The sequence below is a fragment of the Hyla sarda genome, chromosome 4, assembly GCF_029499605.1.
Source record: "Hyla sarda isolate aHylSar1 chromosome 4, aHylSar1.hap1, whole genome shotgun sequence".
NCBI classification, from domain to species: domain Eukaryota; kingdom Metazoa; phylum Chordata; class Amphibia; order Anura; family Hylidae; genus Hyla; species Hyla sarda.
In genome coordinates, this window is record NC_079192.1 from 414,557,990 (window position 1) to 414,618,937 (window position 60,948).

At 43.4% G+C, this 60,948-nt stretch overlaps 2 protein-coding genes across 2 annotated transcripts in view; both read left to right on the plus strand.

Moving 5' to 3' along the window:
* LOC130367135 (uncharacterized) overlaps positions 1–3,468 on the plus strand; it is a 24,733-nt gene extending 21,265 nt beyond the window's left edge. The window contains exons 4-5 of the mRNA XM_056569538.1: positions 2,901–2,926; positions 3,380–3,468. Of these exons, the coding sequence (XP_056425513.1) occupies positions 2,901–2,926; positions 3,380–3,447 (94 nt within the window). The 3' untranslated portion in view covers positions 3,448–3,468. The remainder of the gene's footprint in view (positions 1–2,900; positions 2,927–3,379) is intronic.
* A 14,515-nt stretch (positions 3,469–17,983) lies between these two features.
* Positions 17,984–59,406, plus strand: TMTC1 (transmembrane O-mannosyltransferase targeting cadherins 1). Its single transcript, XM_056517790.1, has 20 exons — positions 17,984–18,054; positions 26,007–26,773; positions 32,368–32,545; positions 32,764–32,837; positions 43,596–43,772; positions 44,121–44,202; positions 46,316–46,419; positions 46,969–47,158; positions 48,181–48,302; positions 49,894–50,061; positions 50,139–50,252; positions 50,446–50,589; positions 51,456–51,564; positions 53,938–54,040; positions 54,507–54,642; positions 54,742–54,886; positions 54,989–55,126; positions 56,117–56,239; positions 56,325–56,402; positions 56,592–59,406. Exons 2-20 carry the CDS (start codon positions 26,148–26,150, stop codon positions 56,853–56,855), a joined length of 3,075 nt encoding a protein of 1,024 aa, XP_056373765.1. The 5' UTR covers positions 17,984–18,054; positions 26,007–26,147; the 3' UTR covers positions 56,856–59,406.
* Positions 59,407–60,948: the final 1,542 nt, after the last annotated feature.

Genomic DNA, 60,948 nt, shown 5'->3' on the forward strand with positions numbered 1-60,948 from the left:
GGGGGCCTAGGGGACACTGAAGGGTACGGGGTAACAACTCCCGTACTGGGCCACCACACATAGGTACAGATGCTGACAGACCATATCACATAAGTCTATCATGTGTGATACTGTCTGTGGAGCCCTAGTATCTAAGCCTATCATGTGTGATACTGTCTATAAGCAGTGTATCTAACCCTAGTATGTGTGATACTGACTGTAAGCAGTGTATCTAGGCCTATCATGTGTGATATGGTTTGTCAGCATCTGTATCTAAGCCTATCAAGTGTGATACTGTCTGTACAGCCTGTGTATCTAAGCCTATTATGTGTGATATTGTCTATAAGCAGTGTATCTAACCCTATCATGAGTGATATTGACTGTTAGCAGTGTATCTAGGCCTTTCATGTGTAATATGGTTTGTCAGCATCTGTATCTAAGTCTATCATGTGTGATACTGTCTTTGAGCCATGAATATAAGCCTGGTGTATGTGATACTGTCTGTAAGCAGTGTATCTAACCCTATTATGTGTGATACTGACTGTAAGCAGTGTATCTAGGCCTATCATGTGTGATATGGTTTGTCAGCATCTGTATCTAAGCCTATCAAGGGGGATACTGTCTGTACAGCCTGTGTATCTAAGCCTATTATGTGTGATACTGTCTATAAGCAGTGTATCTAACCCTATCATGAGTGATATTGACTGTTAGCAGTGTATCTAGGCCTTTCATGTGTAATATGGTTTGTCAGCATCTGTATCTAAGTCTATCATGTGTGATACTGTCTTTGAGCCATGAATATAAGCCTGGTGTATGTGATACTGTCTGTAAGCAGTGTATCTAACCCTATTATGTGTGATACTGACTGTAAGCAGTGTATCTAGGCCTATCATGTGTGATATGGTTTGTCAGCATCTGTATCTAAGCCTATCAAGTGTGATACTGTCTGTACAGCCTGTGTATCTAAGCCTATTATGTGTGATATTGTCTATAAGCAGTGTATCTAACCCTATCATGAGTGGTATTGACTGTTAGCAGTGTATCTAGGCCTTTCATGTGTAATATGGTTTGTCAGCATCTGTATCTAAGTCTATCATGTGTGATACTGTCTTTGAGCCATGAATATAAGCCTGGTGTATGTGATACTGTCTGTAAGCAGTGTATCTAACCCTATTATGTGTGATACTGACTGTAAGCAGTGTATCTAGGCCTATCATGTGTGATATGGTTTGTCAGCATCTGTATCTAAGCCTATCAAGGGGGATACTGTCTGTACAGCCTGTGTATCTAAGCCTATTATGTGTGATACTGTCTATAAGCAGTGTATCTAACCCTATCATGAGTGATATTGACTGTTAGCAGTGTATCTAGGCCTTTCATGTGTAATTTGGTTTGTCAGCATCTGTATCTAAGTCTATCATGTGTGATACTGTCTTTGAGCCATGAATATAAGCCTGGTGTATGTGATACTGTCTGTAAGCAGTGTATCTAACCCTATTATGTGTGATACTGACTGTAAGCAGTGTATCTAGGCCTATCATGTGTGATATGGTTTGTCAGCATCTGTATCTAAGCCTATCAAGGGGGATACTGTCTGTACAGCCTGTGTATCTAAGCCTATTATGTGTGATACTGTCTATAAGCAGTGTATCTAACCCTATCATGAGTGATATTGACTGTTAGCAGTGTATCTAGGCCTTTCATGTGTAATTTGGTTTGTCAGCATATGTATCTAAGTCTATCATGTGTGATACTGTCTTTGAGCCATGAATATAAGCCTGGTGTATGTGATACTGTCTGTAAGCAGTGTATCTAACCCTATTATGTGTGATACTGACTGTAAGCAGTGTATCTAGGCCTATCATGTGTGATATGGTTTGTCAGCATCTGTATCTAAGCCTATCAAGTGTGATACTGTCTGTACAGCCTGTGTATCTAAGCCTATTATGTGTGATATTGTCTATAAGCAGTGTATCTAACCCTATCATGAGTGGTATTGACTGTTAGCAGTGTATCTAGGCCTTTCATGTGTAATATGGTTTGTCAGCATCTGTATCTAAGTCTATCATGTGTGATACTGTCTTTGAGCCATGAATATAAGCCTGGTGTATGTGATACTGTCTGTAAGCAGTGTATCTAACCCTATTATGTGTGATACTGACTGTAAGCAGTGTATCTAGGCCTATCATGTGTGATATGGTTTGTCAGCATCTGTATCTAAGCCTATCAAGGGGGATACTGTCTGTACAGCCTGTGTATCTAAGCCTATTATGTGTGATACTGTCTATAAGCAGTGTATCTAACCCTATCATGAGTGATATTGACTGTTAGCAGTGTATCTAGGCCTTTCATGTGTAATTTGGTTTGTCAGCATCTGTATCTAAGTCTATCATGTGTGATACTGTCTTTGAGCCATGAATATAAGCCTGGTGTATGTGATACTGTCTGTAAGCAGTGTATCTAACCCTATTATGTGTGATACTGACTGTAAGCAGTGTATCTAGGCCTATCATGTGTGATATGGTTTGTCAGCATCTGTATCTAAGCCTATCAAGGGGGATACTGTCTGTACAGCTTGTGTATCTAAGCCTATTATGTGTGATACTGTCTATAAGCAGTGTATCTAACCCTATCATGAGTGATATTGACTGTTAGCAGTGTATCTAGGCCTTTCATGTGTAATATGGTTTGTCAGCATCTGTATCTAAGTCTATCATGTGTGATACTGTCTTTGAGCCATGAATGTCAGCCTGGTGTATGTGATACTGTCTGTAAGCAGTGTATCTAAGCTTATCGTGTGTGACAATATCTGTAAGCAGTGTATCTAAGCTTATCGTGTGAGACACTGTCTGAAGCAGTGTATCTAAGCCTGTCATATGTGATACAGTCTCATGATGCCGCATCCTTCTCTCTCACTACAGGTGGGGATTCAGCAGCTATGCTTATGGTAAGACGGCCATTTTACATTCTTGCACCCAGATAAGTTAAGAACTATAGACCAGAGGTCCCCAACCTGGTCCTTCAGGCCACCAATGGTCCAGGATTACAACTTTCCCCTGTTCTATTCCAATGGAGTAACCAAAAAATCCCAGAACGTTTGTGGCCTTGAAGACTGGGTTGGGGACCACCGATTTAGGCTAAAGGTATCTACTGATTAGCTCCGCCTCCTCATGAAAACACCCAAATGCCCGTCCTAAATCATCTTTGATTCCTTGAATTTTGGGAATTGGACATTTCTGCCTGGTTTTAGTGCAAATTTTTACATATTTCCCCATTCTGGACATCTAGGTGACAACCTCTGTAGGAGCTTCAGTAGCGGCCATCTTGGTTTTTCGCTGCTTTTTTAGCTTTACTTTTTGTATTTCCACATTCTAACCGAGCCTCTTTGTTCTATTTCTAGCGAACAAGAACGGATATCAGATGACCGGAGTGGAGAGGATGATGCTGAGGACCCTGGGGCAGTACTAATGGAAAAGACAGAAGAGGGGGGTGGGGTAGTGGGGCGGGGGGTGTCTGACGCTGGAGGACATGGACTGGTACATGTTGACTTGTAAATATGATGATTTGTAGACATTTGTGATTGTTCCCTCTTTTTGTTCCGTCTTTGTGACCCCAATCTGAATTCTAGATCTACTTCCTACAATAAAGTTCACTTCCTGCTGTAGGATTTTCCTTCTCGACACTTCACGATTCTTTAACATATATCAAACTGACTATTCCTTAAGCCCCACCCCTGAATAGCCCAGCCAGGCCCCCAAAGAGTCTTCCCTGAGCAAAGCAATAGCCAGTAGTTCTTGTGGAAGGCTGTTAAGGGGTGGGGCCAAAACCATAAGGCGGGGAATGGAGTAGGTAAAGCAGGGGTGGGGACTGCAGATGGGAATCAAACAGTCTCTACTGGATGGATCCTTCCTGTTGGATTCCTGTGTTGACGGGGGGGGGGGGGGGGGTTGATAAGATATGTAGTTGTCCATAGTATATGAGGGGCACACGCTGGGGGTTGTAGTGGTCAGTAGTATATGAGGGGCACACGCTGGAGGTTATAGTTGTCCATAGTATATGAGGTGCACACGCTGGGGGTTGTAGTTGTCCATAGTATATGAGGTGCACACGCTGGGGGTTGTAGTTGTCCATAGTATATGAGGTGCACATGCTGGGGGTTGTAGTTGTCGGTAGTATATGAGGGGCACACGCTGGGGGTTGTAGTTGCCGGTAGTATATGAGGGGCACACGCTTGGGGTTGTAGTTGTCCTTAGTATATAAGGGGCACACGCTGGGGGTTGTAGTTGTCGGTAGTATATGAGGGGCACACGCTGGAGGTTATAGTTGTCCATAGTATATGAGGTGCACACGCTGGGGGTTGTAGTTGTCCATAGTATATGAGGTGCACACGCTGGGGGTTGTAGTTGTCCATAGTATATGAGGTGCACATGCTGGGGGTTGTAGTTGTCGGTAGTATATGAGGGGCACACGCTGGGGGTTGTAGTTGCCGGTAGTATATGAGGGGCACACGCTTGGGGTTGTAGTTGTCCTTAGTATATAAGGGGCACACGCTGGGGGTTGTAGTTGTCGGTAGTATATGAGGGGCACACGCTGGGGGTTGTAGTGGTCGGTATTATATAGAGGACATGCTGGGGGTTGTAGTTGTCTGTATTATATAGAGGACACGCTGGGGGTTGTAGTGATCGGTATTATATAGAGGACATGCTGGGGGTTGTAGTGGTCGGTATTATAAAGAGGACATGCTGGGGGTTGTAGTGGTCGGTATTATATAGAGGACATGCTGGGGGTTGTAGTGGTCGGTGTTATATAGAGGACATGCTGGGGGTTGTAATGGTCGGTATTATATAGAGGACATGCTGGGGGTTGTAGTGGTCGGTGTTATATAGAGGACATGCTGGGGGTTGTAGTGGTCTGTATTATATAGAGGACAAGCTGGGGGTTGTAGTGATCTGTATTATATAGAGGACATGCTGGGGGTTGTAGTGATCGGTATTTTATAGAGAACATGCTGGGGGTTGTAGTGGTCGGTATTATATAGAGGACATGCTGGGGGTTGTAGTGGTCGGTGTTATATAGAGGTCATGCTGGGGGTTGTAGTGGTCGGTATTATATAGAGGACATGCTGGGGGTTGTAGTGGTCGGTATTATATAGAGGACATGCTGGGGGTTGTAGTGGTCGGTATTATATGGAGGACATGCTGGGGGTTGTAGTGGTTGGTATTATATAGAGGACATGCTGGGGGTTGTAGTGGTCGGTATTATATAGAGGACATGCTGGGGGTTGTAGTGATCGGTATTATATAAAGGACATGCTGGGGGTTGTAGTGATCGGTATTATATAGAGGACATGCTGGGGATTGTAGTGGTCGGTATTATATAGAGGACACGCTGGGGGTTGTAGTGGTCAGTATTATATAGAGGACATGCTGGGGGTTGTAGTGGTCGGTATTATATAGAGGACATGCTGGGGGTTGTAGTGGTCGGTATTATATGGAGGACATGCTGGGGGTTGTAGTGATTGGTATTATATAGAGGACATGCTGGGGGTTGTAGTGGTCGGTATTATATAGAGGACATGCTGGGGGTTGTAGTGGTCGGTATTATATAGAGGACATGCTGGGGGTTGTAGTGGTCGGTGTTATATAGAGGACATGCTGGGGGTTGTAGTGGTCGGTGTTATATAGAGGACATGCTGGGGGTTGTAGTGTTCGGTATTATATAGAGAACATGCTGGGGGTTGTAGTGGTCGGTATTATATAGAGGACATGCTGGGGGTTGTAGTGGTCGGTATTATATAGAGGACATGCTGGGGGTTGTAGTGGTCGGTATTATATAGAGGACATGCTGGGAGTTGTAGTGGTCGGTATTATATGGGGGGATACGCTGGGGGTTGTAGTGGTCGGTGTTATATAGAGAACATGCTGGGGGTTGTAGTGGTCGGTATTATATAGAGGACATGCTGGGGGTTGTAGTGGTCGGTATTATATGGAGGACATGCTGGGGGTTGTAGTGGTTGGTATTATATAGAGGACATGCTGGGGGTTGTAGTGGTCGGTATTATATAGAGGACATGCTGGGGGTTGTAGTGGTCGGTATTATATAGAGGACATGCTGGGGGTTGTAGTGGTCGGTATTATATAGAGGACACGCTGGGGGTTGTAGGGGTCGGTATTATATAGAGGACATTCTGGGGGTTGTAGTGGTCGGTGTTATATAGAGGACATGCTGGGGGTTGTAGTGGTCGGTATTATATGGAGGACATGCTGGGGGTTGTAGTGGTCGGTATTATATGGAGGACATGCTGGGGGTTGTAGTGGTCGGTATTATATGGAGGACATGCTGGGGGTTGTAGTGGTCGGTGTTATAGGGAGGACATGCTGGGGGTTGTAGTGGTCGGTATTATATAGAGGACATGCTGGGGGTTGTAGTGGTCGGTATTATATGGAGGACATGCTGGGGGTTGTGGTGGTCGGTGTTATATAGAGGACATGCTGGGTGTTGTAGTGGTCGGTATTATATGGAGGACATGCTGGGGGTTGTAGTGGTCGGTGTTATATAGAGGACATGCTGGGGGTTGTAGTGGTTGGTATTATATAGAGGACATGCTGGGGGTTGTAGTGGTCGGTGTAATATAGAGGACATTCTTGGGGTTGTAGTGGTCGGTATTATATGGAGGACATGCTGGGGGTTGTAGTAGTCGGTATTATATAGAGGACATGCTGGGGGTTGTAGTGGTCGGTATTATATGGAGGACATGCTGGGGGTTGTAGTGGTCGGTTTTATATAGAGGACATGCTGGGGGTTGTAGTGGTCGGTATTATATGGAGGACATGCTGGGGGTTGTAGTGGTCGGTATTATATAGAGGACATGCTGGGGGTTGTAGTGGTCGGTATTATATGGAGGACATGCTGGGGGTTGTAGTGGTCGGTATTATATAGAGGACACGCTGGGGGTTGTAGTGGTCGGTGTTATATAGAGGACATGCTGGGGGTTGTAGTGATCGGTATTATATGGGGGGACACGCTGGGGGTTGTAGTGGTCGGTGTTATATAGAGGACATGCTGGGGGTTGTAGTGGTCGATGTTATATAGAGGACATGCTGGGGGTTGTAGTGGTCGGTATTATATAGAGGACATGCTGGGGGTTGTAGTGGTCGGTATTATATAGAGGACCTTCTGGGGGTTGTAGTGGTCGGTATTATATAGAGGACATGCTGGGGGTTGTAGTGGTCGGTATTATATAGAGGACATGCTGGGGGTTGTAGTGGTCGGTATTATATAGAGGACATGCTGGGGGTTGTAGTGGTCGGTATTATATAGAGGACATGCTGGGGGTTGTAGTGGTCGGTATTATATGGGGGGACACGCTGGGGGTTGTAGTGGTCAGTGTTATATAGAGGACATGCTGGGGGTTGTAGTGGTCGGTATTATATAGAGGACATGCTGGGGGTTGTAGTGGTCGGTGTTATATAGAGGACATGCTGGGGGTTGTAGTGGTCGGTGTTATATAGAGGACATGCTGGGGGTTGTAGTGGTCGGTGTTATATAGAGGACATGCTGGGGGTTGTAGTGGTCGGTATTATATGGGGGGACACGCTGGGGGTTGTAGTGGTCGGTGTTATATAGAGGACATGCTGGGGGTTGTAGTGGTCGGTATTATATAGAGGACATGCTGGGGGTTGTAGTGGTTGGTATTATATAGAGGACATGCTGGGGGTTGTAGTGGTCGGTATTATATAGAGGACATGCTGGGGGTTGTAGTGGTCGGTATTATATGGAGGACATGCTGGGGGTTGTAGTGGTCTGTATTATATAGAGGACATGCTGGGGGTTGTAGTGGTTGGTATTATATAGAGGACATGCTGGGGGTTGTAGTGGTCGGTATTATAGGGAGGACATTCTGGGGGTTGTAGTGGTCGGTATTATATGGAGGACATGCTGGGGGTTGTAGTGGTCGGTGTTATATAGAGGACATGCTGGGGGTTGTAGTGGTCGGTATTATATAGAGGACATGCTGGGGTTTGTAGTGGTCGGTGTTATATAGAGGACATGCTGGGGGTTGTAGTGGTCGGTATTATATAGAGGACATGCTGGGGGTTGTAGTGGTCGGTATTATATGGAGGACATGCTGGGGGTTGTAGTGGTCGGTATTATATAGAGGACATGCTGGGGGTTGTAGTGGTCGGTATTATATGGAGGACATGCTGGGGGTTGTAGTGGTCGGTATTATATGGAGGACATGCTGGGGGTTGTAGTGGTCGGTTTTTTATAGAGGACATGCTGGGGGTTGTAGTGGTCGGTATTATATAGAGGACATGCTGGGGGTTGTAGTGGTCGGTATTATATGGAGGACATGCTGGGGGTTGTAGTGGTCGGTATTATATAGAGGACATGCTGGGGGTTGTAGTGGTCGGTATTATATAGAGGACATGCTGGGGGTTGTAGTGGTCGGTGTTATATAGAGGACATGCTGGGGGTTGTAGTGGTCGGTATTATATGGGGGGACACGCTGGGGGTTGTAGTGGTCGGTGTTATATAGAGGACATGCTGGGGGTTGTAGTGGTCGGTATTATATAGAGGACATGCTGGGGGTTGTAGTGGTCGGTATTATATAGAGGACATGCTGGGGGTTGTAGTGGTCGGTGTTATATAGAGGACATGCTGGGGGTTGTAGTGGTCGGTATTATATAGAGGACCTTCTGGGGGTTGTAGTGGTCGGTATTATATAGAGGACATGCTGGGGGTTGTAGTGGTCGGTATTATATAGAGGACATGCTGGGGGTTGTAGTGGTCGGTATTATATAGAGGACATGCTGGGGGTTGTAGTGGTTGGTATTATATAGAGGACATGCTGGGGGTTGTAGTGGTCTGTATTATATAGAGGACACGCTGGGGGTTGTAGTGATCTGTATTATATAGAGGACATGCTGGGGGTTGTAGTGATCGGTATTTTATAGAGAACATGCTGGGGGTTGTAGTGGTCGGTATTATATAGAGGACATGCTGGGGGTTGTAGTGGTCGGTGTTATATAGAAGTCATGCTGGGGGTTGTAGTGATCGGTATTATATAGAGGACATGCTGGGGGTTGTAGTGGTCGGTATTATATAGAGGACATGCTGGGGGTTGTAGTGGTCGGTATTATATAGAGGACATGCTGGGGGTTGTAGTGATCGGTATTATATAAAGGACATGCTGGGGGTTGTAGTGATCGGTATTATATAGAGGACATGCTGGGGGTTGTAGTGGTCGGTATTATATAGAGGACATGCTGGGGGTTGTAGTGGTCGGTATTATATAGAGGACATGCTGGGGGTTGTAGTGGTCGGTATTATATAGAGGACATGCTGGGGGTTGTAGTGGTCGGTATTATATAGAGGACACGCTGGGGGTTGTAGTGGTCAGTATTATATAGAGGACATGCTGGGGGTTGTAGTGGTCGGTATTATATGGAGGACATGCTGGGGGTTGTAGTGATTGGTATTATATAGAGGACACGCTGGGGGTTGTAGTGGTCGGTATTATATAGAGGACATGCTGGGGGTTGTAGTGGTCGGTGTTATATAGAGGACATGCTGGGGGTTGTAGTGGTCGGTGTTATATAGAGGTCATGCTGGGGGTTGTAGTGATCGGTATTATATAGAGGACATGCTGGGGGTTGTAGTGATCGGTATTATATAAAGGACATGCTGGGAGTTGTAGTGGTCGGTTTTATATAGAGGACATGCTGGGGGTTGTAGTGGTCGGTATTATATAGAGGACATGCTGGGGGTTGTAGTGGTCGGTGTTATATAGAGGACATGCTGGGGGTTGTAGTGGTCGGTGTTATATAGAGGTCATGCTGGGGGTTGTAGTGATCGGTATTATATAGAGGACATGCTGGGGGTTGTAGTGATCGGTATTATATAAAGGACATGCTGGGGGTTGTAGTGATCGGTATTATATAGAGGACATGCTGGGGGTTGTAGTGGTCGGTATTATATAGAGGACACGCTGGGGGTTGTAGTGGTCAGTATTATATAGAGGACATGCTGGGGGTTGTAGTGGTCGGTATTATATAGAGGACATGCTGGGGGTTGTAGTGGTCGGTATTATATAGAGGACATGCTGGGGGTTGTAGTGGTCGGTATTATATAGAGGACATGCTGGGGGTTTTAGTGGTCGGTATTATATAGAGGACATGCTGGGGGTTGTAGTGGTCGGTGTTATATAGAGGACATGCTGGGGGTTGTAGTGGTCGGTATTTTATGGGAGGACATGCTGGGGGTTGTAGTGGTTGGTATTATATAGAGGACATGCTGGGGGTTGTAGTGGTCGGTATTATATGGAGGACATGCTGGGGGTTGTAGTGGTCGGTATTATATGGAGGACATGCTGGGGGTTGTAGTGGTCGGTATTATATGGAGGACATGCTGGGGGTTGTAGTGGTCGGTGTAATATAGAGGACATGCTGGGGGTTGTAGTGGTCGGTATTATATAGAGGACATGCTGGGGGTTGTAGTGGTCGGTATTATATAGAGGACATGCTGGGGGTTGTAGTGATCGGTATTATATAAAGGACATGCTGGGGGTTGTAGTGGTCGGTATTATATAGAGGACATGCTGGGGGTTGTAGTGGTCGGTATTATATAGAGGACATGCTGGGGGTTGTAGTGGTCGGTATTATATAAAGGACATGCTGGGGGTTGTAGTGGTCGGTATTATATAGAGGACATGCTGGGGGTTGTAGTGGTCGGTATTATATAGAGGACATGCTGGGGGTTGTAGTGGTCGGTATTATATGGAGGACATGCTGGGGGTTGTAGTGGTCGGTATTATATAGAGGACACGCTGGGGGTTGTAGTGGTCGGTATTATATAGAGGACACGCTGGGGGGGGTTGTAGTGGTCGGTATTATATGGAGGACATGCTGGGGGTTGTAGTGGTCGGTATTATATAGAGGACACGCTGGGGGTTGTAGTGGTCGGTATTATATGGAGGACATGCTGGGGGTTGTAGTGGTCGGTATTATATAAAGGACATGCTGGGGGTTGTAGTGGTCGGTATTATATAGAGGACATGCTGGGGGTTGTAGTGGTCGGTATTATATGGAGGACATGCTGGGGGTTGTAGTGGTCGGTATTATATAGAGGACACGCTGGGGGTTGTAGTGGTCGGTATTATATAGAGGACACGCTGGGGGTTGTAGTGGTCGGTGTTATATAGAGGACATGCTGGGGGTTGTAGTGGTCGGTGTTATATAGAGGACATGCTGGGGGTTGTAGTGGTCGGTGTTATATAGAGGACATGCTGGGGGTTGTAGTGGTCGGTATTATATAGAGGACATGCTGGGGGTTGTAGTGGTCGGTATTATATAGAGGACATGCTGGGGGTTGTAGTGGTCGGTATTATATAGAGGACATGCTGGGGTTTGTAGTGGTCGGTATTATATAGAGGACATGCTGGGGGTTGTAGTGGTCGGTGTTATATAGAGGACATGCTGGGGGTTGTAGTGGTCGGTGTTATATAGAGGACATGCTGGGGGTTGTAGTGGTCGGTGTTATATAGAGGACATGCTGGGGGTTGTAGTGGTCGGTATTATATAGAGGACATGCTGGGGGTTGTAGTGGTCGGTATTATATAGAGGACATGCTGGGGGTTGTAGTGGTCGGTATTATATAGAGGACATGCTGGGGGTTGTAGTGGTCGGTGTTATATAGAGGTCATGCTGGGGGTTGTAGTGATCGGTATTATATAGAGGACATGCTGGGGGTTGTAGTGGTCGGTATTATATAGAGGACATGCTGGGGGTTGTAGTGGTCGGTATTATATAGAGGACATGCTGGGGGTTGTAGTGGTCGGTATTATATAGAGGACATGCTGGGGGTTTTAGTGGTCGGTATTATATAGAGGACATGCTGGGGGTTGTAGTGGTCGGTGTTATATAGAGGACATGCTGGGGGTTGTAGTGGTCGGTATTTTATGGGAGGACATGCTGGGGGTTGTAGTGGTTGGTATTATATAGAGGACATGCTGGGGGTTGTAGTGGTTGGTATTATATGGAGGACATGCTGGGGGTTGTAGTGGTTGGTATTATATGGAGGACATGCTGGGGGTTGTAGTGGTCGGTATTATATGGAGGACATGCTGGGGGTTGTAGTGGTCGGTATTATATAAAGGACATGCTGGGGGTTGTAGTGGTCGGTATTATATAGAGGACATGCTGGGGGTTGTAGTGGTCGGTATTATATGGAGGACATGCTGGGGGTTGTAGTGGTCGGTATTATATAGAGGACACGCTGGGGGTTGTAGTGGTCGGTATTATATAGAGGACACGCTGGGGGTTGTAGTGGTCGGTGTTATATAGAGGACATGCTGGGGGTTGTAGTGGTCGGTGTTATATAGAGGACATGCTGGGGGTTGTAGTGGTCGGTGTTATATAGAGGACATGCTGGGGGTTGTAGAGGTCGGTATTATATAGAGGACATGCTGGGGGTTGTAGTGGTCGGTATTATATAGAGGACATGCTGGGGGTTGTAGTGGTCGGTATTATATAGAGGACATGCTGGGGTTTGTAGTGGTCGGTATTATATAGAGGACATGCTGGGGGTTGTAGTGGTCGGTGTTATATAGAGGACATGCTGGGGGTTGTAGTGGTCGGTGTTATATAGAGGACATGCTGGGGGTTGTAGTGGTCGGTGTTATATAGAGGACATGCTGGGGGTTGTAGTGGTCGGTATTATATAGAGGACATGCTGGGGGTTGTAGTGGTCGGTATTATATAGAGGACATGCTGGGGGTTGTAGTGGTCGGTATTATATAGAGGACATGCTGGGGGTTGTAGTGGTCGGTGTTATATAGAGGTCATGCTGGGGGTTGTAGTGATCGGTATTATATAGAGGACATGCTGGGGGTTGTAGTGGTCGGTATTATATAGAGGACATGCTGGGGGTTGTAGTGGTCGGTATTATATAGAGGACATGCTGGGGGTTGTAGTGGTCGGTATTATATAGAGGACATGCTGGGGGTTTTAGTGGTCGGTATTATATAGAGGACATGCTGGGGGTTGTAGTGGTCGGTGTTATATAGAGGACATGCTGGGGGTTGTAGTGGTCGGTATTTTATGGGAGGACATGCTGGGGGTTGTAGTGGTTGGTATTATATAGAGGACATGCTGGGGGTTGTAGTGGTTGGTATTATATGGAGGACATGCTGGGGGTTGTAGTGGTTGGTATTATATGGAGGACATGCTGGGGGTTGTAGTGGTCGGTATTATATGGAGGACATGCTGGGGGTTGTAGTGGTCGGTGTAATATAGAGGACATGCTGGGGGTTGTAGTGGTCGGTATTATATAGAGGACATGCTGGGGGTTGTAGTGGTCGGTATTATATAGAGGACATGCTGGGGGTTGTAGTGATCGGTATTATATAAAGGACATGCTGGGGGTTGTAGTGGTCGGTATTATATAGAGGACATGCTGGGGGTTGTAGTGGTCGGTATTATATAGAGGACATGCTGGGGGTGGTAGTGGTCGGTATTATATAAAGGACATGCTGGGGGTTGTAGTGGTCGGTATTATATAGAGGACATGCTGGGGGTTGTAGTGGTCGGTATTATATAGAGGACATGCTGGGGGTTGTAGTGGTCGGTATTATATGGAGGACATGCTGGGGGTTGTAGTGGTCGGTATTATATAGAGGACACGCTGGGGGTTGTAGTGGTCGGTATTATATAGAGGACACGCTGGGGGGGGTTGTAGTGGTCGGTATTATATGGAGGACATGCTGGGGGTTGTAGTGGTCGGTATTATATAGAGGACACGCTGGGGGTTGTAGTGGTTGGTATTATATGGAGGACATGCTGGGGGTTGTAGTGGTCGGTATTATATAAAGGACATGCTGGGGGTTGTAGTGGTCGGTATTATATAGAGGACATGCTGGGGGTTGTAGTGGTCGGTATTATATAGAGGACACGCTGGGGGTTGTAGTGGTCGGTATTATATAGAGGACACGCTGGGGGTTGTAGTGGTCGGTGTTATATAGAGGACATGCTGGGGGTTGTAGTGGTCGGTGTTATATAGAGGACATGCTGGGGGTTGTAGTGGTCGGTGTTATATAGAGGACATGCTGGGGGTTGTAGTGGTCGGTATTATATAGAGGACATGCTGGGGGTTGTAGTGGTCGGTATTATATAGAGGACATGCTGGGGGTTGTAGTGGTCGGTATTATATAGAGGACATGCTGGGGGTTGTAGTGGTCGGTATTATATAGAGGACATGCTGGGGGTTGTAGTGGTCGGTGTTATATAGAGGACATGCTGGGGGTTGTAGTGGTCGGTGTTATATAGAGGACATGCTGGGGGTTGTAGTGGTCGGTGTTATATAGAGGACATGCTGGGGGTTGTAGTGGTCGGTATTATATAGAGGACATGCTGGGGGTTGTAGTGGTCGGTATTATATAGAGGACATGCTGGGGGTTGTAGTGGTCGGTATTATATGGAGGACATGCTGGGGGTTGTAGTGATCGGTATTATATAGAGGACATGCTGGGGGTGGTAGTGGTCGGTATTATATAGAGGACATGCTGGGGGTTGTAGTGGTCGGTATTATATAGAGGACATGCTGGGGGTTGTAGTGGTCGGTGTTATATAGAGGACATGCTGGGGGTTGTAGTGGTCGGTATTATATAGAGGACATGCTGGGGGTTGTAGTGGTCGGTGTAATATAGAGGACATGCTGGGGGTTGTAGTGGTCGGTATTATATAGAGGACATGCTGGGGGTTGTAGTGGTCAGTATTATATAGAGGACATGCTGGGGGTTGTAGTGGTCGGTATTATATAGAGGACATGCTGGGGTTTGTAGTGGTCGGTATTATATAGAGGACATGCTGGGGGTTGTAGTGGTCGGTGTTATATAGAGGACATGCTGGGGGTTGTAGTGGTCGGTGTTATATAGAGGACATGCTGGGGGTTGTAGTGGTCGGTGTTATATAGAGGACATGCTGGGGGTTGTAGTGGTCGGTATTATATAGAGGACATGCTGGGGGTTGTAGTGGTCGGTATTATATAGAGGACATGCTGGGGGTTGTAGTGGTCGGTATTATATAGAGGACATGCTGGGGGTTGTAGTGGTCGGTGTTATATAGAGGTCATGCTGGGGGTTGTAGTGATCGGTATTATATAGAGGACATGCTGGGGGTTGTAGTGGTCGGTATTATATAGAGGACATGCTGGGGGTTGTAGTGGTCGGTGTTATATAGAGGACATGCTGGGGGTTGTAGTGGTCGGTGTTATATAGAGGACATGCTGGGGGTTGTAGTGGTCGGTGTTATATAGAGGACATGCTGGGGGTTGTAGTGGTCGGTATTATATAGAGGACATGCTGGGGGTTGTAGTGGTCGGTATTATATAGAGGACATGCTGGGGGTTGTAGTGGTCGGTATTATATAGAGGACATGCTGGGGGTTGTAGTGGTCGGTGTTATATAGAGGTCATGCTGGGGGTTGTAGTGATCGGTATTATATAGAGGACATGCTGGGGGTTGTAGTGGTCGGTATTATATAGAGGACATGCTGGGGGTTGTAGTGGTCGGTATTATATAGAGGACATGCTGGGGGTTGTAGTGGTCGGTATTATATAGAGGACATGCTGGGGGTTTTAGTGGTCGGTATTATATAGAGGACATGCTGGGGGTTGTAGTGGTCGGTGTTATATAGAGGACATGCTGGGGGTTGTAGTGGTCGGTATTTTATGGGAGGACATGCTGGGGGTTGTAGTGGTTGGTATTATATAGAGGACATGCTGGGGGTTGTAGTGGTTGGTATTATATGGAGGACATGCTGGGGGTTGTAGTGGTTGGTATTATATGGAGGACATGCTGGGGGTTGTAGTGGTCGGTATTATATGGAGGACATGCTGGGGGTTGTAGTGGTCGGTGTAATATAGAGGACATGCTGGGGGTTGTAGTGGTCGGTATTATATAGAGGACATGCTGGGGGTTGTAGTGGTCGGTATTATATAGAGGACATGCTGGGGGTTGTAGTGGTCGGTATTATATAGAGGACATGCTGGGGGTTGTAGTGGTCGGTATTATATAGAGGACATGCTGGGGGTGGTAGTGGTCGGTATTATATAAAGGACATGCTGGGGGTTGTAGTGGTCGGTATTATATAGAGGACATGCTGGGGGTTGTAGTGGTCGGTATTATATAGAGGACATGCTGGGGGTTGTAGTGGTCGGTATTATATGGAGGACATGCTGGGGGTTGTAGTGGTCGGTATTATATAGAGGACACGCTGGGGGTTGTAGTGGTCGGTATTATATAGAGGACACGCTGGGGGGGGTTGTAGTGGTCGGTATTATATGGAGGACATGCTGGGGGTTGTAGTGGTCGGTATTATATAGAGGACACGCTGGGGGTTGTAGTGGTTGGTATTATATGGAGGACATGCTGGGGGTTGTAGTGGTCGGTATTATATAAAGGACATGCTGGGGGTTGTAGTGGTCGGTATTATATAGAGGACATGCTGGGGGTTGTAGTGGTCGGTATTATATGGAGGACATGCTGGGGGTTGTAGTGGTCGGTATTATATAGAGGACACGCTGGGGGTTGTAGTGGTCGGTATTATATAGAGGACACGCTGGGGGTTGTAGTGGTCGGTGTTATATAGAGGACATGCTGGGGGTTGTAGTGGTCGGTGTTATATAGAGGACATGCTGGGGGTTGTAGTGGTCGGTGTTATATAGAGGACATGCTGGGGGTTGTAGTGGTCGGTATTATATAGAGGACATGCTGGGGGTTGTAGTGGTCGGTATTATATAGAGGACATGCTGGGGGTTGTAGTGGTCGGTATTATATAGAGGACATGCTGGGGGTTGTAGTGGTCGGTGTTATATAGAGGACATGCTGGGGGTTGTAGTGGTCGGTATTATATAGAGGACATGCTGGGGGTTGTAGTGGTCGGTGTTATATAGAGGACATGCTGGGGGTTGTAGTGGTCGGTATTATATGGAGGACATGCTGGGGGTTGTAGTGGTCGGTATTATATGGAGGACATGCTGGGGGTTGTAGTGGTCGGTATTATATAGAGGACATGCTGGGGGTTGTAGTGGTCGGTGTTATATAGAGGACATGCTGGGGGTTGTAGTGGTCGGTGTTATATAGAGGACATGCTGGGGGTTGTAGTGGTCGGTGTTATATAGAGGACATGCTGGGGGTTGTAGTGGTCGGTATTATATAGAGGACATGCTGGGGGTTGTAGTGGTCGGTATTATATAGAGGACATGCTGGGGGTTGTAGTGGTCGGTATTATATAGAGGACATGCTGGGGGTTGTAGTGGTCGGTGTAATATAGAGGACATGCTGGGGGTTGTAGTGGTCGGTGTTATATAGAGGACATGCTGGGGGTTGTAGTGGTCGGTGTAATATAGAGGACATGCTGGGGTTGTAGTGGTCGGTGTTATATGGAGGACATGCTGGGGGTTGTAGTGGTCGGTATTATATGGAGGACATGCTGGGGGTTGTAGTGGTCGGTGTAATATAGAGGACATGCTGGGGGTTGTAGTGGTCGGTATTATATAGAGGACATGCTGGGGGTTGTAGTGGTCAGTATTATATAGAGGACATGCTGGGGGTTGTAGTGGTCGGTATTATATAGAGGACATGCTGGGGGTTGTAGTGGTCGGTATTATATAGAGGACATGCTGGGGGTTGTAGTGGTCGGTGTAATATAGAGGACATGCTGGGGTTGTAGTGGTCGGTGTTATATGGAGGACATGCTGGGGGTTGTAGTGGTCGGTATTATATGGAGGACATGCTGGGGGTTGTAGTGGTCGGTGTAATATAGAGGACATGCTGGGGGTTGTAGTGGTCGGTATTATATAGAGGACATGCTGGGGGTTGTAGTGGTCAGTATTATATAGAGGACATGCTGGGGGTTGTAGTGGTCGGTATTATATAGAGGACATGCTGGGGGTTGTAGTTCTCCAGGCCCCGGTCTCCGGTCCGCACTGAGGATGCGCGGGGAGGCGGCGGCTGATGTGTCCGCAGATGCGGGGAGGAGAGAAGGAGACGGCGGCCGGAGAGCTACGAGACTGCAGGTACCGACCGGGGGAGACGGCTGTATATAGAGAGAGAGACTGCTGTATGTAGAGAGAGACTGCTGTGTATATATATAGAGAGACGGCTGTATATAGAGAGAGAGACTGCTGTATATAGAGAGACGGCTGTATATATAGAGAGAGAGACTGCTGTATATATAGAGAGAGAGACTGCTGTATATAGAGAGAGACGGCTGTATATAGAGAGAGACTGCTGTATATAGAGAGAGACTGCTGTATATATATAGAGAGAGAGACTGCTGTATATAGAGAGAGACTGCTGTATATAGAGAGATAGACTGCTGTATATATATATAGAGTGAGACTGCTGTATATAGAGAGAGACTGCTGTATATATATAGAGAGAGAGACTGCTGTATATAGAGAGAGACTGCTGTATATAGAGAGAGACTGCTGTATATAGAGAGAGAGACGGCTGTATATATATAGAGAGAGACTGCTGTGTATATAGAGAGAGAGAGAGCGAGACTGCTGTGTATATATATAGAGAGAGACGGCTGTATATAGAGAGAGAGAGATTGCTGTATATATATAGAGAGAGAGACGGCTGTATATAGAGAGAGACTGCTGTATATATATATAGAGACGGCTGTATATATATATATATAGAGAGAGAGACGGCTGTATATATATATATATATATAGAGAGAGAGAGAGAGAGACGGCTGTATATAGAGAGAGACTGCTGTATATAGAGAGACGGCTGTATATAGAGAGAGAGACTGCTGTATATATATGGAGAGAGACGGCTGTATATATAGAGAGAGAAAGAGACGGCTGTATATATATATAGAGAGAGACTGCTGTACATATATATAGAGAGAGAGACTGCTGTATATATATATATATATAGAGAGAGAGACTGCTGTATATATAATATAGAGAGAGACTAATGTACAGTATAGAGACTGCACCTATATATACAGAGAGACAGCGACAGCACCTGTATAGAGATAAAAACTATATACTGTATATATATGGACACTGATGTATGGAGACAACTCATAGAAATAGACCTCTGAGGATGTTATATAGAGGCAGCTGTCAGGAGAGACAGTATATAGAAGAGACAGCAACTGATAAGACTGATACATTGTATATACAGAATACAAGAGAGACAGTATATAGAAGAGACAGCAACTGATAAGACTGATACATTGTATATACAGAATACTAGAGAGACAGTATATAGAAGAGACAGCAACTGACAAGACTGATACATTGTATATACAGAATACTAGAGAGACAGTATATAGAAGAGACAGCAACTGATAAGACTGATACATTGTATATACAGAATACTAGAGAGACAGTATATAGAAGAGACAGCAACTGACAAGACTGATACATTGTATATACAGAATACTAGAGAGACAGTATATAGAAGAGACAGCAACTGATAAGACTGATACATTGTATATACAGAATACTAGAGAGACAGTATATAGAAGAGACAGCAACTGACAAGACTGATACATTGTATATACAGAATACTAGAGAGACAGTATATAGAAGAGACAGCAACTGATAAGACTGATACATTGTATATACAGAATACTAGAGAGACAGTATATAGAAGAGACAGCAACTGACAAGACTGATACATTGTATATACAGAATACTAGAGAGACAGTATATAGAAGAGACAGCAACTGATAAGACTGATACATTGTATATACAGAATACTAGAGAGACAGTATATAGAAGAGACAGCAACTGACAAGACTGATACATTGTATATACATAATACTAGAGAGACAGTATATAGAAGAGACAGCAACTGACAAGACTGATACATTGTATATACAGAATACTAGAGAGACAGTATATAGAAGAGACAGCAACTGATAAGACTGATACATTGTATATACAGAATACTAGAGAGACAGTATATAGAAGAGACAGCAACTGATAAGACTGATGTGTTGTATATACAGAATACTAGAGAGACAGTATATAGAAGAGACAGCAACTGATAAGACTGATACATTGTATATACAGAATACTAGAGAGACAGTATATAGAAGAGACAGCAACTGACAAGACTGATACATTGTATATACAGAATACTAGAGAGACAGTATATAGAAGAGACAGCAACTGACAAGACTGATACATTGTATATACAGAATACTAGAGAGACAGTATATAGAAGAGACAGCAACTGATAAGACTGATGTGTTGTATATACAGAATACTAGAGAGACAGTATATAGAAGAGACAGCAACTGATAAGACTGATACATTGTATATACAGAATACTAGAGAGACAGTATATAGAAGAGACAGCAACTGACAAGACTGATACATTTTATATACAGAATACTAGAGAGACAGTATATAGAAGAGACAGCAACTGATAAGACTGATACATTGTATATACAGAATACTAGAGAGACAGTATATAGAAGAGACAGCAACTGATAAGACTGATACATTGTATATACAGAATACTAGAGAGACAGTATATAGAAGAGACAGCAACTGACAAGACTGATACATTGTATATACAGAATACTAGAGAGACAGTATATAGAAGAGACAGCAACTGATACAGAGACATCTAAGACTGATACATTGTATATACTGTACAGAATATTGCGAGACAGCTGATACATTGTATATACAGAGTGTAGAGACAGCTGATACATTATATATATATATATACAGAGTGTAGAGACAGCTGATACATTGTATATACAGAGTGTAGAGACAGCTGATACATTATATATATACAGAGTGTAGAGACAGCTGATACATTATATATACAGAGTGTAGAGACAGCTGATACATTATATATACAGAGTGTAGAGACAGCTGATACATTGTATATACAGAGTGTAGAGACAGCTGATACATTATATATACAGAGTGTAGAGACAGCTGATACATTATTTATATACAGAGTGTAGAGACAGCTGATACATTATATATACAGAGTGTAGAGACAGCTGATACATTATATATACAGAGTGTAGAGACAGCTGATACATTATATATACAGAGTGTAGAGACAGCTGATACATTGTATATACAGAGTGTAGAGACAGCTGATACATTATATATAGAGAGTGTAGAGACAGCTGATACATTATATATACAGAGTGTAGAGACAGCTGATACATTATATATACAGAGTGTAGAGACAGCTGATACATTATATATATATACAGAGTGTAGAGACAGCTGATACATTATATATACAGAGTGTAGAGACAGCTGATACATTATATATATACAGAGTGTAGAGACAGCTGATACATTATATATACAGAGTGTAGAGACAGCTGATACATTATATATATATACAGAGTGTAGAGACAGCTGATACATTATATATACAGAGTGTAGAGACAGCTGATACATTATATATACAGAGTGTAGAGACAGCTGATACATTATATATATACAGAGTGTAGAGACAGCTGATACATTATATATACAGAGTGTAGAGACAGCTGATACATTATATATACAGAGTGTAGAGACAGCTGATACATTGTATATACAGAGTGTAGAGACAGCTGATACATTATATATATACAGAGTGTAGAGACAGCTGATACATTATATATACAGAGTGTAGAGACAGCTGATACATTATATATACAGAGTGTAGAGACAGCTGATACATTGTATATACAGAGTGTAGAGACAGCTGATACATTATATATATATACAGAGTGTAGAGACAGCTGATACATTGTATATACAGAGTGTAGAGACAGCTGATACATTATATATATATACAGAGTGTAGAGACAGCTGATACATTATATATATACAGAGTGTAGAGACAGCTGATACATTATATATATACAGAGTGTAGAGACAGCTGATACATTATATATATACAGAGTGTAGAGACAGCTGATACATTATATATACAGAGTGTAGAGACAGCTAATACATTATATATATACAGAGTGTAGAGACAGCTGATACATTATATATATATACAGAGTGTAGAGACAGCTAATACATTATATATATACAGAGTGTAGAGACAGCTGATACATTATATATATACAGAGTGTAGAGACAGCTGATACATTATATATACAGAGTGTAGAGACAGCTGATACATTATATATACAGAGTGTAGAGACAGCTGATACATTATATATATATATACAGAGTGTAGAGACAGCTAATACATTATATATACAGAGTGTAGAGACAGCTGATACATTATATATACAGAGTGTAGAGACAGCTGATACATTATATATATACAGAGTGTAGAGACAGCTGATACATTATATATATACAGAGTGTAGAGACAGCTGATACATTATATATATACAGAGTGTAGAGACAGCTGATACATTATATATATACAGAGTGTAGAGACAGCTGATACATTATATATACAGAGTGTAGAGACAGCTGATACATTGTATATACAGAGTGTAGAGACAGCTGATACATTATATATATACAGAGTGTAGAGACAGCTGATACATTATATATATACAGAGTGTAGAGACAGCTGATACATTATATATACAGAGTGTAGAGACAGCTGATACATTATATATATACAGAGTGTAGAGACAGCTGATACATTATATATACAGAGTGTAGAGACAGCTGATACATTATATATATACAGAGTGTAGAGACAGCTGATACATTATATATACAGAGTGTAGAGACAGCTGATACATTATATATACAGAGTGTAGAGACAGCTGATACATTATATATATATATAGAGTGTAGAGACAGCTGATACATTATATATATACAGAGTGTAGAGACAGCTGATACATTATATATATATATATATACAGAGTGTAGAGACAGCTGATACATTATATATACAGAGTGTAGAGACATCTGATACATTATATATACAGAGTGTAGAGACAGCTGATACATTATATATACAGAGTGTAGAGACAGCTGATACATTATATATACAGAGTGTAGAGACAGCTGATACATTGTATATACAGAGTGTAGAGACAGCTGATACATTATATATATATACAGAGTGTAGAGACAGCTAATACATTGTATATACAGAGTGTAGAGACAGCTGATACATTATATATATATACAGAGTGTAGAGACAGCTAATACATTGTATATACAGAGTGTAGAGACAGCTGATACATTATATATATATACAGAGTGTAGAGACAGCTAATACATTATATATATATACAGAGTGTAGAGACAGCTGATACATTATATATATATACAGAGTGTAGAGACAGCTAATACATTATATATATACAGAGTGTAGAGACAGCTGATACATTATATATATATACAGAGTGTAGAGACAGCTAATACATTATATATACAGAGTGTAGAGACAGCTGATACATTATATATACAGAGTGTAGAGACAGCTGATACATTATATATACAGAGTGTAGAGACAGCTGATACATTATATATATATACAGAGTGTAGAGACAGATGATACATTATATATATACAGAGTGTAGAGACAGCTGATACATTATATATATACAGAGTGTAGAGACAGCTGATACATTATATATATATACAGAGTGTAGAGACAGCTGATACATTATATATACAGAGTGTAGAGACAGCTGATACATTGTATATACAGAGTGTAGAGACAGCTGATACATTATATATATACAGAGTGTAGAGACAGCTGATACATTATATATATACAGAGTGTAGAGACAGCTGATACATTATATATATACAGAGTGTAGAGACAGCTGATACATTATATATACAGAGTGTAGAGACAGCTGATACATTATATATACAGAGTGTAGAGACAGCTAATACATTATATATACAGAGTGTAGAGACAGCTGATACATTATATATACAGAGTGTAGAGACAGCTGATACATTGTATATACAGAGTGTAGAGACAGCTGATACATTATATATACAGAGTGTAGAGACAGCTGATACATTATATATATACAGAGTGTAGAGACAGCTGATACATTATATATATATACAGAGTGTAGAGACAGCTAATACATTATATATATATACAGAGTGTAGAGACAGCTGATACATTATATATATATACAGAGTGTAGAGACAGCTAATACATTATATATATACAGAGTGTAGAGACAGCTGATACATTATATATATATACAGAGTGTAGAGACAGCTAATACATTATATATACAGAGTGTAGAGACAGCTGATACATTATATATACAGAGTGTAGAGACAGCTGATACATTATATATACAGAGTGTAGAGACAGCTGATACATTATATATATATACAGAGTGTAGAGACAGCTGATACATTATATATACAGAGTGTAGAGACAGCTGATACATTATATATACAGAGTGAAGAGACAGCTGATACATTATATATATATACAGAGTGTAGAGACAGCTGATACATTATATATATACAGAGTGTAGAGACAGCTGATACATTATATATACAGAGTGTAGAGACAGCTGATACATTATATATACAGAGTGTAGAGACAGCTGATACATTATATATATATATACAGAGTGTAGAGACAGCTGATACATTATATATATACAGAGTGTAGAGACAGCTGATACATTATATATATACAGAGTGTAGAGACAGCTGATACATTATATATATACAGAGTGTAGAGACAGCTGATACATTATATATACAGAGTGTAGAGACAGCTGATACATTATATATATATATACAGAGTGTAGAGACAGCTGATACATTATATATACAGAGTGTAGAGACAGCTGATACATTATATATATATATACAGAGTGTAGAGACAGCTGATACATTGTATATACAGAGTGTAGAGACAGCTGATACATTATATATACAGAGTGTAGAGACAGCTGATACATTATTTATATACAGAGTGTAGAGACAGCTGATACATTATATATACAGAGTGTAGAGACAGCTGATACATTATATATATACAGAGTGTAGAGACAGCTGATACATTATATATATATATAGAGTGCTGGAGAGACAGCTGATACATTGTATACATTGAAAAGAGTTACATCATATTTAGATGTCTGAAGAGACAGCTGTGTTATGTGGCCTTGACAGCTGATTTAAAGAGACAGGTTAAGTAACTTCAGACCTAGTACCAATGAATGACAGCTCAGAAATGACAGCTTCTTCCCTTTAAGTAGAGACTGTCCTTTATGTTCATAGACAGCTGGGGTAGAATCTCTTTCCTGCTGCTTTTCCCAAGAAATCTTTAATGACAATATGTGACATTTCACTTCCCTATGAGACTGCTGTGGTTGGGAGGTCTCTTCTCTATGAGACTGTGGTGCTTGTGAGGTCTCTTCCCTAGGAGACTGCTGTGGTTGGGGAATCACTTCCCTATGAGACTGCTGTGGTTGGGAGGTCTCTTCTCTATGAGACTGTGGTGCTTGTGAGGTCTCTTCCCTAGGAGACTGCTGTGGCTGTGGAATCACTTCCCTATGAGACTGCTGTGATTGTGAGGTCTCTTCCCTATGAGACTGTGGTGCTTGTGAGGTCTCTTCTCTATGAGACTTCTGTGGTTGTGGAATCTCTTCCCTATGAGACTGTGGTGGTTGTGAGGTCTCTTCTGTATGAGACTGTGGTGGTTGTAGGGACTCTTTTCTGAGAGACTGCTTTGGTTGTGGGGAGATCCCTTCTTTATGACACAGGTGTAGTTATGAGGTCTCTTCTCTATGAGACTGCTATGGTTATGTGGTCTCTTCTCTATGAGACTGCTGTGGTTGTGTGGTCTCTTCTCTATGAGAGTGCTCTGCTTGTGAGGTCTCTTCTCCATGTTTGGTTAGATAGACATCTGGACTTTTGGGGCATCCATGCCAACAGTAGAATTGCAATCCTGCCCCACAAAAAGTGACAGAGACCTACGACCCTATGTCAGTAGACAGCTAAGTATGGAACTCCCCTTTAAGAGACTTTATAATAAGAGATATTGTTGTATATTTCAGGCACAACTTCTGGAATGCCGGTAAAGGGTAATGTCCGAATTCATGGGCACAAGACATACCCAGAGATTACCAGGATGAGACGGTCGGGTTTACACCTCGTAGAGGAGCAGTAGACCCCGAGACAACAAGAAGCGGAGATGGATGACGGACATTTCCCCCTCAAGATGTGAGAGGTCCCCGATATTGGAGAGTATGAGAAGCGTTGGCCAAGTCATCCTCCAAAATGATCAAAGACGCGGCGCCGGCAAAGAGATACCGGCCAACATGGCCGAGAGCGGAAGATCCAACAGCCAAAGACAAGTGTCCAGCAATGGCACCAACCACAGAAGTCATAAGAACCTCCGAACAATACCCAAAGACCTGGGCAATGGAAACGGGCACAACTTCACCAACCCCGACCATGGAGACCAGACACGTGGTGGAATGACACCGAAAACCACCACCAATGGATTACCCAAGACCCAGTGTACGGGGAGACCTCAAAATGGCAATTTCAAAGTGCCACCTAGAAGGCCGAGAGACCATCCTATGGTGGACAACCCTTGCGCCTGGGTTTTTGCCGTGCCGGCCATTGTTGCGGGCCTGTGCTTTGCCCGGTCCTTGCTGGGTGAGTTTGTCCATGACGACATATGGGCGATACTCAATAATCCTGACAGCAGGGGAGAGACCAACCTGAGCGCCATCTTCAAAAACGATTTTTGGGGCAAAGCCATGGATGACAACACGAGCCATAAGTCCTACCGCCCTCTCTGTGTCCTGAGCTTCAGGTAAGCCTAGAGTGGGCACTGGGCCTATATACCCTAAGGCAGTGTTTCCCAACCAGAGTGCCTCCAGCTGTCGCAAAACTACAACTCCCAGCATGCCCGGACAGCCAAAGGCTGTCCGGGCATGCTGGGAGTTGTAGTTTTGCAACAGCTGGAGGCACTCTGGTTGGGAAATACTGCCCTAAGGCTACATTATCACTATAGGTGAGACACCTTCATTGTACATTACAACCATGAAGCTCAAAGCCTGAGGCTGCACTACTGAGACATTCCGAAGACAACAATGTTAAATGCTGCGTTGTCATGGAGACCTTGTGTGGAACTAAATGGCCATCTACAACAGCATTGACTATGATGTGGTTTCCATGACAACGCGGCACCTGACAATACCCAGCAGGGGTCTTGTTGTCATCGTAATCCCTCACTAGTGCAGCCTCAGGCTTTAGGCCTGTAAGTAATAAGGTCTTATGGGGTTTTTAGACACTGGATCTGATTGACTGTCCCTGTTGCCCACAGCAACCAATCCCAATCACAACCAATTTTTTTTTATTTTTTTAAAGGGGTACTCCACTGCCCCAGCGTTCGAAACATTTTGCCACGCCCCCTCCCTTAGACTTGGGTGTGGTGTGACGTCACGACCCCGCAGCCCGCACCCAGTGTTCGGAACAAAATGTTTCGAACGCTGGGGCAGTGGAGTACCCCTTTAAGAGCGGAATAGAAAGCTGAAGCTTTGATCTGATTTGGTTGTTATGAAGAAAAGATAAACAGTCTCTGTTGCCCGTAGCAACTAATGACAGAGCAGCTTTCAGTTTTAAAGAGCGGAGTTTAAACGAAAGCTGCACTGTGATTGGCTGTTATGAAATGGTCTGAAAGAACTACTGTTTTTGTTGCCGATAGCAACCAATCACAGCACAGCTTTTAACTTTTTGAACATCCAATATGAAGCTTCGCTCTTAAAGGGGCACTCCACTTCCCAGTGTTCGGAACATTTAGTGTGGGCTTCGTGGGTCGCCACCCCCCCTCGTGATGTCGCGCCCCGCCCCCTCGATACAAGTCTATGGGAGGGGGTGTGATGGCCGCCATGCCCCCTCCCATAGACTTGCATTGAGGGGACGGGGCATGACATCACGAGGGGGAGTGGCTATCCCCAAAGACCGCACCCAGCGTTCGGAACTAAATGTCCCAAATGCTGGGGAGTGGAGTGCCCCTTTAAGGGTTGTTATGAAACGTTCAAAATGATAAACTTTTTTCTCTGTTGCCCATAGCAACCTATCACAGAGCAGCTTTCCTTATTAAAGATCAGAGTATAAAATGAAAGCGGCGCTGTGATTGGCTGTTACGAGATGGTCTGAGAGAGCAACAGTTTTTGTTGCCCATAGCAACCAATCACAGAGCAGCTGTCATTAAAAAAAAAAACAGTACGAAATGAAAGCTGCGATGTGATTGGATGATATGAAACGGTTCAAAACAGATGGTCTCTGTTGCCTATAGCAACCAATCACAGAGCAGCTTTCATTTTTCAAAAAAACTGAATATGAAATAAAAGCTGTGCTGTGATTGGCTGCCATGAAACGATCTAAAAGATAAACCCATCCTGTTGCCTATAGCAACCTATCACCGAGCAGCCTAGATTTTTTTTTTAATACATAATCGGAGCTGCGCTCTGATTGGCTGTTATGAAATATTCAAAATGATAAACATCTCTGTGGCTCATGGCAACCAATCACAGAGCAGCTTTCACTTTTGAAGAGCAGAGTAGAAAATGAAAGCTGCTCTGTGATTGGCTGTCATATAACGGTCTGAGAGAGCGACTGTTTTGGTTGCCTATAGCAACCTATCACAGAGCAGCTTTCATTTTTCAAAGAACAAAATATAAAATGAAAGCTGCACCGTGATTGGCTGTTTATAAAACGTTCAAAAAGAGAAACCATCTTTGTTGCCCATAGCAACCAATCACAGGGCAGCTTTCCCTTTCCAAGAGCAGGGTATAAAATGAAAGCTGCTCTGTAATTGGCTGGGATGTAACTGTCTAAGAAGACAACCATTTCTGTTGCCCATAGCAACCAATCACAGAGCAGCTTTCGTTTTTCCAAAATGGGATATGAAATGAAAGCAGCTTTGCCATTGGTTGACATGGGCAACAAGGTGTTATAGTTTTAAAGAATCTTAACCCTTTTAGTACCTCTGTTACTGCCAGTGAATGGAAACATTCTCATCTTTCATACATTACATTACATTAATTCTCACAGCTGAGCGTTCGTCGCAATTGCGTCCAGTCTAGACAATGCTCTGTGAGCTAAGCGGATAAGCAGCACAAATCTCTATCCTTTTCTGATTGGTTACAATGTATTACAGCAGTGTTTTCCAACCAGGGTGCCTCCAGCTGTTGCAAAACTACAACTCACAGCATGCCCGGACAGCCGTTGGCTGTCCGGGCATGCTGGGAGTTGTAGTTTTGCAACAGCTGGAGGCACCCTGGTTGGGAAACACTGTATTACAGGCGTCGGGGGTGGCGGTGGCGGGTGGCGCAGTCCTGCAGGCGGCCAAAAAAAGGAGAAGAGATTGTTTATAGGAGAAGAAGAAACATCTGTATCCACTTAAAGGGGCGGCGCAGCCCCCGGTTATCGCCTAGTGAAAAATGTGGGGTTTGTTTGTGGAGGTGGCGGAGGCCTCCCTCTCGCTCCATGGTTACATTACTGGAATATCTGGCCGGGTTAACCCCTCACACCCCACAATCGCAGCTTTGTCGGCGCTCGCACATCCGTATGGCAATAAAGTTTGGTTATTCTGGGGCTGCACCAGGGGGCCATAGTAATTCCTAACACAGTAAGCTGTGGCATGGTGGGAACTACAACTCCCAGCAGAAGGTTTTATAGCAGGTTCGGACCTGTAGTTTTTAGGAGGCCGATGTGTTATGAAATTTATGAAATATACTAATATATTTTATGATCTGGCTGCAGCGCCATCCTCCTTAGAGGGCAGCTCCATCCTCCTTAGGGGGCAGCTCCATCCTCCTTAGAGGGCAGCTCCATCCTCCTTAGAGGGCAGCTCCATCCTTCTTAGGGGGCAGCTTCATCCTCCTTAGAGGACAGCTCCATCCTCCTTAGGGGGCAGCTCCATCCTCCTTAGAGGGCAGCTCCATCCTCCTTAGAGGGCAGCTCCATCCTCCTTAGAGGGCAGCTCCATCCTCCTTAGAGGGCAGCTCCATCCTCCTTAGAGGGCAGCTCCATCCTTCTTAGGGGGCAGCTTCATCCTCCTTAGAGGACAGCTCCATCCTCCTTAGGGGGCAGCTCCATCCTCCTTAGGGGGCAGCTCCATCCTCCTTAGAGGGCAGCTCCATCCTCCTTAGAGGACAGCTCCATCCTCCTTAGAGGACAGCTCCATCCTCCTTAGGGGGCAGCTCCATCCTCCTTAGAGGGCAGCTCCATCCTCCTTAGAGGACAGCTCCATCCTCCTTAGAGGACAGCTCCATCCTCCTTAGGGGGCAGCTCCATCCTCCTTAGGGGGCAGCTCCATCCTCCTTAGGGGGCAGCTCCATCCTCCTTAGAGGACAGCTCCATCCTCCTTAGGGGGCAGCTCCATCCTCCTTAGAGGGCAGCTCCATCCTCCTTAGGGGGCAGCTCCATCCTCCTTAGGGGGCAGCTCCATCCTCCTTAGAGGACAGCTCCATCCTCCTTAGGGGGCAGCTCCATCCTCCTTAGGGGGCAGCTCCATCCTCCTTAGGGGGCAGCTCCATCCTCCTTAGGGGGCAGCTCCATCCTCCTTAGAGGACAGCTCCATCCTCCTTAGAGGACAGCTCCATCCTCCTTAGGGGCAGCCTCATCCTTCTTAGAGGGCAGCTCCATCCTTCTTAGGGGGCAGCTTCATCCTTCTTAGAGGGCAGCTCCATCCTTCTTAGAGGACAGCTCCATCCTCCTTAGGGGGCAGCCCCATCCTCCTTAGGGGACAGCTCCATCCTCCTTAGGGGGCAGCTCCATCCTGTTTAGGGGGAGCTCCATCCTGTTTAGGGGGCAGCTCCATCCTGTTTAGGGTGCAGCTCCCTCCTCCTTAGGGGACAGCTCCCTCCTCCTTAGGGGACAGCTCCATCCTCCTTAGGGGACAGCTCCATCCTCCTTAGAGGACAGCTCCATCCTCCTTAGAGGGCAGCTCCATCCTCCTTAGAGGGCAGCTCCATCCTCCTTAGAGGGCAGCTCCATCCTCCTTAGGGGACATCTCCATCCTCCTTAGAGGGCAGCTTCATCCTCCTTAGAGGGCAGCTTCATCCTCCTTAGAGGGCAGCTTCATCCTCCTTAGAGGGCAGCTCCCTCCTCCTTAGGGGACAGCTCCATCCTCCTTAGGGGACAGCTCCATCCTCCTTAGGGGGCAGCTTCATCCTCCTTAGAGGGCAGCTTCATCCTCCTTAGCGGGCAGCTCCATCCTAAGTAGGGGGCAGCTCCATAATCCTTAAAGGGCAGCTCCATCCTCCTTATGGGGCAGCTCCATCCTCCTTAAAGGGCAGCTCCATCATCTTCTATGGCACTCCCTGAATCCCTTCCTCATGTGCTGCCCCCTAGGTCCTGTATGATGTTAACGCTTTTTGTTATTCTAACCCCCTTTACCCCTCATTCAGGCCTCACGGAGGAGACCAGGAGGTGGAGATGCTGCTTTTTTATTGTTGCTATTGAGAATTGTAAATCTCTGGGCTATATTGTCTCCATAGGAATCTCAGCGCTTTACTGTGGCCCCTGGGAGCCATAAACTCTAACACTGTGGTCCCTGAACCAGAAAAGTTTACGATATTTACAATGTGAACAATGGCCTAGAGGGACAGGTTTCTGTGGAATGATGGGGCCGTCCAGGCGTCCATGGAGGTTCCTAAATCTTCGCAGCCTCCAGCTAAGATGGGGTCGTGTTTTACTCTCCGCGTAGCTTGTAACAAGATCCCAAACACTGAGAAAGACGACACTCTCTACGCCGCTTCCTCATGTGCCTGAAGAGTTCTGCAATTTGTGCTCCTGTTCCTCATCGGCTTCAGGATCTCTGCTTGCTGTAATTGAATAGGAATAAAATCCTGCACTGATACATTGTAACAAAACTATCCAAAGAGTAGAAAAGTGTCCTTCCGATGCGTTTCCCATTCTTCTCAAAAACCTAATCTGAGGCTCGTCTGGGACTGTAAGGCAACTAGCTGCAGCAGAAGCTCCTCCCCATTGTCTCCTGTAGTAGAATACTATGAAGCCCCGCCCCTTTCTTAACCCATCACCCAAAACAGGAAGAAATAAAAAAAAAAAGTAAAGGGGTACTCCACTGCCCCAGCATTCACAACATTTAGTTCCGAACACTGGGTGCTGGCTGCGGGGGTCGTGACGTCACGGCCATGCCCCCTCGTGATGTCACACCACACCCCCTCAATGTAAGTCTATGGAAGGGGGCGTGGCGGCTGCCACGCCCCCTTCCATAGACTTGCATTGAGGGAGTGTGGTGTAACGTCACGACCCCCACAGCCTGCACCCAGCGTTTGGAACAAAATGATTCCAAACACTCGGGCAATGGAGTACCCCTTTAAAGTCGGACACCCCCCGTAAAACTGATAACTTCTCTTTGTATCTTTCCTCTAGGGCCAACGTGTACTTGTCCGGCCTGGAGCCGTTTTACTTCCATGCGGTGAATGTGGTGTTACACTGTATGGTGAGCGCCCTGCTGGGCTACATCTGCAGCGGCATCGCCTTCCAGGACAGGAAACAAGCGCTGGCCTCTGCCCTGCTCTTCGCCGTTCACCCCGTGCACACCGAGGCCGTAAGTACCGCCACATCTGTATAGTCTTGCATCATATCTGATCCCTGAAAAAGAAGGGTTACAAATAAGCCCACGAGTACTTGTCCCACAGCTTTCCCAGGATCCTCACTACTAATGAAACTGAAAGTGAAACTGAAACTGTACAATAAAGACAAATGATAGATTACAAACAACATAAACATAACAACAACATAAATGTCTCTTTTGGCTCCGTGCAGGTGGCAGGTATTGTTGGGAGAGCGGACGTCATGGCGTGTTTACTCTTCCTGTTGGCATTCATCTGTTATGTAAGGTAAGACTTCTCCAAGAAATATTCTGCGCTCAGTGTTGCCCCCTACAGAGTAATGCAGTATGGTACCATTAGGGCAATTGTACATAGTATATAGAAGGCGGTATTATAGTAGCTATATTCTTGTATATAGGAGCAGTATTATAGTAGCTATATTCTTGTATATAGGAGCAGTATTATAGTAGTTATATTCTTGTATCTAGGGGGCAGTATTATAGTAGTTATATTCTTGTATATAGGAGCAGTATTATAGTAGTTATATTCTTGTATATAGGAGCAGTATTATAGTAGTTATATTCTTGTATATAGGAGCAGTATTATAGTAGTTATATTCTTGTATATAGGAGGCAGTATTATAGTAGTTATATTCTTGTATATAGGAGGCAGTATTATAGTAGTTATATTCTTGTATATAGGAGCAGTATTATAGTAGTTATATTCTTGTATATAGGAGGCAGTATTATAGTAGTTATATTCTTGTATATAGGGGCAGTATTATAGTAGTTATATTCTTGTATATAGGGGGCAGTATTATAGTAGATATATTCTTGTATATAGGAGCAGTATTATAGTAGTTATATTCTTGTATATAGGAGCAGTATTATAGTAGTTATATTCTCGTATATAGGAGCAGTATTATAGTAGTTATATTCTTGTATATAGGAGCAGTATTATAGTAGTTATATTCTTGTATATAGGAGCAGTATTATAGTAGCTATATTCTTGTATATAGGAGCAGTATTATAGTAGTTATATTCTTGTATATAGGGGCAGTATTATAGTAGTTATATTCTTGTATCTAGGGGGCAGCATTATAGTAGTTATATTCTTGTATATAGGAGCAGCATTATAGTAGTTATATTCTTGTATATAGGAGCAGTATTATAGTAGTTATATTCTTGTATATAGGAGGCGGTATTATAGTAGTTATATTCTTGTATATAGTAGCAGTATTATAGTAGTTATATTCTTGTATATAGGAGCAGTATTATAGTAGTTATATTCTTGTATATAGGAGCAGTATTATAGTAGTTATATTCTTGTATATAGGAGCAGTATTATAGTAGTTATATTCTTGTATATAGGAGCAGTATTATAGTAGTTATATTCTTGTATATAGGAGCAGTATTATAGTAGCTATATTCTTGTATATAGGAGCAGTATTATAGTAGTTATATTCTTGTATATAGGAGCAGTATTATAGTAGTTATATTCTTGTATATAGGAGCAGTATTATAGTAGTTATATTCTTGTATATAGGAGCAGTATTATAGTAGCTATATTCTTGTATATAGGAGCAGTATTATAGTAGTTATATTCTTTTATATAGGGCAGTATTATATTAGTTATATTCTTGTATCTAGGGGGCAGTATTATAGTAGTTATATTCTTGTATATAGGAGCAGCATTATAGTAGTTATATTCTTGTATATAGGAGCAGTATTATAGTAGTTATATTCTTGTATATAGGAGGCAGTATTATAGTAGTTATATTCTTGTATATAGGAGGCAGTATTATAGTAGTTATATTCTTGTATATAGGAGCAGTATTATAGTAGTTATATTCTTGTATATAGGAGCAGTATTATAGTAGTTATATTCTTGTATATAGGAGTAGTATTATAGTAGATATATTCTTGTATATAGGAGCAGTATTGTAGTAGTTATATTCTTGTATATAGGAGCAGTATTATAGTAGTTATATTCTTTTATATAGGGAGCAGTATTATAGTAGTCATATTCTTGTATATAGGAGGCGGTATTATAGTAGTTATATTCTTGTATATAGGAGCAGTATTATAGTAGTTATATTCTTGTATATAGGAGGCAGTATTATAGTAGTTATATTCTTGTATATAGGAGCAGTATTATAGTAGTTATATTCTTGTATATAGGAGCAGTAGTATAGTAGTTATATTCTTGTATATAGGAACAGTATTATAGTAGTTATATTCTTGTATATAGGTGCAGTATTATAGTAGTTATATTCTTGTATATAGAAGGCAGTATTATAGTAGGTATATTCTTGTATATAGGAGCAGTAGTATAGTAGTTATATTCTTGTATATAGGAACAGTATTATAGTAGTTATATTCTTGTATATAGGAGCAGTATTATAGTAGTTATATTCTTGTATATAGGAGGCAATTTTTATTAGTAAAAAACAAACAGAAATATTACAGTACACTCGACCAAAATTATCAAAACAATATCAAATATTAAATATCATACACTTCCATTACAAAAGAAACAATAATGTTAACTTAGAAAAAGCCCATTGCTTTTAAATGAGAATAAAAGTAAATAAATAAATAACAACACAAAAGTATCATGAAGGTAAATATCATTCTATATACACATTCCTCCATAATAAACAATTTTTCTCATCCTTCCTGATCTCCAAGCACTTTACCCACCTCAGTTCTGTCAGGATCAGGTCTACTGCTCTCCTATCATGGAAGGGTTCACTGTACATGGAGACTCTGGTTCTGGTGTGCCAATGGTAGTATTTTATCACAGATATGATGATATATAAGGTCTCCCGGTCAATGCCACTTACACTAGATGTTACACCGTAAATTATTTCTGAGTATTTTAGGGTCTGTAGTCTCGGGATTCTTAGCTTGTTGGATATCGTCTGCCATATGTGTCGCCCTCCCCAGCACTCCGATATAAAATGTGTCATGGTCTCCTCCTCCTGACACCCCAGGGGACACTGGCGATCTGACACACTCAGGTATTTTAAATTCCCTCTTACGAACAGTTTCCCATGCAGTGACAGCCAGGCAATATCATGGAATTTTTTCGGGAGCCTCACACTGTTTAGAAGCCTCAGACTGTCTCGTAAAATGGCGGATGTACAGTCCCTTAGAGCTGGCTGTAAAAAGAAAAAGGTCCTACAAACCCTGACATAAAGCTCTTTACGGGTCTTACTCTCTATATAGGACTTCTCAATGCGCCATCTCTTCAGACATCTGAGCCCGTATTCCAGGTACGGGGGGAGGTAGTCACGCGTCCATCTCCCCCTCTTGAGACTGCCGCCTCGCACCCAAGACTCTGCAAAAGGCAATATCCAGTCCCTGATACTATTCGCCCACAGGGAGCTGTTGTTTGAGTCCAGGCAACCAAAATTAACTTTTAGAAACATGGAGTCAAAGAACACCCTTGGATTCAGCATATCCAACCCACCCTCTCTCCTCTGTAGGTAAGTGATCCCTCTTTTTATTGGGTTCAACCTGTTCCCCCAAAACATCTGGAAGAACAGGCTAAAGAGCCGAGCGGAGAAAGATTCTGGCAAAGGAAAAACGACAGAGACATATAAGAAGACGGGGACCAGGTAAGTCTTCAACATTTTAACCCTTTCTCTATAAGTCAGCCTCCAGTTCTTCCATCGCTGAACCTTTGCATTTCCGGCTTCCAATTTCTCTTCCCAATTTAGTCTGGCATTATCGTCCCTCCCGAATTTGACCCCTAGGATTTTAATATAGGTGGAGGCTCTCACAAATTGGGGCAGGTCAAAGTCTGGATCAGTATCTGATACCCAGAGAGCTTGACTCTTCTCAAGGTTGACCAGAGACCCTGAGGCCTCCGAGTAACTTCTGATGGCCGCAGACAACATCTCCACCTCATGAGGCTCAGATATCACTACAGTCACATCATCCGCATAGGCAACAACACTCAGGGGCAGGCAGTGGGGGACCGGCACCCCCTGAAAACCACACTCCTGCAGTGACCTCAGAAACGGGTCTAAGGCAAATACATACAGCAGCGGACTCAGTGGGCAACCTTGTCTCACCCCCGCCTCAACCCTGAAGGTGTCACCCTGCCAACCATTGATCAGAGGAAAGCTCTCGGCCTCACAATACAAAGTCTTCAGCCAATCGATGAATTGTCCCGGAATACCGTACTTTGACAAAGTGGCCCATAGATACTCATGATCTACTCTGTCAAAGGCTTTAGCCTGGTCAAGACTCACAACATATCTCCCACACCTCAGGGCTTTACATCTCTCAAACATCTCCCTTATGGAGATCACTGCCCCAGAGATGTTCCGCCCTTTTACTGTGCCATACTGACAGCCTGCCAACAGTGCCGGGGACAGACAAACTAACCTAGAAAACAGGATTTTTGCCAGAATCTTCCTGTCGACATTCAAGAGGGCAATTGGCCTCCAGTTCTTGATGTCACTCGGCTCTTTACCTTTAGACAGCAGAATCAGCGAGGACACTCTCATGGATGGAGGCATCAGGTGACTTTCTAGACAATTTGTGTAAACATCCACGAGGATTGGGGCCAAGAGGTCTCTGAATGTCTTATAGAATTCTGCTGTTATCCCATCTGGACCTGGTGCCTTCTTCAGATGTAACTTATCAATGGCCTCTTTAACCTCTGCCACCGTCAATTCTGCTGTCAAAGGAGAAAAGTCCAAATCATTAGTATCAGGGAGCGGAGTTGTCTCCAAGAATTGGGTCATCTTGTCTCTATCCAAAACCTTCCTCTGAAACAAGTCAGCATAGTACGATCTCACCACCCCCAGGATACCCTCCCGAGATTCCTGCAAAACACCCTGGGAGTCAGTGAGACCGGTGACAGATTTATTTGCCACCCGCTCCCGGCAATTCTCAAAGGGATCAGGAGACCCTAAGGACCCATAATCCCGTTCAAGAACCAGGGAGGTATACCTGCTGTACTGATACTGCCTTATCTCAGATTTCAGCCGGTCAATCCTTTGTTGGTCCCCACCTGCCGAATATAGTGACTCCAATTCTTTGCGCAGCTTGAGATACTGGCCATACTTACTCCTCCCCTTTTTAAAGGACAGTCTCTTTAAGAGGGTTCTGATCTCATCCTTGACATCCTCCCACCAGGCGGCCATATCATCATAGAAGTCCACCCGCTCTAGCTGGCCCTGTATAAGAGAGTGAATACCTCCCTGAACATGCACATCATCCAAGATATTAGAATTGAGCTTCCAGAGCCCCCTTCCAATATCTGGGCGCTTAGTGACACCAAGATGGAAAACTAAGGCCATGTGATCTGAATAAGGGACAGTTTTTTCATTCCTATCACTAATAAATTCTTCAGGACGCACAAACGCCATATCTATTCTACTGCTCCTGTCAGAACAGGTGTATGTGAGTTTTGGTTTTCTTCCACCCTGTGTGAACACATCACACAGACCGGCCTGCAAGATTATGTTATTTAGGACCTTGGAGTCCCTGGCCACCGCTCTACCTGAGGACCTGTCACCTGATGTCCTAGTGACGTTAAAATCCCCGGCCATTATAACAGGAACAGATGTGAATAGATATGGCTTGACATCATTAAATAGCTGGATCCTTTCGGTCACTGTCTGCGGGCCATAGATATTTATTAGCCGGAGCCTTCTACCATGGATAGTGACCTCCAGGATCAGACACCTTCCCATGACAACCTCTGTCATCCTATGTACAGTCACATCCCTGGTGGTAAACAGTATGGCCACCCCGGCATAAGGCTCCACAGCCAGTGACCAGAAAGAAGGACCAGACGTCCATTCCCTCTCAGCCTCACGTAAATACCCTGAAGAAGTCAGGCGCGTCTCCTGCATGAAGATGACATCTGTGTCCAGGTCTCTAAGATGGTCATAGACTATGTGCCGTGTCCTCCTCACTTTGATACTGTTCACATTAGTAGAAAGGACCCTTAAAGTAAACCCAGCCATGATAAGACAGAAGAGCAGAGACCTGATCCCCATCATCACAAGTCAGAGTCTGAGTCCCGCTGGCCACCACCTGTCTCCATATCTGACTCTACATTATCTTTCACACTCTGCGGTTTTCTTTTTATTGGGGGTTGGTCCCTTGTGTCACCATCACATTCACCCTCTATTCTTTTTATCTCAGTGTCCAAATCTCCCTCGGACTCTGACAGGACCTCGTACCTGTTGGACACCACCATCACTCCTGCCCTGTTGTCAGCCCTTTTTTTCACACTTTGAACGATGCTGTTCTCCCCCTCAGGCCTGCGGGAGGACTTGTCTTTTTTCCTCCTTTTATTTTGCTGCATCCTATTCCCCTCAGACACAGAAGAGGATACCCCCGGCTGCTGCTGGTCTTGTGGCACAACCTCCATGTCCCCCTGTGTGCTCTCTGACTGCTGAGGTGTTGGTGCAGTGTTACTCACATCTGTCTGGACCTCCTGTCTGGTCAGTATAGGGCCTGATATTAAAGTCTCCTCCTCTACAGCCTCTGCCCCCGCCACAAGGTCCTCATCAGGAAGCTCCCGGCAGATGTTGTGCCAGGCATTGGGACAGTCCCGGTGAGGGTGACCGATCTCACCACAGAGATTACACCTGATGTTTTGGCAGTCAGCACTAAGGTGACCAGTCTCACCACACAGGTTACACTTTACCACAGTACAGGTGTTAGCCAGATGTCCAGGTTTACCACATTTAAAGCACTTTCTGGGCTGACCGGGGTAGAAGCAAACGCCCTTTTCCCTCCCAATGAAGAAGGAGTTGGGCAGATGTTGGGTGATGTTACCATGTTGGCGCAGCTTCACCAGGACCTTCCACCCTCCAGTCCAGATACCGTCATCATCTCTGTTCTTGGTGAGATCAGACACCAGGTCACAATGTCTGCGGAGCCACACCACAATGTCCTGGGGAGGAACAGCTTCATTCCAGAAGATGATATTGATGATGACGGTATCTGGCTTGGATATGGGAATAAAACTAAATTTACTCCATCCATCCTTGTCTCTGAACTTGGGGAAGTTGGACCAGAACCTATCCAGATTAGACATGAGCTTAAAGCTGACATCATAGCCCTGTCTATCTGGAAGGTTTATTACCGCCAAGATGTCAGCTGGCACAAACCCCATCTGGTGGCACAGGAGCTCCCTCACCACAAACCTCCTATCCGGAAGGTCCTCCTTGGCACCTCTGTGCCGAAATCTCACCACATTCCTCCTTTTAAATGCCTGGCCAGTGTAATTGGCGCTGGAGGTGAAGGATGGAGCACCACGGCTCCAGGCATTTCTTGAAGGAACCTGGCGGGTCCCTGCGTCCTGTCTTACAGGGTTGGGGTCTACTCTAGGGGGCCCCACCACAGCTGCTGTGCTTGTAGGTAAAGGGGGGAAATCATGCACAGAATTGTGTACAACATCACCTGTCCCATCCACCTCTATATCATTATCAGACATTACACCCCACACAGATTGTGCACCCCCTCCAGCCACCGACCCCTCAGGAACATCATAGTCCGCACCCTCAGTCCGTGCCCCAACATCATCACAGTCCTCACCCCCAGTCCGTGCCCCAACATTATCACAGTCCTCACCCCCAGTCCGTGCCCCAACATTAGAGCTCTGCTCCATCACCCCATCACCTTCATACACCGGCAAATGTCCACTGTCCTCCTGATGCACTGGGACTTCTGGGACTTGTAGTGCCTCTGCAGGTAAGTGAGTTGCAGGCTCCAGAACATCTGCAGGTCTCTGAGGTTGCTGCTCCTCGGGCTTATGAACATGCCGATCCTTGAAGGTGAAACTTGGGGGTTTTATAAGGGGTCTTGTCACCTCCTGGGGCTCATCTGGGGTGATGACAGGTGCCACATCCGATCTGGGCTCTGCACCAAAACTCAGCTGGTACTGGGAAAAGCGTTCCTTATTCCTATAGGATTCCGCTAAGGGTCCCATCCTCTCCAGTATAGAGTCCATCTCGCTCACTATGGTGGCCAGTTCTGTGCTCAGTGTATACAGTTTATCATCATGCATGGACTTGTACTGTGGATTCGCTGTCTTTAGTTTATATACACAGTCTATCTGCATTTGCAGCATATGTTTTAGGTGCTTCAGCTCCTCCATCCTCCTCACCAGTGCTGGGATCTCCTCCGCCAGCTGTAGCTCTGGTGCCCGGGTGGTCTCTTTGCCCAGCTGGAGGGGTCTGGACAGTCTCTCACGCTGGGTGAACACAGAGGAGCCTTGGCTGCTTGTATCTCCTGAGGCCCGGTCACATACATTAGGGTCCGGGGCAGGAACAGTTTTGTAAACACTTTCATATTTCTCCACATATTTCCCAGGTGTCACCTCCATAGACTTGTCAGTATTGTGGCTCTTACCTCCAGCCTGGGATCTTGTGCGGCCTGAGCGGGCCATGCTGGAGACCACATCTTGTTGTTTCAGGTTCTCCTGCAATGTCTGTCTCTCCAGTGATGTCCTCCTGTGTCTCTGTGCTGGAGAGTGGAGCTGCACACCTGCTGCCTGTGATCCACTCTGCCCCAGCTCCTGTGCACCAACATGGCCTCGGTTTGCAGACTTTGGAGTTCCCACAATGGATTCTGTCTTGAATTCAGTCATATTACCATCACACTGTACGCCACACTGGCTGGCAGACTGTTCCACATCACATCCCTTAGACATACTTGCTGCTGCTGCTGCTGCTTTCTTTTCTTTACATACGTCCTTCGCTGTATTTTCCTTCTTTGCAATGGCTGGACTTACATGCTCAGTATTCTTCTGTACTGGAATGACTTTAGGATTTACATCCACATTAGAAGAAGCCTGGGAGTTTTCCCCCAGTGTAGGCCGAGAAGCCTGAGCCTTGCTTGGGGAGCTTCCCCGCCCAGGGTGGCCCCGCCCCGGGCTTTCTCCAGACATCAGGAGAGCTACTCACACACAACCTCACAGCTAGGAGGCAGTATTATAGTAGTTATATTCTTGTATATAGGAGCAGTATTATAGTAGTTATATTCTTGTATATAGGGGCAGTATTATAGTAGTTATATTCTTGTATATAGGAGCAGTATTATAGTAGTTATATTCTTGTACATAGGAGGCAGTATTATAGTAGTTATATTCTTGTATATAGGAGCAGTATTATAGTAGTTATATTCTTGTATATAGGAGCAGTATTATAGTAGTTATATTCTTGTATATAGGAGCAGTATTATAGTAGTTATATTCTTGTATATAGGAGGCAGTATTATAGTAGTTATATTCTTGTATATAGGAGCAGTATTATAGTAGTTATATTCTTGTATATAGGAGGCAGTATTATAGTAGTTATATTCTTGTATATAGGAGCAGTAGTATAGTAGTTATATTCTTGTATATAGGAACAGTATTATAGTAGTTATATTCTTGTATATAGGTGCAGTATTATAGTAGTTATATTCTTGTATATAGAAGGCAGTATTATAGTAGTTATATTCTTGTATATAGGAGCAGTAGTATAGTAGTTATATTCTTGTATATAGGAACAGTATTATAGTAGTTATATTCTTGTATATAGGAGCAGTATTATAGTAGTTATATTCTTGTATATAGGAGCAGTATTATAGTAGTTATATTCTTGGATATAGGAGCAGTATTATAGTAGTTATATTCTTTTATATAGGGCAGTATTATATTAGTTATATTCTTGTATCTAGGGGGCAGTATTATAGTAGTTATATTCTTGTATATAGGAGCAGCATTATAGTAGTTATATTCTTGTATATAGGAGCAGTATTATAGTAGTTATATTCTTGTATATAGGAGGCAGTATTATAGTAGTTATATTCTTGTATATAGGAGCAGTATTATAGTAGTTATATTCTTGTATATAGGAGCAGTATTATAGTAGTTATATTCTTGTATATAGGAGGCAGTATTATAGTAGTTATATTCTTGTATATAGGAGCAGTATTATAGTAGTTATATTCTTGTATATAGGAGGCAGTATTATAGTAGTTATATTCTTGTATATAGGAGCAGTATTATAGTAGTTATATTCTTGTATATAGGAGCAGTATTATAGTAGTTATATTCTTGTATATAGGAGTAGTATTATAGTAGATATATTCTTGTATATAGGAGGCAGTATTATAGTAGTTATATTCTTGTATATAGGAGCAGTATTATAGTAGTTATATTCTTGTATATAGGAGCAGTATTATAGTAGTTATATTCTTGTATATAGGAGGCAGTATTATAGTAGTTATATTCTTGTATATAGGAGCAGTATTATAGTAGTTATATTCTTGTATATAAGAGCAGTATTATAGTAGTTATATTTTTGTATATAGGAGCAGTATTATAGTAGTTATATTCTTGTATATAGGAGGCAGTATTATAGTAGATATATTCTTGTATGTAAGAGCAGTATTATAGTAGTTATATTCTTGTATATAGGAGGCAGTATTATAGTAGTTATATTCTTGTATATAGGAGCAGTATTATAGTAGTTATATTCTTGTATATAAGAGCAGTATTATAGTAGTTATATTCTTGTATATAGGAGCAGTATTATAGTAGTTATATTCTTGTATATAGGAGCAGTATTATAGTAGTTATATTCTTGTATATATGAGACAGTATTATAGTAGTTATATTCTTGTATATAGGAGCAGTATTATAGTAGTTATATTCTTGTATATAGGAGCAGTATTATAGTAGTTATATTCTTGTATATAGGAGCAGTATATTTATATTCTTGTATATAGGAGCAGTATTATAGTAGTTATATTCTTGTATATAGGAGGCAGTATTATAGTAGTTATATTCTTGTATATAGGAGGCAGTATTATAGTAGTTATATTCTTGTATATAGGATACAGTATTATAGTAGTTATATTCTTGTATATAAGAGCAGTATTATAGTAGTTATATTCTTGTATATAGGATACAGTATTATAGTAGTTATATTCTTGTATATAAGAGCAGTATTATAGTAGTTATATTCTTGTATATAGGAGGCAGTATTATATCTACCATACTAATGTCTGTGTTTTCTTTCAGGAGTGTGGAGGTGGATCCTTCCCCGGATTCTTTCCCTGGTACTACTTCCCCTGTCCTTCTGCTGCTCAGTTTGATCATAGGAACCTGCGCCATGTTGGTGAAGGAAACGGGTGTCACAGTATTTGGGGTCTGTGTGATGTACGACCTACAGATCTTATGTCTCAGGAGGTTTCTAAGGTTTGTCTGAGATGGTCTTGGGTATGTTGGTGGGATGGGGTGTTTCACAGGAGCGGTGTCCTCCTACTAATATGGCCACCGTTACAGATCCCATATGGCTTATCACCAAGCTGAAAGACCACGGCCGCACACCCACCTGGTTGTGCTGCAATTCATCCCACACACCACTGTTTGCTCTGTAGGAATGTGGGTTTATATGGGATTGTATTGGTGGCCATATTGGCTGTCACCTAGATTTCTCTGCTCAGATCTAAAGAAACAGACGATGATGAGGAAATGTTCTACATGTGTCACCGGGGGCCCAGACCCCACTCACCATACTTACCTCTCCCTGTTTCTGACCTTTAGAGACTCATTTTTCAAACACTCAAGGAATATGTGGGTTGTGGCTGCTCCATTCTTAAAGAGAGTTCTGCTGGTCTCCTGCTATGTAAGTGCACTGGAATTGGTTGTCACAGTAACTACTATAATACTGCCCCCTATATACAAGAATGTAACTACTATAATACTGCTCCTATATACAAGAATATAACTACTATAATGCTGTCTCCTATATACAAGAATATAACTACTATAATACTGCTCCTGTATACAAGAATATAACTACTATAATACTGCCCCCTATATACAAGAATATAACTACTATAATACTGCTCCTATATACAAGAATATATCTATAATACTGCCTCCTATATACAAGAATATAAATACTATAATACTGCTCCTATATACAAGAATATAACTACTATAATACTGCTCCTATATACAAGAATATATCTATAATACTGCCTCCTATATACAAGAATATAAATACTATAATACTGCTCCTATATACAAGAATATAACTACTATAATACTGCTCCTATATACAAGAATATCACTACTATAATACTGCTCCTATATACAAGAATATACCTACTATAATACTGCCTCCTATATAAAAGAATATAACTACTATAATACTGTCTCCTATATACAAGAATATAACTACTATAATACTGCTCCCATATACAAGAATATATCTACTATAATACTGCCCCTATATACAAGAATATAGCTATTATAATATTGCTCCTATATATAAGAATATAACTACTATAATACTGCCTTCTATATACAAGAATATAACTACTATAATACTGCCCCTATATACAAGAATATAACTACTATAATACTGCTCCCATATACAAGAATATAACTACTATAATACTGCTCTTATATACAAGAATATAACTACTATAATACTGCCCCTATATACAAGAATATAACTACTATAATACTGCTCCTATATACAAGAATATAACTACTATAATACTGCTCCTATATACAAGAATATAACTACTATAATACTGCTCCTATATACAAGAATATATCTACTATAATACTACCTCCTATATACAAGAATATAACTACTATAATACTGCTCCTATATATAAGAATATAACTACTATACTACTGCTCCTATATACAAGAATATAACTACTATAATACTGCTCCTATATACGGGAATATAACTACTATAATACTGCTCCTATATACAAGAATATAACTACTATAATACTGCTCCTATATACGGGAATATAACTACTATAATACTGCTCCTATATACAAGAATATATCTACTATAATACTGTCTCCTATATACAAGAATATAACTACTATAATACTGCTCCTATATACAAGAATATAACTACTATAATACTGCTCCTATATACAAGAATATAACTACTATAATACTGCCTCCTATATACAAGAATATAACTCCTATAATACTGCTCCTATATACTAGAATATAACTACTATAATACTGCTCCTATATACAATAATATAACTACTATAATACTGCTCCTATATACAAGAATATAACTACTATAATACTGCTCCTGTATACAAGAATATAACTACTATAATACTGCTCCTATATACAAGAATATAACTACTATAATACTGCTCCTATATACGGGAATATAACTACTATAATACTGCTCCTATATACAAGAATATATCTACTATAATACTGCCTCCTATATACAAGAATATACTACTATAATACTGCTCCTATATACAAGAATATATCTACTATAATACTGCCTCCTATATACAAGAATATAACTCCTATAATACTGCTCCTATATACTAGAATATAACTACTATAATACTGCTCCTATATACAATAATATAACTACTATAATACTGCTCCTATATACAAGAATATAACTACTATAATACTGCTCCTGTATACAAGAATATAACTACTATAATACTGCCCCTATATACAAGAATATAACTACTATAATACTGCTCCTATATACAAGAATATATCTACTATAATACTGCTCCTATATACAAGAATATAACTACTATAATACTGCCCCTATATACAAGAATATAACTACTATAATACTGCTCCTATATACAAGAATATAACTACTATAATACTGTTTTGTATGTAATTTTCTATGAGAGCAGTGGCGCCCTCTGTGGTTATTAGTAGTAGTCACATACGTGGTGATGATGTCCCCCCTGATGTTTGTGTCTGGCAGGTGATCGTGGTGTTAGGTTTCCGTGTCTATATCATGGGCGGGTCGATGCCATTGTTTTCGGAGCAGGACAACCCGGCCTCCTTCTCTCCTTACCTCCTCAGCAGGTATGTGGCTGGCGTCCAGCCTGGCTCCTCATTGTGCCGTGCGGTGAGAACCGTCCTGTCCCTGCAGGTTCTGGTAATAGAAGAATGGGACTACAGTAATGTCAGTGTGTGGGAATAAATAACACCGCACAATGGGTGCGGAAGCTTCTACAGTCTCCAATACATTCTGTACATAATGTAATGCAGTAACCAAACCGGAAGGACCCCACTCCTATCTATCTATCTATCTCATATCTATCTCCTATCTATCTTTCTCATATCTATCTATCTATCTCATATCTATCTATCTATCTATCTCATATCTATCTATCTCATATCTATCTATCTCATATCTATCTATCTCATATCTATCTATCTCATATCTATCTATCTATCTATCTCATATCTATCTATCTATCTATCTCATATCTATCTATCTCATATCTATCTATCTATCTATCTCATATCTATCTATCTCATATCTATCTATCTCATATCTATCTATCTCATATCTAACTATCTCATATCTATCTATCTTGATGATGATTTATCTTTTCTTCTATGTTACAGATTCCTCACCTTCTCCTACCTCCTGGCGTTCAATGCTCGGCTGCTGCTGGGCCCCATCACTCTTTGCTATGATTGGCAGGTGGGCAGTATCCCCCTGGTGCACTCCATCTGGGACATCCGCAATCTCTCCACCCTCCTGTTGTTGCTCGTACTCTTCTCCCTGAGCCTCCATTGCCTGACGGGGAGCCAGGTAATTTACTGCATCATTTACAGAGTCCGTCAGCCATGGACCGGCATCTGCAATGTCTGATCTTCTATTCCATTCTATTGTTCCAGTGGAAATATTCTTTATTAAATGATGAGAGAAACCATTGCATTACCACTCCTGACCACAGGGTGTGCTGTTCAGAATTATTAGCAGTTAAATACTCCATTTCCATCTAGTGGTAGAAATATGTATTGTAGGTGATTTACATTCTTTTTTCTGTATAAACTGAATAGATTTTTTATATGTTGCATACATTTTATGGGGTTCTGTCCCTTTAAGGCTATTTTAAGTGCTGGTACTCTATATAAATCATAACCGCCACGCCCTGATCGCTACCAGAGAATAACCCTTCGGGACCCCAAGAAGCATTTCTTCCTCCCTGAGCTTCCTCCTCGTACCTGATTGTTATCTTAACGTCAGGAAGCAGATTTCGTGCTGTCAACTCCCTGGAAACATTTTTTTCTGACACTTTCCATAGTATTTATCAGATTGGCGCTCGCTCCGCCGCTTGTGTTTGTGTTAATAACTACGACCCCGGGTCACTGCGCCATTGCGATCTTGTTATATTTGGCTTGAAAGTGTTTATTATTTGTGTAAATTATTTCTACGGCAGTCAACACCACCCAGCTTTCCTAGAATACTGAACGGCAAATTGGTGTTCCTACACCAAGGTATAATTAAACAGCTTTACTTTCAGGACTGTCGAAAAGCTGGGTGAACTGTAAAAAAAAGCCTCACATTAGCGGTCATCAGAATTATATATGACTGTGAAATGCTGTGAAATAGGCCCAACCCACATTTACCACATCGTATGATATCACAATATTTGAATGCCAATCCCGGACGAGCCCCCTTTTATGCAAATCTGTCCAGCAGTAGTCCTGGGACTATGCTGTGTATATAAGGACTCATTTTGTCATTGTTGTTCCCGCCTCATTATATTGTTTTTAACCGTTTCATCCTGAGACGTAATATCTCTGAAATCCATTTTGTATTTTTCGTAGAGGGCGGGGCATCGGGAAGTGGTGGTCGGCTTTCTCTTCTTGGTCTTCCCTTTCATACCGGCTAGCAATCTCTTCTTCAGGGTTGGTTTTGTGGTGGCCGAACGCGTCCTCTACATGCCCAGGTAGGAGTGACTCAGATTATGCAAATCCCTTTTAACACAAGCCTCGCTTGCTGTAAGTGAATGGAAACAACCTAATGGAAAAGTCTGAAAACCTGTTCTGCTCCAAGACCCAGTAGGACTTAGTCAGTAGAAGGTTTAAGGTTCTGAAGATAAAAAAAAGAATGTTCCTGTTCACTTACAACCAGCAGAGGTCTTGAAAATGGTTTGAATGAAAAGAAAAGGTATATTAGAAAACCTACATTTTATTCAGTTTTTTCTTATATATCTGGACCTGGGAGAGCTGGGTGAATTCATCTGTGTGGGCTGTAATGGCAGCCATATTGTTTGACATTTTTATAAAGTAACACAATAAAGGTGTCCATATGCGATGGGGTAACTGTTCATGACTCTTACACTTTTTTATCCAGCATAAGTTCCCTGATATTTATGTTCCCTGAGGAAGTGGACATTGTGGTTTGCAGAAACATGTTGGGACTTGTTTGAATCAATGAAAAGAAAAGAAAAAAGATTTTCCTGCCATTTTTATTAAGAGTAAAAAAAAAAGACTTAAAAAGGTCTCTGTATGCTATCGTACCCTTGCATGTTGTTTTATCCACCATATTTTTGGTTATATCTATGTCCCCTGAGGATGGTTTATGGTTCACAGAAACATGTTGAGATTTGTTTGATTCCATAAAAAAAAAAAAAAAATAAATAAAGATTTCCCTGATATTTTTATAAAGTAACATAATGAAGGCATCCATACGTGATTGGGTAACCATACCTATCTCGTTCCCTTGTATGTTGTGTTATCCAACATATGTTTAAAGGGGTACTCCGGGGGGAAATTTTTTTTTTATTTCAACTGGCTCCAGAAAGTTAAACAGATTTGTAAATTACTTCTATTTAAAAATCTTAATCCTTCCAGTACTTATCAGCTGCTGTATGTTCCAGAGGAAGTTCTTTTCTTTTTGAATTTCCTTTCAGTCTGACCACAGTGCTCTCTGCTGACGCCTCTGTCCATGTCAGGAACCGTATTGAGCAGGAGAGATTTTCTATGGGTATTTGCTCCTACTCTGGACGGTCCCTGACATGGACAGAGGTGTCAGCAGAGAGCACTGTGGTCAGACTGGAAGGAAATTCAAAAAGAAAAGAACTTCCTCTGGAACATACAGCAGCTGATAAGTACTGAAAGGATTAAGATTTTTAAATAGAAGTCATTTACAAATCTGTTTAACTTTCCGGCACCAGTTGATTTAAAAAAAAATAATAATAATAATGTTTTCCAGGGGTTACCCCTTTAATGATATCTATGTCCCCTGAGGAAGCAGACATGATGATTTGCAGAAATGCGCTGGGACTTGTTTGAATATTGTTATATGTTATAGTGGTTTTAAATGACTTAGGATCTAAGCAGGGACCCTTAGGGTCAGAGTGATAGGGTTATTTTTTTTAGGAAGGGTACTCTGCTTGGGGAGTCGAGGGAGGGACAGTGCCAGGAAGAGAGTAAGGGGCCCCTAGGATGAGAGAATTCTGATCTCTGTGAAGAATTATATATGTTATGGGGGGTGTGAATACTTTTGTACATCTTATGGTCTGTACCTGTCTCCAGCATGGGTTTCTGTATCCTCTGCGTCCACGGAATGAAGAGACTGTCCTCCCGGGTTGGTCCTAAGGGTTCATCTGTGGTCACCTCCTGCTTCCTCCTCCTCCTGGTTCTCTTCTCCTGTAAGTCGGTTCTGCAGAGCGAATGCTGGCGCTCTCGGGAATCCCTCTTCAGGTACGGACCAGGGCAGTAGAGAAAAGCGCTGTATTCTGCCGCGGTCGACGCTCATCCGTCATTTGTGTCCATCACAGATCGGGAGTCCAGACGCTGCCGCACAACGCCAAAGTGCATTACAACTACGCCAATTTTCTGAAGGACCAGAATCGAAAGGAGGAGGCGATAAAGCACTACAAAACAGTTCTAAGGTACAATCTCTCCCATATCTCAATATTTAGGATACAGAGGGTTCCGATGATGGTTCCCCTGAGTAAACCTAGGTGAAAGCTACGTAAAATGTTTGATTCTTCATCCTGAGAGCTCTGTACAAGATCAGTATAAGAAATATTGAATGAAATGTGGTATATGGCAGTTTTGTGAATGTTCTCTTCTTCGCCATAGGTTATACCCACAACACCCCAGCGCCCTTAACAACCTTGGCACCTTGACCCCCAACGTTAACGCATCGGAGGAATATTACAGGAAGGCGCTGGAGATCAGCCCGCAGCACAGCCGGGCCCTGTTTAATCTGGGCAATTTGCTGAGGTAAGGGGTTACTTTATACATGCCCTTCACTATAGTGGGATGGATGGTGCCCTTTATAGGGGTACTCTGCAGCTAGACATCTTATCCCCTATCTAAAGGATTGCGGGCGGTCCCGATGCTGGGGTCCCAGATCTCCTACAGCACCTGGCATTCTAAACAAACGCCGGGTTTCTGCGGCAGTGGTCGCGACGTCACGGCCACGCCCCCTCGTGACGCCATGCCATGCCCCCTCCATTCATGTCTATGGAAGGGGCGTGTCAGTCGACACGCCCCCTCCCATAGACATGAATGGAGGGGGCGTGGCCGTGACATCACGATCACGACCACCGGCTCTGAGCGTTCTGAACAAAGTGTTAAACTAAACACTTGACCTTTGGGTCTAAGGGACGACATAGAGGGTATAAAGCCCTAAATAGTGACCCACAAGCATTGTGCAAGGGGGAACCCCCTCACGATCTCCAGAACCTCAGAGTGTTCCAGCCCCCACCTTCCGGGGTGAACTGGGTTCGGGACCGATGACCCACTCTGCCAATCACCCACTGAGGTGGGTCATCGTCATGCCGTGTGTACGGTTATCATAAATCAGCGCCTGCAGTACACTTTGAATCACCGCTTTACCCGTTTCACAGTTACACCTGCATCATCAGGGCTAGTGAGCCTGACTACCCCTGATGATGCTGGTGTTACTGTGAAACATGTGAGGAGGCTCTGATGGAATTTTTTTGTGTTCTGTTTAAACTCTCTACTCTGGGCACCAGACTAGAGCTTCTTCCTTTTTCATAAAGCCATAACAGCTGATCACAGATTCACACAAGGTTCCCCCCCCCCCCCATGTTGTCATCAGAGTCTATATGTATTTTCTGCAGGACTCAGGGAAGGAATGAAGAAGCTGAGATGGTCCTGAGGGAGTCTCTTCTCCATGGTCCATACTTTGCTGATGCCTATTCCAGTTTGGGGTCATTACTGGCCGATCAGGTGAGATTGTGGCCTGCTTCTTCTTCTTCAGATTTGGAAGGACGGTGTATCTTGTGCTGACTCCTCCCACTGATTTACATAATTTATTTCATTGGCCTCCTGTTCAGACAACCAGGGGGAAGCAAAGCCCTTGTGTCAGGGAAGAAGTCTACTATGTCTTCTTGTTTGAAGCATGCTGCATAGTCTACGCTCCATGTCCTCTGTGGTGGCAGCATTCCCTGCTTAAAGGGGTACTCCACCCCTAGACATCTTATCCTGGAGATAAAATGTCTGATCGTGGGGGTCCCACCGCTTGTGGGGGTCCCATCCTTGCTGCGGCACCACAGATATCCAGTGCACGGAGCGTACTTCGCCCTGTGTTGGATGACTGGAGATGTGGGGCGGAGGCTCGTGACGTCACGGTCACGTCCCACTCCTGACATCATGGCCATGCCCCCTCAATGCAAGTCTATGGGAGGGGGTGTGATGGCCGTAATGCCCCCTCCCATAGACCTGCATTGAGGGGGCGTGGCTGTGATGTCACGAGCGGGCGCTGCCTTGACGTCACGAGCCTCTGGCGCTGCACCTGACGCTCTAAATGAACGCTGGGTGCAGCAGGGAGATCGCGAGGGTCCCCAGCGGCAGGACCCCCCGTGATCAGACATCTTATCCCCTATCCTTTGGATATGGGATAAGACGTCTAGGGGTGGAGTATCCATTTAAAGTTTCCCGCCCATGGGGAAGAGGAAAGCAAATCTTCCCATACAGTGTTGATCCAGAAGAAAACAAAACAATCCCTATGGGCCGAATTAAGTACCTCTTCCAATATGGCAGAAATACCAGTCTTAGTAACCCCCCCCCCCCCCCCAGTAGTCCATTGTTATTGCAGTTTCCCTAATACATCTCCTCATCATCCAATCACATTGCAGGATTTTGTAACTTCATCTGGATGAGACCTCCCTGGAGGTTCACCATAGGCTAGCTTCACCCGAGTAACTTCCACTTGCTTATCGTTCCTTTTAAAGGAGGACTCCAAGACATGTGGACCGGAGCTGCCTGAGGCTTTCTACTCTAGCTTCTGACTTATGCTACAGGGCCCCTGTCGGCACGTTAGCTTATTCTTTGACATGGTCGGCATGCTAGCTTGGACTTGGCCTGTGCGATGGAACATAATGATGTTGTTCGCTCCCTTGCAGAACTTGGACTTTCTCTTTAGACTCAACCACGACTCCTTTCCTCACTCTGAACTGCACTCCTCTCTCCCACCTCTAGACTTGAACTCCTGTCCCCATTGAAAATATGGGGCAGGCTAAAGCAGAGATGCCTCTCTCTGCACTGACAGGACCTGACTCTCCTCTGAACTGACTAGGAAAACTCCTCCCTGTCTAGCCAGACCAGGGGATGACTCTTATTGGCCACAGGTGTTCACATGACTTCTCTGCAGGTCTCTCTTAAAGGTACAACAGCCCTATTAATAACACATTATTGGCACAAAGGCATAAATAATATAAATTAATGAACAATCAGTACAGTAGCACAAAACCCTGGAGATGTGGGCCGGAACGGACACCTGAAGCAACATCTGCCAGACAGGACGGGCAGTGTAATGTGTTCCGCACCAGGACACCACACATCCAATATGACATACCCCTCTTAGTAACCTAACACACCACTCCAGCAATCCATTTTTATTTCCCTTCCCTATTTTATTCTCTCATTATCCAATCACACTGCATGAATTTTGTGACTTCCGGTGGATGAAACCTCCCTGGAGGTTCCCCAAGGACTAGCTCCGCCCCGAGTAATTATAAAGTTGTTTCTGTTCTTTACTTCCGTGACTGAAAGAAAAATATTGAATGGACCTGAAAATTATAGAGAATTGGACAATTCCATTTATCTACCTTAAAGGGGTGTTCCGCCCCTAGACATCTTATCCAATATCTAAAGGATAGGGCATAAGATGTCTGATCGCAGGGGTCCCACCGTTGGGGACCCCCGTGATCTCCACTGCGGCACCCCAATCATCCGGTGCAGAGAGCGAACTTCGCTCCGTGCCAGATGACTGGTGATGCGGCGCCAGAGGCTCGTGACGTCACAGCCACGCCCCCTCAATGCAAGTCTATGGGAGGGGGCGTGCCCCCTCCCATAGACTTGCATTGAGGTAATGTGGCCCTGATGTCACGGGGGTGTGACCGTGACATCACGAGCCTCCGGCGGTACACCCGACGTTCTAAAGGAACACCGGATGCAGCAGGGAGATCATAGGGGGGGTCCCCAGCAGCAGGACCCCCATGATCAGACATCTTATCTCCTATCCTTTGGATGTGGGATAAGATGTCTAGGGACGGAGTACCCCTTTAACCTGTTCCATATTATTTCTTGTACTCTACGCAGAAGCGATATCCAGAAGCCGAGGAGGTTTACCTGGCGGGAATCAAGAACTGTCCGGAGAGTTCAGACCTGCAGAATAATTACGGGGTGTTTCTGGTGGATGTGGGTAAGTGAGAGCTGTGTACGATTTGCCGTGTGATCAACATGTCGATGGCTTCCATTTTCCATATGTCAGAATTTTTAATGCTGCTCTGAATGCGAAATTCTAATTCGCAGCCAGCGGGAACTGTGAACCCAGCTTTGGTTCATATTACACCAAAAGAAACACGGCCGAGATATGCGCCGTCACTGGTTTCATCAACAACATAACAGGAGATGCTGGTCATAGATGTGCACACAAGATGGCATGCCAACTGGAGCATAGCACCACCTGCCCCAACATACGTTTCACAAAACGGCTTCCTCAGGGGGCATGTTCACACGCCCCCTGAGGAAGCCATTTTACGAAACGTACGTCAGTGCAGGTGGTATTGTTGTAAACAATACAGCATTTATATCAATATTTTTTTGTGACCAGTGTCTCATAACTTCATATGTTTTCATGTTCTCAGACCTGTTATTTTTTTTTTCAGGATCGCCCCAGAAGGCCGTCTCCCATTACCTCCTCGCCCTTCGGCTGCGCCCAAATCATCACGTAGCGATGCTCAATCTCGGTCGCCTGTATCGTTCCCTAAACCAAAATTCAGAGGCGGAAATGTGGTACAAGAAGTAAGGACACCATAGCGGGTGACGTGTATGGACGGTAGGGGGGGGATTGAGATGTTTATGGGGGTCTTATGATGTCCTCTGCTCATGCCTCACTATCAGGGCTCTGCAGATATCCCGAGACGTTGAAGTAGTCACCCCCCTTGGAGCGCTGTATTATAACACGGGACAATACGACGAAGCATTGCGTCTGTACAGGGAGGCGACGGCGCTGCATCCGCAAAGCGTCCAGCTACGCCTGTCACTGGTGAGCAGAGATGTAACACCGGGGACTTCTTATGTGGCTTTGGGACTTCAGGTGGGACTTGTACCCCTCTCCGTTTTATGGCTTTTTTCCTGATTTTTGCAGGCACAAGTCCAAGCTGTGGTGGGTCAGACACACGAGGCCGTGAGTCTTGCTCGCCTCATAGCAGAGGAGGTTCCTGACTGTATTGAATGTATCCGGCTGCTGTCCGCAATCTACAGCAAGCAAGAGGAACACACTAAGGTGACTAATCTTCTACTGCATAACCATAGACACCTCAATAATGGCGGACCACCCATGTGGCACCCGGATTAGCCAGATCGAATCAGAGTGCTGCTATAAAGAGCTTTTCTCTGGAAAACTCAGCACTTGCATGCATTACAGATATAGCCCTTGATTTCTTTAGGCAGGTGTAATACTTCATTTCACCTGCGGTGGCACTGCAGGGAAATTGAACACTTGCTGCCAGGTTTTGCCACAGATTCCATCTTGTAGATCTTGTAATCAGCTGCATGGTGTCTGATCTTGTAACATATGTACCTTGCCCAATTCCATGCCCCGTCTTACTGATGCGCCCGGCAGCTTCCTTGGTGGTCCCAAGCATCAGCTGGCCAATCCAGAGATATGAGCATCAGGCCAATCAGCTGCTGGTCCAGCGCTCACATCTTCTGGCCTATGATAGAGGCTCTCCCCATCACTCTCGTTCCCTGTTCTGTGACTTGATCATTGCCTGTTTCCTGACATTGCCTTTGCCTGTTGATTTTGTACTACGCCGTTCTCTTGGTTTGACCCTTAGCTTGTCCTGACTCTATCTTTGCCCTTTGTGATTTTATACCTTATCTGCCCGTGCGTTACCGACCTGGTCTGTCTGACTATTCTGACTTCTCTTACGCACCTGTACATAGTCCAGTCTAAGGACCGTTGCCCAGTTGAGGTCTGCCATTTAGGGCAGTTTGACCAAGTAGGTAGGGAAAGATGGTTGGGGAAAGAGTAATGTTGCACTCTTTTCCTACCCCAGATGTGTCTGATTCCTAAACTTTAATAGCCATATTGGAACATTGGCGCATCTCACACCATAGGTAGACTAAAATGCGTTAGTGTTCTGGTAAAAATAGATATAGTTTATGGACTTTGGAGTATATAGTTACAATGACACCTGTCTTGAACGAAGCACTGTCATTGTGTCAAATTATGTTGCGGTGTTTCTCTGATGGGGCCTCCTGTCTTCCTCAGGCACTGGACATGATTGAAGTTGCCCTAAAGATGAAACCTCAAGATCCTAAAATAACGTCGGAGCTTTACTTCACCAAAGGGAACCAGCTGCGGGAGCTGAACCGGCTGGACGAGGCCTTCCAGGTACCCCACCATTGTCTATAATAAACACTGTATAAGCTACATCTATTATGGTCCCTGAGGAATTGTCTGAATTTTTTTCTCTTAGAGTTACAGTCGCGTGGCAGACCTGAGCCCCAAACAAGCCCAGGCCTGGATGAACATGGGAGGCATCAAGCACATTCAGGTAGTGACACATCAAATTCCAGCTTGTTGGTTGATATCCTGTGTTGTAGAACAGTACAGCCATAGGTGCAACACCGAAACGCGTCGGGTGACAGTAAAAACAAGTTTCTGTGTAGTTTTTAGATGTCATCTTCAGATCTTTGAGTAATGTCTTGGTTTGTAAACCCCTCTTGTTTTATATGTTCCTTAGGGGGATTATACCGCTGCCCGAACCTTTTATAAGAAGGCGGCCATGCTGGACCCTGACAGCAAGTTACTGAAAGAAAACCTGGCTAAACTTCAGCGCCTAGAAAGTAAGTTACAAGGAACCAAAGGGAGAGAAGCTCCACCAATGGACCTACAAGGGGGGCAACCTGAGAAAGCTTCCAGTGGACTCCACGGAGAAGATAATAAATATGCTGAAAAACCCGTCGGGGGAACGGAAAATTCTGCCGCTGAATCACCAAAGATATAAGACTAGAAAGGCAAGTGTGAACGAAGAGACCCACCAGATGTTGAGGAAGAGGAGGAGGGTACAGAAGAAAGTCCAGGTCTGGAGGAGAAGACTACACAAGGCCTACTGACCCTGCGAGTTCAGAGGACACGACCCCATCCATTGGTGGTGACATCCTGGCTCCAGCTCCAGGTTCTCCACATGGGCACAAACAAGGCGAGGTGCCACCTTCTAACCTGTCCTGACTCTGCCCCTCAGGGGTAGACATGCAGGAGACCCCACATCTCCGGGTCTACTAGGCAGTGGTTTACAAGGTCGGCTGAAGATTGTTATTTACAGTACAACAGTCCCCAGTCGACTGCTATCAATCATTGTATGACATATCAATCACCCTATGGCAGCTGTCAATCATTGTATGACAGATATCAATTGGCAGCTGTCAATCATTGTATGACAGATATCAATCGGCAGCTGTCAATCATTGTATGACAGATATCAATCACCCTATGGCAGCTGTCAATCATAGTCTGACAGATATCAATCACCCTATGGCAGCTGTCAATCATTGTATGACAGATATCAATCACCCTATGGCAGCTGTCAATCATTGCATGACAGATATCAATCAGGGCCGATGTCAATCATTGTGGGGGAGATTTATCAAAACCTGTGTAGAGACAGAGTGGTGCCTCTTTAAAAATGAAAGAAGCGATCTGATTGGTTGCTATGGGCAACTGCCCCACTCTTTCTCTACAGAGGTTGTGATAAATCTGCACCAGTATGTGTATTTCCAGCTTTAGTCAGTCTGGACTCTCTAGTTTCCTCCTGTCCAGAATCCTCCAGCCTCAACTCCTGCTGCATCGGGGACATCTAGTGTCCAAAACACAACATTACAGCTAATCTACAAAATAACTAATATACAATATATACAGTCATCCAAAGCAAAGGCATAGCATACAAACAGTGCAATACAACAAACATGAATATACATTGACGTCTATTATCAGCAGACAAAGGGTATTCAGGTCACCTTTCCTACAGTTCAGCCAACTACAGCCCGGCCATGCTGGTAGTTGAAGTTTCCCAGCTGGAGGGCCACAGGTCGCAAACCATTGGTTCACTAGAACAGCTGTCCACCGCTTTTCCATAGCGTTTTCTCAGTATGTACAGCTGGTGCCACCCTCCTATTACATACACACAATCGCTGAAATGGATTGGAACCGGACCCGGTATCAGATGAGCATCTGCCCCCTTCCTAATTAGGTATCAGGATCCGTGCATGCACGAGAGAAGAAAACCACTCTGACACAAAGTTCAGCAAACGATACTTCCTGTATTTAAAACAGATACAAGGGTTTATATATAGACTGTACCACTGTGCCGTTTGCAAAGCTATACGTCATGAATACCCGTTCATGTGATTGGTTTCATCCATCTGCAGGTGTTCCTCATGCAGCACGTGGGTCTTATCATCTTGGGTGTAGTCTCTCTGGAGGCGCCATCTTATACACATTGTTTCAAACACGATGGGAGGGGGAGTGAGCTAATGAGTGGCCATTTTATCAAGAATATTCTAAATAGGCATTTTACCTTATCCATTACGCCGCCAATCAATCAGCCGGACAAGTAGAGCTGTAGTGTATAGCATGGGGAGAAATAAGGAGCCATTCTGCGTCTAGGACATAGAGAGAAATGAGGCTGGAGCTTGATCCGTGACTCTGGCGGACTACAATGAGAGGGGCGGAGCTGACGTACCTCGGCCCGGTCCGATATCCGCCAGAGGGATAGGTGACGCCCCTCGGGGGCCTCACTTATCGAATAGTGCAATATGCATGCAGTAAGGGAATGCAGGAATGTAAGACGCGCGGGAATCTCTGCGCGCCGCTCTTTGCATGTCGTGATCCTGTGATACGTGTGAACTGTGTCGTACGTACACAGAAGTGTGACGGACTCTACCGCATGCCAGACGAGAAAATGTTGCTGGCATTGAAAGAAACGCGTTTCGCTTTTTTCTATATTCACAATGAAGGAGATTTATCATAACCCGTCTAGAGGAAAAGTTGCTGAGTTGCCCTTAGCAACCAATCAGATCGCTGCTTTCATTTTCCAGAGGCCTTTTCAGAAATGAAAGAAGCGATCTGATTGGTTGCTACGGGCAACTCAGCAACTTTTACCCCAAGGACAGGTTTTGAGAAATCTCCCAAAATGTTCATTGGTTCTTAAAGCACAGGCCGAGCCAACAAACCCAACCGTAATAATAGCGCAAAGATAAATTATTGAATGTAATATATATATATATATATATTGTACCGGGATACGGAGAGTTTTATAGCAGAAGACGACAGCGTCCTCTATTTTTACAGCAAGATGTCTATATATTTAACAGAGAAGATCTATAAGTCACCCAATGTATTTTTCAGCTTAAAGGGGTACTCCGCCCCTAGACATGTTATAAGGATAGGGGATAAGATGTCTGATCACGGGGTCCCCCGCGATCTCCCTGCTGCACCCGGCATTCATTTAGAAGCAGTGTCGGAGGCTCGTGACATCACAGACGCGCCCGCTCGTGACGTCACGGCCACGCCCCCTCAATGTAAGTCTATGGGAGGGGGCGTGGCGTCCGTCACGCCCCCTCCCATAGACTTACATTGAGGGGGCGTGGTCATGGCGTCACGAGCGGGGCGTGACCCTGATGTCACGAGCCTTCGAGATAAGATGTCTAGGGGCGGAGTACCTCTTTAAAACTGGCGTATAAACAGCGCAGGACGCTCCCTAACAGCCAATCAGATTGTAGAACAAAAAGAAAGATCTGATTGGCTATTAGGGTGACTGTCTGGTACTTATATATGAGACCGGACAGTGAAAACGCTTGTGATGTATCATTGATTCATTGGGAGCGTGCGGCGGCTACGGATATATAAGGGAATTGTCAATGTGCATCATGTGTCATGACGGGATATATGTTCTATATTGTGGCTGTGGATATAAAGTTATATGATATATGTCATAGTGCAATGGTATATCAAATAAAGTGAGATGTTTATTCTTTCTACACAGCGTGTCAGTGTGTTATATGACTACTATATCTGTGTTATATGACTACTATATCTGTGTTATATGACTACTATATCTGTGTTATATGACTACTATATATGTGTTATATGACTACTATATCTGTGTTATATGACTACTATATATATGTGTTATATGACTACTATATATGTGTTATATGACTACTATATATGTGTTATATGACTACTATATCTGTGTTATATGACTACTATATATATGTGTTATATGACTACTATATCTGTGTTATATGACTACTATATATATGTGTTATATGACTACTATATATGTGTTATATGACTACTATATCTGTGTTATATGACTACTATATCTGTGTTATATGACTACTATATATATGTGTTATATGACTACTATATCTGTGTTATATGACTACTATATCTGTGTTATATGACTACTATAGCTGTGTTATATGACTACTATATATATGTGTTATATGACTACTATATATATGTGTTATATGACTACTATATCTGTGTTATATGACTACTATATCTGTGTTATATGACTACTATATATATGTGTTATATGACTACTATATATATGTGTTATATGACTACTATATCTGTGTTATATGACTACTATATATATGTGTTATATGACTACTATATATGTGTTATATGACTACTATATCTGTGTTATATGACTACTATATCTGTGTTATATGACTACTATAAATATGTGTTATATGACTACTATATCTGTGTTATATGACTACTATATATATATGTGTTATATGACTACTATATCTGTGTTATATGACTACTATATCTGTGTTATATGACTACTATATATATGTGTTATATGACTACTATATATATGTGTTATATGACTACTATATATATGTGTTATATGACTACTATATATATGTGTTATATGACTACTATATCTGTGTTATATGACTACTATATCTGTGTTATATGACTACTATATCTGTGTTATATGACTACTATATATATGTGTTATATGACTACTATATCTGTGTGTTATATGACTACTATATATGTGTTATATGACTACTATATAT

Excerpts from the sequence above, each read along its gene's own strand:
- TMTC1 (XM_056517790.1), top strand. The coding sequence starts at position 26,148 with ATGACGGACATTTCCCCCTCAAGATGTGAGAGGTCCCCGATATTGGAG. Across the intron at positions 51,565-53,937 it reads GGTCATTACTGGCCGATCAG|AAGCGATATCCAGAAGCCGA; the intron begins GTGAGATTGTGG and ends TACTCTACGCAG. Across the intron at positions 54,887-54,988 it reads TCCAGCTACGCCTGTCACTG|GCACAAGTCCAAGCTGTGGT; the intron begins GTGAGCAGAGAT and ends TGATTTTTGCAG.